The sequence below is a fragment of the Dryobates pubescens genome, chromosome 6 (genome assembly GCF_014839835.1).
Source record: "Dryobates pubescens isolate bDryPub1 chromosome 6, bDryPub1.pri, whole genome shotgun sequence".
In the NCBI taxonomy this organism is placed as follows: domain Eukaryota; kingdom Metazoa; phylum Chordata; class Aves; order Piciformes; family Picidae; genus Dryobates; species Dryobates pubescens.
In genome coordinates, this window is record NC_071617.1 from 27,659,910 (window position 1) to 27,731,998 (window position 72,089).

Below are 72,089 nucleotides of genomic sequence, written 5' to 3' on the forward strand. Positions count from 1 at the left end.
CTCCTTCCAAAACTGACATTACAAGTCAAGCAAATATTTCCCATGGCAGTATCACTGAGAAGAGTTACATGTCCAGACCAGAATTATTACCTACTGGCAGGACAGAAACATATAAGGCTAGGACAGAGGTGCCCAAAAATGAGCCAGCCACAGAGCCACCCTCCCTCGTGATCGCACAACAGCAAGATGATCCAGATAGATGCAGCAAACCTGCACACGCAGGATGTACATTTTCCACACCATTTACCACTTTCCCAAGATTAATAAACCAGGCTGGTAGCACATACCATCCTACCCATGGGTGCCATATCTTCTGCTAAAAGCAGTATAGAAATGGGGCTGGCCAAAGCCACTTCCCTACCTTCACAGGTCAAGGCACAGCAGTTCACAGATTCACAGATTCACAGACTGCACTGGGTTGGAAGGGACCCTCAAAGATCATCTTGTCCATCCCCTTTGCATTGAACAGGAACACCTCTAACTAGAACAGGTTGCTTAGAGTCTGACCTTGGAAGTCTCTAGGGATGGGGCCTCAATCACATCCCTGGACAGCCTGTTACAGTATTTTACCTCTCTCATTGTAAAAAACTTCTTCCTTATGTCCAAACTAAATTTGCCCTACTCCAGTTTAAAACTGCTGCCCCTCATCATATCACAAGCCCTTCTAAACAGTCCTTCCCCAGCCTTCCTGTATGTTTCCTTCAGAAACGTACAGAAATGTAGCTATAAGGTTTCCCCGGAGCCTTCTCTTCTCCAGGCTGAACAGCTCCAATTTTTTTATGCCTATCTTCACAGGAGAGGTGCTCCATCCCTCTGATCATCTTTGTGGCCTTCCTTTGGAACCACTCCAGCAGGTCATATCTCTCTTACTAGGTCCATGTCTTACTTGAAAGCATGTCTCCAGAAACCCATATTAATGGTGCACTTCAGTATCCACTGCATGGGCAATGTTGCAGTCCCAGAACATGGCCTCCACAAAGAGAAGCAGCAGAAACTACAGATCACAACCAGATAAACTTTCTAGACTCTGCCTGCACTAATTTACAGCTCCTTATTAGTCTGGTGAGGTACACCTGGGTAAGGGACCCTGCTCCTAGGTTTCAGAGGAAAAGGCAAGTACTCATGATTTTAGTGCTGGGAGCACTTTCAGGGAGTATTCCAAAACCAAAGTTTCTTGGGAAGACTGGAGCAGTTGCTTCTCTGCTGTGGCAGCAGCACTTGACCTCTTGTGGTCTCACTGCAGGCTGCACACATGTGCTCCTTCCAAAGCAAGAGTAGAGAGCATTTGGAGGGGAAGAAGCACAGACTGTAAGCATCTACATAGTCTCAAATCTGGCCTGCAGGGTGTCAGTCAGATGCGCACTTGCTCAGTGCAATTTTGACTCACATTAGTGTTAGAGTAGCTTGTAGTGGTGTTTTGAGGCTAACAATAATTACCGGGGAAAAAGAGAGTGTAAAAGAATAAATCCCAGGTATTAAACCAATCTGATGTTCTGAGTTACTGATTTCATGGGTTTTCTTTTATCATCCATTTGCCATCTTGCTATCTATAGAGTTTGAAAAGCTCTGGAACAAGTATAGATTAATACATTTGTTCCAATATCCTTTTTTTTTCAATTATTGAGTGTAAATATAATTAAGTTTACAGTAGAATTTTATATTTGGTTTATGTTTTACTTCAAAACTTATAATGTCACTAACTTGGTTTTGTATTTCTCAAGGGAAAAAAAAAACACAAAATAAACAAAAAACCCCAATAAAGCCCAATTTATGAAGCAAGGTATGAAAAGTCAAAGCCTGACAAACTTGCTATATTAGTACCGATTGATAAAAGCTTGTATTAAAAAAGAGACACAGCTGTTCTTCAATATAGCAGAATTCATTCTCTTTTATTACTTTTAAGGCTGCTTCCAAGAAAATTTCAAGGCTTTGCACACAGGGGGCCAAATAATATTGACCATCAGCTGACCAAAAGCTTAACAAAAAGAGATAAAAATGAGATAGTCATATTACTTCTATAGCAGTACTCAGCCAGAGCATGAAGAACAATGGCAACCAGAGGCAAACAAAAGGCTTTAGCTTTGTGCAAATGATGTACCACTTTCCTTGCAAAAAGTAGAATTCTGCAAGAACAGTCATGTTTCTAGATCTCAAAACAAAGCTCCATTGGCCTTGTTAGAGCATTCCAACAGACATACAGAGTATGCTGCAGGCCCTGAGCCGCTGTGACACATTAGACCTGCAATTTGCTTTTCAAGCTTTAGTGAGCAAGCATCTTTAAAACGGAGGTCATAGAAGAAAGAATAAACACAAAAGGTTCAAGTTTAGTAGGATTGCACAGGCTCTCAGTTAATTTAATTCTGGAACAGTGAGGTTAAAGTACTTCAGCATTTCCATCTGTCCTCAATAAGCAGTAAAACAAACTGAAAAGGATAATTCCTCCCTCATTCCCCAACTTCATTTAATATATCCGTTGTGCATACACTGTGCATTTAATGTATCCATGTGGACTCATGTTCATTCTCTCCAAGATCTGGTATTTTCCCACTCTGCCTGCACTATGCTTATCTGGGTCTCAAGGGTTTAATTAACGCTTTACGGCTGATTTTTTTGAGACTAAAGTTGTGGTTAACCCTAAATGTTCACCTATTCAATTAGCACCTGGACCATCCACACCAATGCACGCTTGTGCCAGAAGGTATCAGACAGTCCATGCCTGTCAGCCAGATGGGAAGCATAAAGGTGAACATAGATTCATATAGTGTCCTTGAACATGACAGCTCAATGTGCACAGCCTGCAGAGGTGGAAAGTGGGAGCTCACTCCAGTCAAAGGCTGTATTCAACAGGGATTTATGTAGCCCTTCTGAGAAAACTCCTGCATATGATGGCCTCATGAAGAATATAAATTACCTTAGGAGTCACCTGTACAGCCTGGATCATCTGAGCTGCTTTATCTCCCTGTATTTAAGAGCAGAGAAAGAGAAGTCAAAGCTCCCTAGTAAACCAGTTTCTTCTCCTCTCATTTCCTCCTTTATGATTACTACTTTGACAATGATCCTGCAGTTAATTATATGCAAATATTATGTTGCAATGGTTTCCATAATAATTCTGCAATTATAAATATTTGGATATGTGTTTTTAAGCACCTTGTTCAATGAAGTTTAAACATGTGGTTATCAAATGTCTCTAACTCATCATTGGATCTCAACACCATAACGGCTGGCCTGCATATGGTCTTGAAAATTTTGGTTTAATTACTTTAATAGTAAATTTGCATAATTTCTTTTTTTTTGTTTGTTTCATAAAAAAGTAGTTTTATCTAAGAATTTGCTGTTTTCCAAACACCTATGTTAACACCTATGTTCCTACCTCACATTGGAAGCATGTAATTTTTTTAAATACTTTCTTTTAATGCTTCTACTGAAAGTGTTCCTAAACATGCTTAAATGGCTAAAGTAACTGCTGGCTTAAATGTTCTAGAAATAATTATACACCTACCACTTCTGTAGGTCACTAATAACAAGCCCAGTATGCATCTCTGAATCTGCATTCAGCTCATTTAATTGGGGTTTGGAACATTTTCTAGTGTCAGGATATTCTGACTTGAGTAATTACTGGTACAATTTCCACTCAAATTTACCAACCTCACTGTAAGCAATAGTGAAGCCTCACAATAGCTTGTTGAAAGAAAAAAGCATTATCTTTGTTGAGCAGCATGTCAAAAGGAGGTGTATAAGTGTCTTAATCACCTGTTGCCACTGGAGAGGCAAAGCCTTACCTGAATAACTATGGTATCTCAGTATCACTAAAACCAGACAAATTACATCTTAAATCCTTCGCAGAACATTTTACAAATTTTGTTGCAATTTGTCTTGAGACATTTACTGTGACATGGTTGAGTAGAAGTTTCTTACATAAAGTGATTTAAACTATTTCTGTGACTGTATCATCTTGCAATATAGCACTACCAAGTAGCTAAAAGTCACACAGCAGAAAAAAAACAAAACAAACCAGAAAAAAGCCCCAAAAAACCCACTCCAAACCCCAGGCAAACAGCTGCCCTGGCATAGATGTGTATCTAATTATGAGTGCCCTCCAAACAGTGCCAACACAGACAGTATTCCCCCTTTGGCTCCTGCTCTGCTTGGTTCCAGCCAGAGAAATCTGTTCTTCATCAAAACATACAAACTCCACCAATGGAGTCAAGTAACTAGTTCAGGCTTGGCCTAGCCTATTTATTGCGATCATGTTCATTTCACAAAACAAGCAAATAGCTTGTTCTTCAACTGCTTTACTACTTTCTCTCTGGACCTAATTGACTGGATTAATCCCTGTAAATCTGCTACCTATTTTCAAGCCTCATATGCTCAAAAGACCCACAATCAGATATAAATTATCCCCCAGGAAGGCCAACATTTTGTGATCCACCCCTCCCAGTTGCAAAGTACTCTCCTGTCTCAGCAGCTCTCAAGGTACAAAATTTATTGCAAAGAAAACCTCAAATCTCTAGCAAAACTCTACGGAAAGCAGCTCACAGATGGATCAGGTTTTGCAGCCTCGAGGTAGGATCTCAGTCTTTGGGAAAGCCTGATGCAAAGAGCTTATTGTGATTGCTAATAAGGAAAGCTTTTCAGTCTTGAATAACCCAAATCAAGGACTGTCTCCCGTAGAGGCAGCACCTTTTGTGAAGTTTAGGGAAGTTTTCTGTGGGGCCAATGTTCTTAGTTGGTGGGTACTTCAAAGAAACACACTCTCTGGGACAAGTGACAGCATAGCTTTCCTCCAGCTCCAGTTTACAAGGTTTTCAAGGACAGAGAAAATTCATCTCCACATGAGTAATGCACATTGTCTGGGGGAAATGAAGGACTTCTAAGAAGTATTTCAAAAGGCATGCCAACTTTTCTTAATGTTATAAATTACTGTATTTTGAATTCAGATATGTAGCACTTTATTTTCAGAGTTTATTTCTCCTGCAGTCATTTTATCTGTAAACTAGCACCTGTAGGAACAAAACATTATTATTTATAACTCGTCTCCCCGTCACATAAACCAGCCTTCTGCCACATCCCTTACAATACTATGCAACAAAACAGAGCAACAATTGCTGCAAATTAATTTTACCTAATGCATCACTAAATGAGGTTCTGGTTCTGGCTGATTTTACTTCTCTGTGTAAGCTGCAACAAATCACTTCATCCTTCATTTTTTTTCTCCTCTTCTGTATAGCAAGAGGAAGAAAGCTAATGTAAACATGGCAGATGTTCAGATTAGAAGCATTCAAAACAATTTTTTGAAATGCAATTTTTTGAATTGCAGGTAAAGCACAGCTCTGCATTGTGAGACTCTTGGAACTGCAAATACCCTTCTTCTGCATTAGAAGCAGTTTCTGGTGATTGCTGGTGTCTTGGAAAGGCTCACTATGAAAGAGAATTCTGATTTGCAAAAAAATGGTTGGCTTGGGAAGTTGTTCCTCCAGGAGAGGAATGAAAATGTAGCCAGTGACCATGGTGTGAGCAACTGAGATTCAGCACATTCTGGATGAGTTCTGGAACAAATTGACTATCTAACCTGGACACAGTTGGCATGTTAACTGATTTGATGGTCTCTTTTTCTGACCAAATCCCACTTTTCATCTAACTGGAAAATGTTTCTCAAAACACAACTAGCAGAACTGGCAGAACTGGCAAATCACAACTAGCAGAATCTGGAATTGCTTATTTTCTCATATAAATGAGAATGTACAATTTTCCTTTATTTTATAAACTACCCCGAAATGTTTCTGAGAGCAGGTGATATGGTAGTTAATATAAAGTCCAGAATAACACTTGGTAATAAACTGCCTGATGCAATCAAGCTGCATCAAGGCATGCTTACAACCTCAGAGTCCTTATGTCTAATTGTGGAAAAAAGAAAATGAAGATAAAAATCTCCCTTCTTCCTAATGCAAACCCACTTAATTAACATGCTTTTCTTTGCAAACCTTTCACCTCTGTTATTTGATGACAAATCCCAATCGTCTTGAATATTGACATCTCTTAACAAAACTGATGTCGACTGTGACATTTCAGGGAATGCTCATACAAATTTTATCTTCAAAAAGAGTGAATACAAAACACAGACTCTCAGTCTAAATATGAATAATGCCAAATAACCTAGAAGAGAAATGTGCTATTACTGAAAGTAGGGAGTTAAAACAGGAGCTTTACTGTAAGTCATTCATGTTAATGTTTAGCAGAATCTATGATTTCTTCAACCAATAATAAATTTTTATCTTAAAGAAATAGGAGTTCCTAGTGCTATACCTGGAGTCAATAGCATAGGACTCCTGTGCTGTAAAAAATTTCAGGGGAAAAAAAATTTAAGGATGTTTCTGAAAACAGCCTCAGGCTGTTGGCTGTTTTTTCTCTAAACCTAATCATGATGCTATTTAATATTTCATTCTGAAATCCTTGACTAAATGGAAATAATTTCATTCCAATTCCTCTGCTACAATATATTAGCATTGCCTCAATATTGGTAATTGCCTTTTGGCTTCCTTATTACAGCTTAGCCAATCTCATAAAAGACAAATACAGTACAAAGCTTACAAAGATGGAACTGAAATAATTAAAAATTGCTATCATAAAAAATTGAACCTATGTGCATTGAACTAATTGTACTTTGTATTACTTACATCACTGAGCTCTAAATTACTGGAAAATTCTTAACATTTTCCCAGTTAAGAAAACATGACAAATAAAACATATCCTGCTCCTGCTGGCCACACTATTCCTGATGCAGGCCAGGATGCCATTGGCCCTCTTGGCCACCTGGGCACACTGCTGGCTCATGTTCACCCTACCATCAACCAGTACCTCCAGGTCCCTTTCTGCCTGGCCCCTCTCCAGCCACTCTGACCCCAGCCTGTAGCACTGCATGGGGTTGTTGTGGCCACTGTGTAGAACCCAGCACTTGGATGTGTTAAATCTCATGCCGTTGGACTCTGCCCACCTGTGCAGCCTGTCAAGGTCACATTGCAGAGCTCTCCTACCCTCTAACAGATCAAGCTCTGCCAGGGGAGGTTTAGGCTGGATGTTAGGAAGAAGTTCTTCACAGAAAGAGTGACTGGCCATTGGAATGGGCTACCCAGGGTGGTGGTGGAGTCACCATCACTGAAGGTGTTTAGGAAGAGACTGGATGGGGCACTTGGTGCCATGGTTTAGTTGATTAGATAGTGCTGGATGATGGGTTGGTCTCAATGATCTCAAAGGTCTCTTCCAACCTGGTTAATTCTATTCTATTCTATTCTATTCTATTCTATTCTATTCTATTCTATTCTATTCTATTCTATTCTATTCTATTCCATTCCATTCCATTCCATTCCATTCCATTCCATTCCATTCCATCCCATTCTACTTCCCTTGTCCAGATCATCAATAAAGATATTGAACAGGATGGGGCCCAGCACTGATCCCTGGGGGACAGCACTAGAGACTGGCTGCCAGCTGGATGTGGCACCATTCACCACCACTCTCTGGGCTCAGCCCTCCAGCCAGTTCCTAACCCAGCACAGAGTGCTGCTGTCCAAGCCACAAGCTGACAGCTTGGCCAGGAGTTTGCTGTGGGGGAAGGTGTCAAAGGCCTTGCTGAAGACCAGGCAGACTACATTCACAGCCCTCCCCACATCCACCAGGCAGTCACCTGATCACAGAAGGAGATCATGTTGGTCAGGCAGGACCTGTCCCTCCTAAATCCATGCAGGCTGGGCCTGATCCCTTGGCCATCCTCTAAGTGCTGTGTGATTGCACTCAAGATGACCTGTTCCATAATCTTGCCTGGCACTGAGGTCAGGCTGACAGGCCTGGAATTCCCTGGCTCATCCAAACGGCCCTTCTTGTGGATGGGCATCACGCTGGCCAGCTTCCAGTCATCTGGGACCTCTCCAGTGAGCCAGGACTGTTGATAAATGATGGAGAGTGGCTTGGCCAGCACATCTGCCAGCTCTCTCAGTGCCCTAGGATGGATCCCATCCGGTCCCACGGACTTGTGGGGATCCAAATGGCTGAGCAGGTCTCTAAGTACTTCCTCCTGGACTACCAGGGAACTGCACTGCTCCCTGACTCCATCTGCCAGCTTAGGAGGCCAGTTGTCTGGAAGACAACCTATCCTGCTATTAAAAACTGAGGCAAAGAAGGTGTTAAGTACCTCTGCCTTCTCCTCGTCTTTTTTTACTATATTCCCCTTCATGTCCACTAAGGAGCAGAAGTTGTCCTTGCCCCTCCTCTTGCCATTGATATATTTGTAGAAGGATTTTTTGTTGTCCTTCACAGCAGTGGCCAGCCTAAGCTCTAAATGGGCATTTGCCTCCCTAATTTTTTTCCTGCATTTTTTTCGTGCATGCAGTAGAATTGGAAAAAGATATCATTAGAAGTTCTTTATTAAAAAAGGCAGTACTTTTACAGAATAATAAAAAAGCAGCTTTTTATGTCAAAATCTCTAGTAAAATATTCTTTTGAAAAACAGTGATAAATACCTGCAATTTAAGTTCATGTAATTCCTCTCTGATTGACTGTAATGAGTCTCCATTTGTCTTGTAAACTGAACACTTAATCACTGGGTTTAAAATGACATCACATTATTACAGTTCAGTAAGTGTAAAATGAGAAGTTATTAACTGGCTGATTTGCAAACCTGAAGTGACTTCAGAATCTGTATTAAATAACATAAAATTTATATTTCAGGGTTCTGGAATTGGCTCCATATGGTTGTCTCTGTCTTATAGAGTAAGCTGCTAGTATTTAAAATTTCCAGCACTGACCACTGGTTGCTTCCAGCAGAATTCAGCTGCAAAAGGTAAAACATGCAGAAACACTGCCTATAAAACTTTGAGATGGATATGAAAAAGCCTCTCTGCTTCCCATGAGGTTTGGGGCAATTTAGACATATAAATCATAACATATGAGCATAGGAAACTCTGGTTCATCCAGCACCTGTGAGGTCCTCACTCTATTTTATTCTGATGTTCCCCAAGCACTTGGAGATGTGTTGCTGGGGATGGCCCATCTTGGTGAGCAGGGATAGTTCAGTACCCAATGCACTTGTGCCTCGACAGGGTATTCATTCATCTACCAGTCCTTTGGACTTCCCTACTTCTTAAGAGCCTATGTCACTTTAAGGAGTGGATGACTTTCCTTGCAAAAGACAACAGAGCTGAAAGTGCTGGTGCTACTTGTCTGCAGAACCCACTGGCAAGTGAAGCAGTGGTGCCAGCCACAGGAGAGAAGATCACTTGTACTCTCTCCTTGGCAAGGTAGAGGGACTTCTTTTTCCCCATAGAGCATCCAAAGCACCAGACTGGAGGCTGTTTTGCCTGGGACTCTTTCAAGTCTCTCCTCGTGAAGTTGTGAGAACGATTAGCTGCAATTGCCTAAAAGCAGGGGAAAATCCTGAGTTCTCATCTGTGCTACGAAACCTGTTTGTGCATTTTCTCCAGAGACCATTTGTAGCAGCAGAAACATCTCCTGGGTGACTGGAGGAGTGTGACTGTGCCATATGACTCAGTGGAGCAGTGCATATTTATGCTAACTAGCGCTGTCTGGGTACCTGCCAGGAATACCATACCTGCTTTAGCTCAAAAGGCTTAGAAAGAGCTGCTTCTGAGCAGTAGGGAATTCCTGCTTCCCAGAATGGGAAGCAGCCACATTTCTCAGTACTACTGCTGCATTGGTCCCTCTGCAGCACCACATAGCTCTCACCATGTAAGCACAAAGATCTCAGTTGCTAAAACCAGGGGTTTGATTCCACTGTAAGGAAGAGATGTTCTGTCTCCAACAGCCTTTTAAGCAAAAGTTTGTCTTAGCCTCACCCAATCTGTGACACTCCACTGTATTTGGGGTAAGGAATAATAAAGACCACAGTACACAAACATAGAATGATCTGCCCACCTGATGTATGAGGTCTCACTAAGATAAATTATTTGTACCAGCTCTGGGTGATACTATGGCAACTTTGTGGAGCAGAGAATACTTACATGCAGGAAATCAAGCTATGCAGTGAACCTTGTGAAAGAAGCTGCCTGAGCAGCAAGACAGTCTGAGTTTAGATTAAATGCAACATTCCTTATTGATTGCTCTGTTCCTGGAAAAGCAACTTGCAAAGTCCTAACATTTTCTCTTTGCATCACCAGTACCATTATCAAGGCAGCAATAACACTCTTGGCAGCACAGCCGACCTCATATGGCCATAGTTTAATGGTGCTTACAGACAGATCCAAGCAGAGTATGCAGCTGACTGAGGCACAAACACACCTGAATTGAGGCCAAATTCAAGAACTCTTTTCACTATAAAAGCCAGCACCTGCTGTTCTGCTGCTGTAGATACCTAGGTTTGCTCTTTGTGAGACCTGACTTTCAGTGTACTTTCCTCCTGTATGGGCAATGAAATCATGACAGCATTTTTTTTCCTTCCAATGGGCAGTGACTGGGAACATCAGCACAGCTCAGCACTCACCAGCTGCTGAGGGATGCCACTGAGCCTGTGGGGATCCCACTGAGGGCTATTCTACCTCCTTCAGTCTGCAGAGGTAGCTTTGCCCATCAGCTTCCCAATGGCAACCAGTCACTGCCCCCCACTAAGAACAGGAGTAATAGGGAGAAGTCCCCTTTGCTTCTTCCGCCTCTTGTCCCTGTTGGCAGTAGTGGATCAGCTGGCTGCTGCTAGGGAGACAGATGTGTCCTTAAGCACGATATACATGTGCACGGGTATCTACTAAAAGAAACTAAGTAGAAGCTGCTTTTTCCAGTCCTGTGCATCCCACACACTCTAAACTTGGCTGGAGCTGGGCTACTGGGCAGAAGGTGGCTCCTTGCAGGCCAGGAAGAGAGTGAGAGTACAGGAGAAAACAGCCTCCCCATAGACTAAAAAGACAGGCTGTCCCTGTTAAGAGCACAGACACCCTATGCTTTAACCTACACCCCCAAAGGCTGCTTACACATTTTGCATGAGATAGCACACACATAAAGCACACAAATGAGATAAGACTCATTGTGGAGCATTGAGACCACACAAATAAAGCTCCCTGCTGGGATTTAGTGAATTTATTTAATGGTGCATAAATTATAGCACTCATCTTCCACAAAGCCTCTTCAAAGCTGGCAATATTTTACTTTGCCTAAGGAAGTGATTCTTTTCAGAAGTGAAACAGATTTTAAAGTTCCTGATATATCTTTGTCTACTTCTTGTATTTAAATTGTGTTAATGCAACTCTTGAAATTATATACATTCCAGTGGAATACAACTTCCAAGGCTTATAAGCAGCTGGGAGATGTGGCCAGAGAATGATGTCCTGGACATGATCTTTGTTACTTCATTCACTAAGAATTCATTAAAAAATTGTCATCTCTGGTCTTTGACTGAGGAAAGGTTTAATGATTCTGAGGATGAAGCCTCTGTTCAGCACTTCTCCATGCCAAGTCAGCATGGGTTCAGGAAGGACAGGTCCTACTTGACAAACCACATCTCCATCTACCACAAGGTAACCTGCTGAGTGGATTGAGGAAAAGGCTGTGGATGCTGGATTTTAGTCAAGCATTTGACAGTCTCTCACAACGTCCTCCTGAAGAAAATAGCTGCTCATGGCTTGAACAGGTGGGCACTTCATTAGGTTAAAAACTGTCTGAATGGAGTTAAATCCAAGCTGGGGTTGCTTAGCCTGGAGAGAAGGAGACTCAGGGGTGACCTTATCACTCTCTACAACTACCTGAAGGGAGGTTGTAGACAGACGGATGTTGGTCTCTTCTCCCAGGCAGCCAGCACCAGAACAAGAGGATACAGTCTCAGGCTGCACCTGGGGAGGTTCAGGCTGGATGTTAGGAAGAAGTTCTATACAGAGAGAGTGATTGCCCATTGGAATGGGCTGCCTGGGGAGGTGGTGGCGTTGCCGTCATTGGAGGTTTTGAGGAGAAGACTTGATGGGGTGCTTGGTGCCATAGGTTAGTTGTTTAGGTGGTGTTGGATTGGTTGATGGGTTGGACACGATGATCTTGAAGGTCTTTTCCAACCCGGTTTATTCTATTCTATTCTATTCTACATCCAGTTGGTGGCAGTCACAAGCAGTGCTGCCCAGGGCTCAGTACTGGGGTCAGTTCTCTTTAGTATCTGTATCAATGATCTGGATGAGCGCACTCTTCAAAAGTTTGCAGTGGAAGTGACTGTCGCCCTGTCACAACACTGGTGAGGCCACACCTTGAGTACTGTGCATGGTTTTGGGGTCCTCACTATAAGAAAGAAAGTGAGGTGCTAAAGGCGTCCACAGAAAGGCAACAAAGCCGATGAAGGGTCTCAGAACACAACAACTGGTTGAGGGAACTGATGTTGTTTAGTTTAGAGAAAAGAAGGCTTCTTGCTCTCTGTAACTACTTGAAAAGGCTGCAGAGAAGTAAGTGTTGGTCTCTTCTTCCTAGTAACAATGATAGGACAAGAAAAAACGGCTTCAAGTTACACCAGGGAAGGTTCAGATTGGATACTGGAAGGAAGTTCTTCACTGAAAGGGTTATCAAACACTGAAATAGGCTTCCCAGAATGTGGTTAAATCATCATCCCTGGAAGCATGTAAAAGATCACAGAATTTCAGGGGCCGGAAGGGATCTCAAAGGATCATCTATGTCCATATGTGGTGCAAAGTGACATGGCTTAGCACCAGACTTGGTAGATAATGGTTGGACTGGATGATCCTAAAGGTCTTTTCCAAGACCTGGAGAAGAAATTTATGCAAGGTGTAACAGTGTATTATGTCTGGGAAAGACCTCTAGATAGGTCATTTAACTACTTTTTGTTTCAGTGTTTTCTTTTCACGAAATTGTCATCTTATCTCGAAGAGACAAGAATCCTTTCAAAACAAAGAATGACTTCATTTCCCTGACTCACTGGCAAGAGCCAAAGGTGTCTGAAGCAGCAGACTTAACTGTAACTACTGAGTCACTTCTCTTGAATATTGGTTCAAACAAGCCAAAAAGTCCTGGCAAAGCTGTAAATCTGTGACACAAATCAATACAGCCAGTGTAACTGTTACTACAGTGTGGACCATTCTCTTTTAATGGCAAAAGAAGTATGTTTTCCAGAAGAAATCTTCACAGTATGCTTGTGATACCAATATTGCAAAGCTCTGTTTATAAGCCAAGACAGCTTTCCAAGGTATAATGCTTAAGGGTTTGGGGTTTGGTGCTATTTGAAAATTTTCAAACTCTTAGGGCTTCATATGTGAACTTGAACCTGTGAAGGATAATAGGTTGGGAGAGTATCACTGCAGATAGACAACTCCTCAGTTCCAAACTTCAAGTCAGCTGGCACTGGGTCAGCTTCACCCTTCGATGCGGTGCAGTTTCTCAGCTGGAATTGTTTGGTGAAGCAGAATTCAATCTGACCAAGCGTTTGTGCTTTTTCACCCTAGAAACATGAGGGACGAGATCAGCTTAGTGGGAAGAAGAAAATAAATCAATTCTTCAGATCGATTGCCTTATTTATAGAATAAAGTAATGCATTTTGGGGCATTTGCCACTTGAAAAATGTGAAGGAGACCAGTACCGGAGGCACCCATTCTGAACAACTTCTAGTACATACTAGTCTTAAAGGAAAAAGCAGACAAGGAAACTCATTCCAACAATATAACCTGGGAACAGTTTGGGGAATTTGCCTAACTAGTGAGATTTGTTATGAAGTGTCATGACATTTTATATTAGTATTTACTAAATTTGCACAGTACACGGGAGCTGTTCACCTTAACAATGAACTCTACCTGAATTCTGTGACTATTGGAACATGACCCGAAAGCCATCTTTCACCAGCTCTTCTGCAGCAAGATGGGAATTGAGACAAAGAAGATTCTCCAAAAGAAGAAACTTGCTTTTGACAGCTTGCTTCTGCATTTGTGTCAATAAAAGTAGCAGAAATGTCATTTTTTTTGTACTACAGGAGAGGAAGAAAAATACTGTCCATGAAGAACACAGGAATGCATGGGAGCCTTTCACGTGGGGAACAAAATAAACAAAAATTCCCCCAAATGCTCAGGTGTGACAAAGTGCATATGGAAGAACATTGGTTTTGAAACCACCCAGTGGGACACTATACATACAAGACAAAAGTTTTCGTTGTTTGTTTGATTTTGGCAGGGCTTTGCTTGGCTGGTTGTTTTTTGTTTGTTTGGTGGTGGTTTTTTTGAGGGGTTTTGTGTTTGGGTTTTTTGATTGATTGGTTGGTTGTTGTTAAGGATTTTTTTTTGTTGTTAGAAACTTTAATTTTTAATTATTTTTTTTTAAGAAACCTCAGAACACAGCAAGTGTGCAATACATTTTAAGCATCAAAATATCAAAGGCATTTTTGGCTCAGATATGGTGATCAGTATTTTATGCTATAACACACTGCTGTCAATGTACCATATTCTCCACTGTATCATTATTCACAGTTCAATCACAGGCAAAGAAAAGTAGAAAGAAATGTAAATTTTATACACTGCTGGCTCAAAAGGAAAGACTACTGTAATCCTGAACCACACCAAAATGCCCTTTTATACTTCTTCAGGTAAGTGGCTTTGAGAACTACTTCAGAGAAAAGCCTCTGAGCCACCTTATTTCTGAAATATTTTGTCCATTGAGTTACTTCATGCAGAACATGAGAGGTGCCCAGGGAAGGGTAGATTGCTGTGGATACGAATACCCTAGTCAAAAACAACGGTCACTGGTTCCATCCAGCTCACACTTGTGTCCTGAAGGGTCAAACCCCAAAACACGCTCTAGCCCAGACAATGGGCTAAGCACCTGCAAATGTTCTAACCTGGACAGATCCTGGGGTCCAGATGGTCCAGAAAGATGTGTAGCATGTGTAATTAACCTTGTAAGCACCACCAGTGAATGTGCAAACCTGGACACTTCCTGGGGTCCAGATAAACATGTAGCATGTATAATTAACTTTGTGACACAGCTCTGAACCATGTGTATCCCCAGCCACACTTGGATATGCCCCATCCTATAGGTCCAGTTATCAGGTTTCTCTGTTACCAAAGGGCATTAATTGTCTTGGGACAGTATTTAAAGCAGCCAAGAAGGCAGGCAACTTGCCTTGCTCTCACCAGACAGCAAGAGCCAAATGCCGCCAGAGTAGCAGCTGAAGAGCCTGTCCCAACAGGCAACAACTACACCCAGGCCCTGCACTGGGACCAAGGCAGAAAGGGGAAAAGCTCCAAGAGAACTGAATCCCCAAAGAGCTACAGAAAGGCTATGGCCCAGCGATGGAGCACACAAAGAGAGAGGCCCCGAGCCCTCTCTGAGCCAAGGGCAAGTTCCAGTCATAGTCACAGCATCTGGCAAGATACTGGACAGAGGAACAAGTTATGAGTACCTGGTTTCATATGTGAAGTGCATCACTCATAACCAAATAACAGAACCTGTAAATACACCTTGTAAACAAGTTACAGCGGTGGTTGAAGATACCACCACACAGAAATATTAACCATAAAATACACATTTTATTACAACTTGTTAGTTCTAGTAATTTACTACATGGCAATTAAACACTATTAGGAGTAGAAAGTACTCAACTACAGCAATACCTCCAGTGTGGTGTCTACAGCAGTCAATGTGGAGGTGCAGTTTCAAATCTTTTAGGATTAGTAGACCTTCAAAGCCCAGTGCTCCCTCTTTCTGGGTAAGCATACTAACAGCAAAGTTGTTAGAGAAATAATGAACAGTTCCTCCACTAGCAATATTTCTACATTAAGAAAAGCATGTGGCAACAGTAATATAAACTGACCTCACTGGAGTCACAATGCAAACAACGATTTTTATGAACTCAACCCCAAGAACCAAGTGATACCCAATTTGCAAAGAGTTGTGTACACAAGGAACACCCAGACCCAAGGCTTACCATGCTGCAGATTCTTTCACTCTATTTTTGCCCTTTTTTTATATACAAAAAGTGCTTTGCATTTTGTTTGTTTGGGGGTTTGTTTGTTTTTCAGTTTTGGGGGGCTCAAGGACTGTCTGTGTGTTTGCTTGGGGTTTTTACCTGTTCTGGAGGAAGACATTGGATCTTTGGAGTTACACCATAAAATCTTGTAAGAGCTTCCTTTATGGCAGTCATCTGAAAAATTGTGTAAAATTAGTAAGTCGCAGCACATCTTCCAACAGCTTGTTAAATTCACCAAAACATTTAGATAAAACCTTAAACAACTCTGTAATTTAAAAAAAGATCACTTATTCTCTGGAAATTACTTGAGTCCTGCTGGAAATTACAAACACATGATTTTGTTTTATAAAAACCTGCCTCTTACCTGGTAATATGAACTGCTTGGCTTTATCCCAGCTTTCAGGAGACAACTGAAAGAAAGATAAAGCATTTTTTCCACGGTTCCTGTACACAAACATAACTTCATAATTATTAAACAGATAATCTTAGTGAGAATTTGGCAAGCATTACAGTGATGGGGAAACTTGCCTTCCATTCTCTATCAGGTCTAAGAAAGCTTCCCCTCCTCCGAAAGGCTGCCTCCCATTCAACTCGGCAGGTTCAGGAAGAACTCTCTGCCTCACTTTAACATGAAGAGTTGAGTCTTCAGACAGCTAGGGACAATATTACTGTTACTTGGACTTCCAGAATGCTCTGTGGAGTGCCAGATAGGGGAATGAAGTTTAACTGCCTCCTTTCCCTTATCTTGAGCCATAACCCTGTGGGACAGAGACAGACCTAAAAGGCTGCTCTAGGCACTCTAAATTCTAACACTGTCTGAGCTGTCTGAGGCACACAGCACACTGAAGAAAATGACATATTGTGTGGATCTGGATCATCATCAGTGTCACTGCAGAAACATTTCCTGACAACTATGTTTTTGAAGAGGAAACATTGTTCACAGAAAAGAAAGAAGGTAACTCTCAAGAACCTCTGGACTGAGTACCCCTTCCTTTAGATTCAGTCCTGAGGGAAGTCCACTCCAATAGGTGCCAAATCTGTAAGTTCCAGCTTCTTCTTTAAGGAATGTTCATCATCTCACATGATTCAATCTGTGAGTGCTGATAACGCTCAACACTTCCAAAGTCAGGTAAGATTTAACCCAGTTGCCTACAAAGGTTTAGCTGTTTGTCATCATTTGATACTGTATATATGGAGGCAAATAAAATAGATGGGTGTCCTGTCATTCTTACAGGACTCTGCCTGATGGCCTCTTTTTGAAAGATTGTTTCCAAAAGGAAATTGGTAATCACCAACACATCTTTTTCTCATTCAAGTATAGACAAAGTACAATGAAAACATTAGCAGTCTTTATTCTTTTGAGTAAAGACTAATTTAAGTATGTTCATTTTTATAATGGAGAATTTTCTCTGAGCAATTAACTTCAACATGTTTCACTCTTTATGGTTTTCATAGTTACATATGCTCATGTAGAGTCACTGTGGTCACTGTGCCATCTGTAAAATATTCTAGTCATGCTATCACATCCACTTAGGCAACTAACTTACCAGACATTGTTAACACTGCATATGACATGCTTTTAAACACTGTGCCTAGAAAAATCTTGTAAGGTTTTACAAGACACCTACAAAAATAGGAAGAGGGGTGGGAAAAACACAGATTTCCTTCATGCATATGTAAAATGAATGAGACCTTATCAGGAGATTGCCTGCACAAGATGCTGACAGAACACAAATGGGAGTTTTAACATATGTTTCCATATACAGAAGAATTTATTTTATCTCTCAGGTACTTTCTCTCACAGAGACAATTCATAGTCAACAAAACCACATCAAACATTCTCCTACCCATATCCAGCACTGCTGAGGAAAGGATTCTGGCCTTCTGGCATTTACCTGCAGGCAGAACGTGTATATGCAGTGCTTGTACAAGCCACAATATTCCCATCAAGATTTTTCATCTGGAGTGGCCAGTAGGACAAAGCAAGAGAGTCACTTTGGGGTTGTTTGGAAGGACAGCAGAGGGCTGCCTGCCTTCAGGCAAGGACACCCTCTCTTACTGCTACCTCTCAGCATTTTTGCAGGATGTTCTGCACAATTTGGACTCCAGCTTGTCTTTTCTTCCAAGCAGAGAACTGTCTTTTCTAAAAACAAGTGTTTGGGCCTCAATATGACTCAGAAGTTTGTGTGGGTTTTTTACATTAATTTATAAGTTTACCGGTATCATAACTTTTGGTACTGAGGCATAGCTGATACATGTCAAAATTGACTGGCTCACGTTGTCTAAAATGATGCTGCAAGCAATGCTGCTGGCTTACCAGACTCTAAAGTGACCAGAGATATGTTTCTCAGAGTAGACAACCTGTCTTCTGAATTCCAACATTAAGATGAATCTGTGTCAACACTCATTTCCCCTCTGCCATCAGATGTTTGGAAAGGTTTTTTTAGGCTATATATGAAAGTTTTAGAAACTGTTTTAAATAAGAGGCAGACCACCAAAGTCATTTACATACCTGTTAAGATCAATGTGCTGATACAGTTCCAAGGCTTTACCAAAGTATTTCTTCTGAGAATTAAGGACCTCAAGTGTTGCCGCACAAGTGCCATGTTTCTCCCATTCATGTTTCCTATAGGAGGAAAGTAAAACTTAAGCTGTAGAGAGCATTATTTACAGATGTATGTGCTGCACAAGCCAGTATACTTAAATCAAGTATCTGAAAGGCTATATGCGAAGTAGAACACTGCACTATGAAAGTACTGTGTGTGCAAACAGCAAAACCAAGAAAAAGAAAATCACTCCCAGAATTTCAATTACAGCAGCATCTATATACTTTTTGGTAGAATCATTTACCATGAGATTTTTGACCTATCAGAAGAGTAAGGAAGAAGCTCAAGAAGTCCCATCAGACTAAGAAAAATCATTTCAGACAGTAAGTTGTGTTAATAAATATATAAATGAGTTTGCTATAACAAAAGAAAGCTAAGCCATACAAATTAATTTTTGGGGAACTGCAGAAATGCAAAGCAACGAAATTGGTACAACTCAGCTGTGTGGAAAGGAAGGTGAACCTCAAAAGGATTTTGCTTTGTGTTATGTACAACAACGACAAAGTTCCCCCAGTCACAGTCACACAGGCGTGACAGAAATTCAGGAGCATCAGGTCGATCCAAGGTTTATAAGCAACCACCCAGCTTGAAGACTGGATCATTATTACTGCAGGAATAAAGAAGATCTGTAAAGCACAGGTCCAAGTGCTAACCACAGAATGTAGACTAGGAACAACTGATCCCTTTTTCTGTATCATATGTATAAACTGAATTATCTTCATCTAGAAATCATTTGGCCCAAGAAATTATTAACTACTATAAAAGGTACGATTTCAGTTGATAAATTTTGAGATTCAAAGCACACATAACCCACTGCCCTGTATGAAGGCATTCTATCCTGTCCAATTCAAGCTTGAGTAGCAATGGCCACAGCTCCGAAGTTAATGAGGTGAACAGATATGTGCACCTCATCATTACCTTTAGAGAAGCACTCACAATCATCCTAAAATGACCAGGAAGATTCCTTACCTTCCCTTTTAAACCAGGTTACAATTACAGATAAAGCCAAGGAGAAACAGTTATGGGAGAAAGAGAAACAGTTATGGGGGTCTTGGAAGAGCCCTGGTATCATATGCTAAGATACTCAATATTCATTTTGCTTGTCCCTGCTCTTGATTTTTGCCCAATTAAGATGCCTTTAGTTCACAACAAAGAAAACTCAGTAGTCAGTTTTACTTTCAGATACATATTTCTGTTCTGTCAGGGTTTTTATATTACAGAGTCCTGTTTGTGGTTTTGTTGGTTTTTGCTTGTTTTATTTTGAAGTACCTTACCTGAAAGTAGAAGTACGATAGGATCTTACTGGCTTTCAGTTAGCCTAAAGCTTGCATTTACAAGCTCTAAGCCATCAGTTACAATGCATTTGTCACTTTATTGAAAGCGAACAAGTTGCAGTATTACAGCCTGACTTTTTAATTGCTTTTGTGGAGTTTCTGCTTGTAACTTCCAGCTTTTGGAAGAACTACTATTTGCTAGCCTTGAACTGAAAGGGAAAAAGTTTTGATTGCATCTGTTCATACCTGCTGCCTACCAAAGTATCTCTGCTAATAAGGACTGGTATACACCAGTTTTCATGAACAGGTAGGTGGCCAGGGCATGGGAGGTGCTAGATTCACAATACCTTTTTTTCTTATTTTAATTCCTAGAACAGTTTAAGATGACAAACTTGTGCTGTCACAGAAAAATAAAAAAAAAAAAGTCATGCTCTCCCCAGTACAGGGCAAGAACAGACTACTGGAAGGAGGGAAAGTGAGACTACCACTTTTGACACAAGTTTAGGTTGCCATGAGATGCCTGTGGAATCAGTCTAAGACTCTGAGAACAAGCAAATGGTCCAAATGTCTGATTATTCAGAAGCAAAAGAAACATGGAGAAGGGAAACAATTCTGTTGTCAGATCAAAATCTCCTTCTCCCTTCCTATAAGTCAAGCAGATTGATCTCTAAATAAATTCTCAGACCTCATTTTAGGATGCTAGGAAAGTAAAAGAGAGAATTCTGTAGGGAAGGGGATAGTATGATCCAGCATATCCATTTCCTTCTCTGTGAAGAAGCCCAAAACGCTAGCAACATAGTGAAGCTAGCTGAGAAAACAGACCCAGAAGCTCTTGCAGCTAGCTGTGATGTCCCAGGAGTGCTACTGCTGCTCAGATTTAACATGTCAACAGCAGCTGTTTCGTCCCCCTAGAGAAAAGGGAAGAGAACACATGTTTTTCTCTCTCTCTTTCACTAAGTTTGATTTCCTCCCAAACCTCTGCCATAGCCTCTCTTCAACAGCTGCACTTTGCAGGTGCTCTAAACAAGAAAATTGATTTATTTGGTAAATATAGCTGACAAGAGACACTACTTTCAGTGGACTCCTGGAAACTACTTCCCATGCACAAGTCACCTGAAGAATTACTAACCCAAGCAGAATGTTCTATAAAATAATATCCAAAATACTTTTCAGGTTTTTTTGTACTTACCAGAACTGTGTACGATTCTGAGATGAATGAAGCACATCAGGCCAATAGTGTCTCATGTCTGACATAAGATCCTAAAAATATCACAGTTAGTAAGATTTTCCTTCAAAGGATTCTACAGAAGCTGTGCAGTTATGCAGCTTTTCACATTTATGGGCTCAAGCCTTTTACCCTTGTTTACCATACAACTGAATAAAATACAAAATTCAATTAATTTTTCTAAAAAAGGGGGAAAAAAGGTCTAATGCCCTGGGAGAACGCACAGAAAAATGTACTCTGAACTCTTGCATCTTGTGTGTTCTGGATTTGTGGCAGAAAACGGAAGAGACAACACTGACTACAAGCTCTTTTTCACAGGTACTTTTTGTCACTGCAGATCCACCACCTCTAGAATTGTTTTTAATGAGGATTTGGCTAACAAGTCAAACTGCATGTCTAAAAAGTCAAGTAGGAACAGCTGCTTATGATTACAAGCGCTGCAGTTTCAGGTAGTATCAGAAGTATCTCACAAATTTCCAGAGTCTTTAAAAGAATGTATCTCTCAACAAATATTAAGCAATACATTATAAGCTACAGATTTTACATGTAGTATGTATGCAGAAACAGGTTTAAGCTGTGCCAGGGGAAGTTTAGATTGGACATTAGGAAAAGCTTCTTTACTGAGGGTGTGGCGAGGCTGCCGCCCAAGGAGGTGATGGAGTCGCCATCCCTGGAGGTGTTCAAGCGTGTAGATGTGGCACTTCAGGAAATGGTTTAGTGGCCATTTTGATTGGGTTACAGTTGGACTTGATGATCTTAAAGGTCTTTTCCAGCCTTAATGATTCTATGATTAAATGATTTTGTGTACAAAAGCAACTGCACTCAGCTTTGCTTGGTACATCTGTTCTGTTTTACCTTAATCTCAGTAACATTGAAGTGCCAACTCCTATTACACTCTTCACCTTTGTCAGGCCTAGGAATGAAAAATAAACATGGGGGGAAAAAAAGATGTCTCCTGAATTAGTAATGGCAACTAACAACATTCTACAATATATCATTAGCTCGAATTTTAAATATGCAAGATTATAGCTACAGATTTTATTTTAAAAAGCAAGTAACTCACCAGTATCTACAATGTTTTAGAAGTAAAAATTCAAGACATTAATCATGGCCAAAACATTTCCCATGGAGAAGTTCTTCACTAAGCCCTTGAGTCCCTCTTACTTTGTGTAAAAGTCATACAGGGGGAGCAAATGGAAGGACATGGACCTGATGGAGTGGGTCCAGAGGAGGGCCGCAAGAATAATCATGGGTTGAAGCACCTCTGCTACAAGGACAGGCTGAGGGAACTGGGGTTGTTCAGCCTGGAGAAGAGGAGGCTCTGATGAAACCTAATAGCGGCCTTCCAGTACCTGAAGGGTGGGGAGAGTCTGTTTGCAAGGGCCTGCAGTGACAGGACAAGAGGTTCAAGGAATCATTACCAAAAAAAACAGAGAGAGAGATAGAGAGACTAAACATCTTGGTACAAAATTTGCCTTTTTCCTTTCCTGGCTGAAACAGAAACACTCATCATACCACAGTCCATGGATTGTCCAATATTCTGGAGGGTCTTGGCAATCATTAGTACTCATCTGTGGAAAAACGACACACAGGGTATTTATCTGTCCAGGGATAATGGTTTAAAAGGGAGAAAAACAAAACTCATTCACTGGTCATCCAACGACCTAGTAAGACAGAAGTTTTGCTTGCCCAAACCAGAAAGCGGTCAACTCCAGTTTCTTAAAGCTATCATGGCTTGTGCCACTTAGCAGAGACCAACTGGTATTCAAGTTTTGAAGCAGTTCAAGTGAATACCAGTGGGCATCCTAAAGAGGCAGCACAAAAACAAGACAAAGGACAGGTTCTCAGGTAATAGAAAGTAGCCCGATCCATGATAAATGAATGGAGTTAAATCTGTATTTATCATGTGGCAGCTCTCTGCACTTTTCTCATCAGATCTTTTCAAGGAGTGTAGAGCCATTAAAACAAAACCCATCAAAATAAACTAAAATATAAACAAACACACAACCATCTTTAAGCATCCAGAAGTAGTTTTATTGTTGTATTGTAGGGGAAAAAAGCAAAAAGGAATTGAAATAGGTTGCTTATTACAAGTAAAATGGTTAGAGTAAGATTTTTAAATACTTGGACTTGAGGGACAACAGAATGGAAAGAATAGGAGAGCACATGTACATTCCTATAAAAACCAAAACCAGCCAAAAAGTGAACCACCAACCCCAAAACTAAAACACCCAGCCAAAATTCCCCAACAAACAGCCTGTATGTTAATTATTGTTTAGAGTACATATTCCTGAACAAAACAAACCAACCAAACAAGGAAAGCACGTTCACACATCACAGAATACCATTAGTGTATTCTCCCTAATTATTTTGCTTAGTAATGAGGTCTCTTTTTAGTAAACAGGTTTTTGCCAGTAAATAACAACCTCCTCGTGCTTTCTTCCCCTTAATAATAGTCTTCTTTTTCCAGCTTTGCATCCTGTCTTAATTATGCCACAATGTGTTTTATGTGATGCCAGCACAAGAACAGAGTGTAGACAAGAGCAGAGAGAGGTCTGTAATCTCACTAATTGCCTTCCACAGGCCAGTGGCAGCAAAACTGCAAGCTCTGCAAGACTTCTTTGTTCTGCATTCATTTCCTTCCTCTCCTCTCTTGCCACCAAAAATAGAAACAATGAAACGCAGCAACAGCTGTTTTTCCTGAGTGTTTTCAACAGACACATTGCAGACCAGTATCTCTCCTGTCGTGACACAAGCTCTGTAAAGCTGAAAGAGTTATCTGGCCCAAAACAGGATAAATTAATAGCAATAGCCATCAGCTAATGCATCATTCCTTGAAAAACAACATGACAGCTATCCAGATTGTTCATTTCAGAGCAGTAACAAGAATAGTGCCAGTTGCACTCCTTATCCAATCTTTAGCCATGCTACTCAAGACATGCTAAAGAAAGCCCAGAGTATTTTAAATTTGGAATGAATTCTCTTTTATCACAGCACTAACCTTCTTAGCAGTTTCTTCTACACATTTCATCAGGTGCTTGATGTTACACTGTGTGCTGGCAGAACTGTGAGGTCAATGCAACCTATGACACACTGGTTCACACTTTACATGCTTTGGCCAGCTCCATTCATCCTCCCTTTTAATTCTAGCCATAGTATTTTTCCAATGATCATTTTAATCAATATCATAAAGTCAGCAAACACTAGTCAGAGAAGATGGATACCCCTGCTGCTTCTGCAAAAAACACAAACACTTCTTGTCTTGAGATTCAATTGGGCCAATAGGGCAACTGAAGCCAGCAAATAGTTACCCAATGAAATGGGATTCTGTCAGGCTGCGGCCATAAAAGGCAGAAACACAGGCCTGGTCTGGGAGAAGCAGTGACCAGTACAGGTGCTCTTATCCCAAAAGGAGGCTTGTTTACCCAGACATGTTTGGCCCTATTCTTTTGTCCCTTTTCCCTTGTTACCCTGACTCATGTGGGAGGGGGGGAGGAGAGTGGAACCATGTCTAGACATTCTAGGACCTGCCTGTGTTTGTGCTGGGCCCATTTAGCCCTACCACAACAGTTCTTCATTCTTGTGTTAGTAAGCTTGATCTCATCTTCCATTCTGACACATACCATAATTTTTAACTTAGCTGTATGAGGAGAGGCCTTTGAGTATTCCCAGGACAAGAAAAATGTTCTATTTAGCAGATGGTAGTATGTATTTAATAGCAAAAGGGGCCTAAGTAGTACATCTCTTAGCTGCGTTTTTGACAGACATATGTTGGAAGATTGGGTTGATTTCTGGTTCCCACCCCTCAAATACTGAAATACTGAGACAACTGCCATAACAGCTTTACAGCTCCCTTTTCCCCAACTGATTCTGTATTTGATGACTTACTATATACTGGAGCTAACATAACAAAGTTAAAATCTGTTATGTAGGAGATAGTTCAAGTCTTTAGTTAGGTAAGGCAGGCAGGCCTCCTTACAGGGTCTGAGGAAAGCCTAGGACTGAGTTCACAACCAACATGACATCACAAGCAATTAGGGCATAGAATAGAATAGAATAGAATAAACCAGGTTGGAAGAGACCTTCAAGATCATTGCGTCCAACCCATCAACCAACCCAACCCACCTAATCAACTAAACCATGGCACCAAGCACCAAGTCTCCTCCTGAACACCTCCAAAGATGGTGACTCCACCACCTTCCCGGGCAGCCCATTCCAATGGGCAATCACTCTCTCTGTATAGAACTTCTTCCTAACATCCAGCCTAAACCTCCCCTGGCACAGCCTGAGACTGTGTCCTCTTGTTCTGGTGCTGGCTGCCTGGGAGAAGAGACCAACATCCATCTGTCTACAACCTCCCTTCAGGTAGTTGTAGAGAGTAATAAGGTTACCCCTGAGTCTCCTCTTCTCCAGGCTAAGCAACATTGACAACTGTATCTGTAACACAATGACCCTGTCTTGTTTACTGCTACTCTGGAGCTCAGGTGAAGTAGCAAAAGTTGCACCAAGATCAGTGAAAGCTTTCATAAACATAGAGGCATAAGGAAGATTAAATGCTTGATGGGTTTTGTTCATTCTGTTTTCAACCCTCTGTTGTCCAATACTACCTTTGTCAGGATAAATAAGGGAATACAAAAATCTTACCTTACATACAGTCACTGGCCAATGATGAGCAAGATACAGTTTTTTCCAGATATGAGGGCTGTCACTGGAGAAAGAAAAACAAATCCTATTTTCCTCAATCATTTAAAAAAGAAAACATCTTCAGACAGCAGGACAATGCCTACTCATCAATGCATTGATTTTACAGCTGGTTGTTGCTTATAGATTCTGTTGCAGTATCTGAGAACTCCAAACACAGAGGTACAAAACTAACAAATCACAAAACCAATATATTAAAAAACCTGCTAATACCTGCCCATTGATAAATAAATTGAACTCCTTCCCCTTGCATCCTACCTCCATATGCTTTTCCACTTCTTAAATATGGAAGAAACATGTTTTTCTGTTTTATATTTGAGAGACTGCTTACTGGCAAGCTTTTATAACAAAAATTAAGGTATCTTTGTTTAGGATGCTAAGAGTCTCCCAATTCTTTTTGATAAGTATAACAGCAAAAAAAAAAAAAAAAAAAGGGCATACTATATTCCTGGAACTGCAACTGCTCCTCTAAAATGAAAGACTATGAACAACCACAAGCAATGTAGTTCACACTGCAGGAATCAAATTTCATCTTGCAAGTGCGTCCCACCTTTTAGATAAAAAATACAATTCAGAATAAAAAATAAAAACAATCTCAATAATGCCATCTTCATTTTATAGACATTTCATTTGAACACTACATTCTTAAAAATGCTTTATAATTTCAAAAACATTTAATTGAAATGCCACATTTTTTCAAATGCTTACCATAAATTAAGTAATTCAATAAGTAATCAAACTGTGAGTCTTAAGGTTACCTAAACAAGAACTAAAGAAGGAATACCATGTGTTTGACAAAAGCATTTGTGTTTCAAAGCCTCTTAGAATAAAGAGACCTACAACTCACAGTGGCATTACCATTATCTTATTCCTATGCAGAGGAAAGAGAAAGTCAAAAACATCTGTCTTTGCCCACTTCTACAGAGGCATTTCCAACAATTTGGAGTAGATCTATTGTGGCTAAACTTGAAGCAGATGAAAAACCTGCTTCAGACACACCAACCAATATATTTAGCCATTAAGCAACCACACTAAGTGATCAACTAAAACAGAAAGTGGGGGAAAAAAACCAAAACAAAAATGTAAATTGATCAAATGGACAGTACTATGTGCAGTACTGTCAAAATACATTATTATTTTCTGGAAGCTAACAGCCACATGGCCTTCATTAGTACTTGCCAGAGGTTATACTAACAAAAGAAAGGGGGAACAAGAAAGCTAATTCTTCTTAATGTGAAGAGTAGGGATGCTCCCATGTTATGTAACTTCTCGTCTGCAAAAGCTTAAGCTCAGAACTGGATTCCCAGGAAAGTAATTTTCAATACCTTTCCAGCTTCAGGGATATCCTGCCCTTTTTTACCCTTTGCAGTTCAGTACTGTCTCTCTAGTGCTGCCTCAGCCACCAAGATGGCCAAGCCCTGTCGCAGTTCCTGGGGATTCAAGAAGCCTCAGCATATTGTCTTAAGCTACCAAACATTTGCAGTGTAGCCATTACATGAAGTTCAGCACTGAACTGAGTATTCAGGCTCAGATTCTGTCAAGTGCAACAAGCACCAAAAGGCTGCACAGCACTGATACAGCCCCAGCTGGGATGCTGTATGAGAAGTAATTTTAAATTATTGGAACTGAGAAAACAGCAAGCGGGGGGTGGGAGATAAAAACAAGCATACAATGGATCAGTGCAATAAAAAAATAATCATGCCCTAGAATAGAGACAATTCCAGGGTTTTGTTACAGGTTCCAAAATGGGTTGATTTTTGCCTTTTCTACATCACAGGTCTCAATGACTCATTTAAAGCAAGATTATAAACTTTTTCAAGTGTAACGAATGTAATTTAAGTTCCTCTTTTTTCATGATGACACATTAATAAATATAAAGCTTTTCTTAAGCATGGCTCCCACTCCTTCGGTTAATGCAGATACCTCATTTTACCAGTCACCCTAGGGAAGAATAACACATCAAAAATAGCACATAATAAAACCGGTAAATTTACACTAATTAAACTATCTTGCTCTGCATTTAAGACAGAACTATCAGAGATTTCTTTTTGAAGCATAACTTACCTTTGAGTGAATTTATCCAAAGTACACCAACAACATAATGCCATAGAAAACCAACAGAGAATCCAATAGTGTAGCTTCATAGGCTTCATTTTGTTACCGAAATAGCTGTAAAAGGTATCAAAAGAAGGACTCTGTTATTTATCCAATGCACTAAATCAAAAGTGTGTTTCCCTGCATTTAAACAACTACCTCAGAAAGGGCAAGTAATATTAACTCTAGATTAGATTTACAACCATGGATAAAATGATCTCCTTCAAAGCTGCGCTGGAACTGAAGTATGGTGTTCAAGGATGAAATTCTCTTTAAATACTAAACAATTACTAAAAAAATTATGTTATAAAACCTGCCACAAAAAATAATTAGTTTCTGATCTTGTTATAAATCTGAGACGGCTTCTACAAAACCATGCATGATTGGCCGACTACCTCATGAACCCTAGAAACAATTTTTGCCAAGAGAACTTTCACTTGGCACAGGTCAAAAAAACCACAGCTGCCTCCTGTATCCACCAGCCATTTCACAGCATTACAAATGCTTCCTCCTAGAGCCAGAAATAAGTGTAAATGAACGTATTTACATAGAGTTACTAATGCCTCACCAAACCTACTTTCCAACTTCCTCATTTTGAGAGCCCTATAAAAAAGCACGACATGACTATGAGTGTAACCTTTGTGCCCCCTTCTAAGATGGTTCACTACAAAAGTCATATTCTTTTCTCTGTAAAGTTTTTTAATTAATCCTGTTTTGACACCAGTAAACACACTGCTATGAAGGCTAACTTTGGGAAATTCTGTGTAACTGATCCACAACACATTATAAACAAGAACTATTTTCTTTGTCTGTGACATGGATGGTGGGAGGTTAAAAGTACATCAATCTCACCTGAAAAGCTTCCAAATGATGCACTCTGCAAGAAATACACTTCCAAATCAAAACTGTATTAACAACTAAGATGAAGAAACCACATCCAATTTTAGTAACAATTGCTTCTCTTTACTAAAAATTACACTGGCTTACTAATTCCACAAATACAAGAAAGGAGAGATTAACAAATCTTACACCAATTCTACTCTAACTAGAAGAAAAAAGGGATTTCATATTGTTGGTTAGAACAGTCATGATCTTCCAAGACTTCAAAATAAAGAAAGCTTAAAAATAAAACATGCATACAGACATAAAATAATTATTTGAAACTAGACTATCAGTTCATTTTCACTATAGATAACAGTCCAAAGAATAAGACTAATTGTAGGATAATTCTTGGTCTACTATACTTGGGTAAGAATATACAACACTTGGGTTAGTAATCAAGTCACGACAAGGTCACTTTCAGGTATGCTAGTATTGTTTAGTGCTGGCATCAAAAGTACCTGACCAACTAGGCTTACCAAGAACTAGGGAGGACTTGTAATGTATAGTGAAGAAATCTTTAACACATTTACTATTGTTTGAAATGTAATATATCATCTTGTGAGGTCCGCTGGCAAAGTATGTGCTTCTTTTGGACACTAGCAATTAGTTACAAGTATTCTCCCCTGCCCCGAGCTAACAGACCCCACATTTATATAAAATTTACCGATTTACATGTTTGTTCAGGCATATAGGCTTAGAGAACAGAGAGGCTGCTGAAGAGCACTTATGTGAGAGGGCTCCAACAGTTAACAGCATAGCACGCATGCAGCTATGGGCAACATAAGCTTGGGCAGCAACAGCCTGAGGTAAGAATCAGCACAACAGCTAGCCCGGCACCTGAACCACGAAAATTAACACACCTCAAAAAAAGGCAGTGCACGCTACTGCTACAATGAATTAAACATCTAGAGTTACAAAGCTACACACCTCAAGTATTAATTTCTACAACTCTCAGCTCTGGCACCTTTTACCTTCACAGCCCACTCATGGCTTGCCGTTCATCCTAAGCCCTAGTGCTGGTTCAAGTAATTACAAAAAGTACTTTAAAGATTTACAGACGTGATGTTTATGTCCACTGATACGAGCGGCTTTTTATCAAAACTATCTCAGTACTTCTCTCATAAGACACACTTCAAAGCAGAACTTGCGCCAACAGTGGCTTCCTAGCGAGCCCAGCAGCAGCTCCGTGATGCACTCGGCCCTTCCATAGGCGTCTTGGGCAAGTATTGAGGAAGGTGGCACGCTGCTTTCCTTACACACAAAAGTAGTGCTCTACTTCTAGCAGTGTTGCAACATTTAACTTCCTGACACCATAAAGTACATGCTCCAAATAAACAACCACCGCCTTGTATTACAAATGTATTTTTTATTAATTGTAAAGAACGCAGCCGAGAAAAGAACCCGAAGCAGGATACCTGCAAGCGACCGAAGAATACCGAAGCTGGTAACAAGTGTACAAAGGCAAACTACGAACAGTTTTCCCAACTCGGGGAATTCCTGAGGTTTTTTTGCCTTTCTATTTCCTTCACAAGGAATTTAAGCCTAGGAAATGAAACCTGATACGATTTGAGCTCTTACCAGTCCTGCAAATCTCACCTAACTTAGTGCAAGTCAGCAATTTCACTGGAGGCAACTGGCAAAAAAGTCAACACAGGAGTAACTCGGGCATTTAAACGCTCCCTGCCTCCAGCGCGGCCACCGCAGTGCAGCCACACACGGCTCAGGAGGTGGGAATCAGAAGCAGCGGGGACGCCGAAGCTGTAAGGCTTCCAGACCTGACGCTGCTGCCTTGAACCAGAGATTTCACCCGACCTCATCTTGCAGCTGCTTGGCCCCGCCTGGGCCCCACGGGCCCGCGTTACCTTGCACCGGCTCCTCCGCGGCCCGGTTCTCTCTGCAGGGCTGTGCGCACGGACGCGCACCCGACAGGTCTGACCTCGTACAGCCAGAGCCTCGGTAGAAGCTGCAAGTGACACGGACAGAGAAACAAAGCAACTCCGCACCCCACACACCTCCCACTGCCCCACGGCGAAGAGTCGCCTGGCTCTTCCGCAAGGCCGCACGGGACCCGCCCCGCCTCCCGCCGGCAACAGCTGCTTGGTGGCTTCCCCCGGCCTGCACCGAGACGTGCTGTCGGCCCTCCCGCCCGTCCGCCGGCCCCGCCTTGCTCTGGGAAGCTCGGTGAGCGACGGCGCTAGGCAGCGGGCAAGCGCCGCTGGAGCCGGCCGCGCCGGGGAGAGGGAGCGGTCCTGTGGAAGCGCGGGCAAGGCAGAAGGCTGCTCTAGAGGACATCATCATAATGTTTTGGCTTGCTCTTCTTTATAATATTCTATAAGTATTTGTATTTCCTCATGAAAAATTATGCAGAGCAGAGGTCTTCAGGAATACAATAAAGACAGTCCGCATTTTTAAGTAGCCTACTCAAAAGTCAAATAGAGAACTATTGACCGAAGCAAGCCCAGTAAAGGGAACAGAGGAAAGCTGACACACGCATCCGTGGCATACTTCTGCAAAATAGTGAGGGAAGTTTGAAATGGGAACACTTGTGTTTGGGAAGAACAGGAAGTTTCTGAGGAAGAAGGAACTCAAAGGAATGACTAAAAAGTATCCCGGGTGGGACTTGGTTCAGAGTTTCTTAGTGCTATGGAAGGGCATAAAACAGATTCAAGCGCTTCTTCCCCTGCTGATGCATGAATCACAAACGCAAAGCATGATTATTCATTACTGTTGCAAAGTTTTGAACTAGGGGGTATATGTCACAACCATCCTCCCTTAATGTGCTTCAGAAATATGTGGGCAGATCCACAAGCAAAACAACATTTGTTTTGAACAGATTAATTACAATCTGTGCAATAAGGTTTTTGTTCAAAATTACTGTATTATTCACTGGTAAAAATTTGTTAGTTATATTTACACATTTACACAGCAAGATGAAAGATGAGTCAAAACTCATCTTTGCCCACCTCTGTGGAAACATGAAAATACTGGATGGAAGGCGTGATCGGTCTACTGTTGTCTGTAACAGTGCTGTCTTTCACAGTGTCTGAGAGGTATCGAAAGTTTCAGATACTTTGTTGTAGCGTTAAAATAGTGAAGCTCTCCAAATCCTTGTGTTTAGAACTGCTCCTCCTCCTCCTGCTCCTGAGGGCATCAACACTCCATCTGGCACTGAAGTCCTTCTCAATACCCCTAAGGAGTCTGTAGGCATGGACTCCAAGTTATTCTTTCTGCCTGAGATTTTCTCTTTGCAGACTAGGAATGAAAAGAGTGGGCTACACTGCATGTATACTCTTATGTTTCAGCATTAGTCCTGTTTTGAGGTGCAATAAGAGTTTATATTCTGAAGCTGCTAAATTAATTTCACTTCATGAAAACTAAGCCCAAAGACAAGTTTCCTTTTAAGGTGGTTTTAAGGAGAGATCCACAGGTACTGAAAAAAAAAAAAAAAAAAGTAGGTTCTTAAGGTATTAAGACAAGGAAGACATTTTTGTTTCATGCTTTCATTACAATATAGCACATGTTAATGAAGGCTGTTATTAAAGAGAATGTTTTTGAGGAAATAGGAGAAATATAGACAATGGAGAGCTACACTGGATAGCTATCTCCTCAAGGCTTTCCATTTAATATCTATGTACTGGAAACAAGAAAATTTTTAATCAAACATGTCAGGTGCAGATGCTGACATTTATGAGACAGCCCAGGTCTACTTTTAGTGTTTCCAACCGTTTGATGTTAAGACTATAAAATGTTCTGCTTTCAGTAAGTTTGTTACCTCAGTAATGTGAATAGCTGTTGTTGCAACCTCCTTGAAGAATAATACCAAGTATAATAAGCCTGCTTTCTCAAATAAGAATTTGTGAAACAAAAATACATTCATCTTTCATCAGTAGTTGGCAGATAGACCATCTTCATGTAAGTCAGAATACTGTGGATTGTTGACAAGCATATATAAATACCCAGATTGTGCCAAGACTTAATTTAATAATTGCTGCCTGAAATTTAGTGTTTCTTCTATGTTCTGACACTTGGTTATATTAAAAGCAAGATTTAGGTGCATTGGTCAGTTCAAGCTATACTTTATCCGACTGGTAGCCTCCACTCACATCCATGGAATTATGAACAACATAAGAGACTGTTCATAAGGAGCAAGGCAGAAATAATTTACCTTGTGAATCATAATGAAATGACAAGAAAGTAATATGCAGAGGCCATGGAAGCTGTTTGGGCCTTTGACTTTTCCTGAATTGTTGCAACATCCACACTTGGATACAAGATCTGCTGCAGCTGTTCCCCAAGTCAACAGGCTGGCTGTGTGATATGAAACTCAGCATTTGTCCCCTGTGTCCTGCATTGTGGGGATGTGGCTCCACAGATTTACACACACTCAAATCTAGGACAAAAGCACATATAAGCTTAGAATACTCTTCTGAACTGGGGTAAAACTGTAAGGTATTGATGGGCTAGAGCCTGAGAGTCGAACAGAACTTTTAATACTCTGTATAATTAATTCTGAGAAAAGTATTGTAGTGAAAAATAACAGATCTCATATGAGAATTTATCATTAAAGTTATTATGCTCTTTTATTTCAGTATTGAGTACTCTCTCCTGATCACTCTATTGACAGTCATGATGCTATGACCAGAAATTGGTGGAAAAGTCAGGAAATGTCAGAACATTTGAAAAGTTTAATTTTTTTTTCCAGGGAAAACAATATTTTCCTTAAAAAAAAATCTGAAAAAAACATAGTTTATATGCTGAAATGTGGTGCCTGGGGAAAAAAAAAATCCAAAATGAGGCTGGCATGATTCATCTTTAAAGATTTTATATGAAACACTTCAGAACACTTATTTACAGCATCCAACAGTTTACATTGATTGGGATTTAAGAGTCGATATACAGATTTCCAAATTCTGTCTCTTTAACACAATGTGCTGTGTTACTCTAAGTAGTCCCACTGCACAATGGAAAAAAACAAATCCAGCTATACTTTATTATTGTGTCTTGATAAGACACTTAAAGTACTTTGAGCAGATGCACAAACTTTGAATGTATGTATATTCCCATGTCCTAAATAGACATCTCATGCATGATTTTGCAAGGTGAGGTTGATTTAAATTGTGTAAGAGCCTGTAGAGATGCCACCACATAATTTTAAGGATTTTTTAAAATAATGCAATATTCATTTTACAGATTATTGCATTTCCCATGAAAAACAGTTTCTTCTTTCTGTGGTAACACATTTGCATTGCTGTAGAGACAGTAAAAATAATTTTGGCATGTCTTTTGCAATGAGATGCAAATGTAGATTTGGGAATTATGTACATTCAAAATGGTAACATTTCCTCCAAACATGAGACAGTCTGAGATGGTACCTTGTGTGCTGGATAGAAAACTAGACTATTCGAATGCTTTGCTGCCCTCTAGGTGATGAATATTTAGTTAAATAATATTCCTGTGTTTTGCAGAGCCAGAAAGGGCTATCTGTAAACTGGATTTGAAATGTTCTATGTGTATTTGTGAGTAAGAAGCCACTGTTACTGAAATGCTGAAAGGAATAGTACAAACTGGGTTAAAAACTGTCTGGATGGCTGAGCCTAGTGAGTTGGGACAAATGGAGTTAAATCCAGTTGGAGACTCATAACAAGTGATGTTCCCCAGGGCTCAGTGCTGGGGCCAGTCTTGTTTAACATCTTTGTCAATAATTTGAAGTAGGCAATTGAGTGCACGTTCAGTAAGTTTGCAGATACAAAATGAAGAGGGAATGTTGATTTGCTTGAGGGTAGAAATGCTCTACAGGGGTCTGCATATGTTGGACCAATGGACTTCAAACCCAGTGCCGTATTCCTTGAGCAAGTACAGAAACAGGCTCAGAATTCCAGTCGGCTCCTGTAGGCTCAACAAGAAGCAGGGCGGTGTTTTGCTGATTTTGCTGTGTCTTTAGGGCACCAGTAAAGAATCAGTGCCACCTGCTGCACATTTTTGGAAATCAACCTCCAACAAGATCCTGCTCTACCTGGGAGATGTACATGCTCATGTTGAATATATGTAACTTGTGAAGTTCTTTATCACATACTTGAGTTCTCGTCAAGAAAAAGCATAGAAAGTTCTGCATGGAAAGGAGGCCTGAAAGCAATAAGTAGTGCTGCAAATTAAGCACAATTTACAAAGCTTTGTATCTTTGTAAAGCACAATAGTGTTGGACCCTCACACACTCGCGACAGACCCCAGCACTTTTAATATCAGGAATGTGCTTATTATGAAATAGGGATTCCAGAAGCCATTTTAATACTCTTGGAGGCCGGGTGCCTTTGTGGGCAGTGGAGCAGGCTAGCTCAGTGGTGGGGCACGCCACCAGCCTGAAATTTCCCCCTCAGAAGGCAGGGACTATGTTTTCCTTGCTGTGGGAGCGAGCTCATCTCCGGAGAGGGGAAAGGAAGGAGATTGTTCGGTCATGAAACAAGTTTTAATGCTCCCTCCCTCTCCCTTCCCGGATGCAGAGCAGCTATAGCCACTGGGGACGAGCGAAAGGGAGTGGATGAATCGTTTTAGCGTTCCCCGGGTTCAAGCGCGGCGGAAAGCACGCGGAAAAAGGGACTAACAAGTAGTTTAAGGGGACCAACGGGTGGGTCACGGTGCCACTAAATGCGAAGAGCCACGCAGCTGTGCCGTTAATGCTACCCCTGCTTTAAACTTCCCGCCCGCCACTCGCGGCGCTGCTAGCTGCGTTGCCGATTCGGCCCCATAGTTTCCCGGTGCCGCGAACACGAGAGGCGTCGGGGCGTCGCGGTCGCTGCGTCTCCTTTGCGGCCAATAGTGAGGGTGGCCGCTAGCCCACCGCTTTTCCCCGTTTCCTGGGATTCGCTGTAGGGTCGGTACCTCCGCCGGTAGCGGAGACGAATCTGCTGGGTTTGTCCTGTCGCTAGCGCAGTTTGGGCGGTTGTCAGGGTGAAACAAGATGGCGGCCGCAGCGACGGAGGAGGACACTGAGCTGCGGGACCTGCTGGTGCAGACGCTGGAGAGCAGCGGGGTGCTCAATAAGATTAAGGTGGGAGGAAGGAGAGCTTATCAGTGCACACGTTACCCAACAGAGAGAGGGGAGCGTTACCTGGCTCCGGTTAACAGCCCTGCGGGGGCTGAATTTTCACGGGCTTCGTACTCTCTTGCTGCCACTAGTGTTACTGGCTTGGGCCCTCTCGGCGTCACGGCCTGGAGCTGGATTTTTCCTCTCCCCGTGGTGCGCTCCGGCCGCTCGGCCTGGGGCTCGGTGGGGAGCGGGGTCCAGCTCCTGCCTCGCCTTGCAAAGCTGGTACGTGCTTGACGCGGAGGCGAGTGCCCGAGGCCTGGCCGCTGTATGAGGTCTGCCCGGCGACCGCAGGAGTTTCGGGATCACCTAGGAAGGGAGAGAGTGGAGCTTTCGGTCGCTGCAGGAAGCCCTACGCCCAGCTGTGCAGGTTTGCCCTTGTAGATGCTGTGTGGCCGCAAGAGCTCTTTCATCTATCAGGCCCTCTGGAAGCGTGCAAACCCCGGGTGGTGTGGGACAAGATGCGCAGTTTTCTCTGCCTCGGTATGTAAAGGCCCTGTTGATGATTGCAAACAGGAGTTCTTGAAGGTCACCGTTTAAACATTGTTCTTGTTGAGCGTTGGTTGCTTGAGCTGTGTCTTGGAGGCTTGCCAAACCTGGAAACTCTCCGGCGATGCTGCCTGCCTACAGGGGACAAATAATGCTATGCTAAGAAAATATATGGAAGGTAGTGTTGTAGTGGAGTATTCCAAGACTGATGTAGCATGAGCTTGTATCAGCAGAAGGGATGTGAATATTGGTTTCATGGATTCTTGTTCAAGTCAAAAGCTTCCAGCAATTCTTCCTGTAAAGAGCTATACACATACAGAACTTAGTGTACTTTGAAGTCCACTAGATTTTAGGCTAGTTGTCACACTTTAAAGCAGAATAGTGTTATTAATAAAATTGTGTTCTTGCATTTCAAATGGATAATCCTTATGTAAACTTCAAAAGTAGATGAAGATTCTTGCTCCTGTAGCTGTATGTTGAGTAAAGAGACCTTTTACTAGCTATGTTGCCAAATAGGCCTTTTGAGCCACCTCTTAGTCTCTCATGCAGTGTTAACCAGTAAAAGTATGATGATTTGAAAAAAAAAAACAACTGCCTGGTAATTTTTTAATTAGGTCATACGAAATATAATATGAAAGTTTTTGTACAGTGGTTGCCAGTTTCTTGACTTTTGGGCAAAAATATTTATTGTCTTCTCCCCTATAATATAATGCTGGAAGTACTATCAAATTGCTTACAATAATACAAATTACATTCTACTTGCCAGGTTATGTTTCTTTTTAATACTTGGAGTTACTGGTAAATAATTAGTATACTTATGGTTAAGGCTACTCATTTTAGGAATTCCTGGTGGTTTTTCTTAGCTATAAACCTTACCTAGCATACAAGATCAAACGTTGATTGATAATATTAATGACTTATGCAATTTGTTTTGATAGTACCTTTCCAAAAGCCATTGTCTTCCAGAAGAATTAAGGTTGAGCAAGTCATCTTGAATTGTCATATTTTAAATTAAATTGGATTATACCATGTAGTTGAAAGGACAACCATTGGGGATTATTTTTTTTTTTATTAAAATAAACAGTTGTGTCAGTGTTTTATTATGTGGTAGAAATGAATGAACATTTACATATTAACAAAACAGTTGTTTTATACTTCAGAATCACCACGGACCACTTTTCAAAGTGGATGAGGCTAGAAAGCTAACTACAATAACGTATTGAGACTTGTTGAAGTAGATATTAAAAATATATGGTCAATGCATAGGTGAATTGGTATGAAGAACTACAGATAAAGCCAGCTGTGGAAGAACTGGAAGTCAGGTGGGGTTATTTCAGTGGATAGAATGTATCTGGTTGTCAGCTAATACATTTTATAACGTGTATGCCTAATTTTTAGAAATAAACTTGTGGTAATGCCTGTGTTCCCTAATATAACATTATAAAATTATGTATGACCATTTTGTTGTGTTTCTTAGGCACACTGGTGTTAATGTTAATTATTTAGCTAAAACAGGGTTAGTTGTATGACATTTTAAGAAGTTTGTCCTGAGTTTTCTTAGAGTTTGAGCACTGGAGCATTTAATGAAGCTATATTGTGAAAACTGGAAGATGTGTAAACATATTTGACATTTGCAGTTGAGAATTTCCTGTCTTCTTTAAGCTGCAGTATGCATATATATATATATAAAATTTGTTAATCATTGGTATTTATCTGATGCATAAAACTGCTTCCTAATGAATTCTATAAACATGCAGAATATGACTGGATGTTTGTACATCAGTGAAAATTATCATTGATACTGTGTGATGCATGATGTACAAATAGAGATGTTCTGTCTTGAGGAGAATGTGGTCTTTCTCCCTCATAGGAAAGCTTTCATCAGAGCAAGAAGAGCTATTGTTCCTTTATTATGTTGTTTTGGTTTGTATCTTTTAATCTCTTTGTGAGAAAATAAGTTTATGCTACCTGAATTTTGCACCTTCTCTGGAGCTTGCTGTTGCTACAAATATGAGGGGAGTTAGCATTGCTAGCATCATGAGACTGGTAATGTTTCTGGGCAGCTGGTATCATTCTTGCTAATTTGCTAGACAGCTGAGGTACTGGAAAATAGCTAAGATCAGTGAAACCAAATTAATGTCTTAATCACATGAGTAGTCTGATGAAAATACTTAGAAACAGAAGGGAAGGGGTGCTTCCACAGGATGAGAAAGAAACCTATGGGTTTTGTGGATGCAAGAATGATGTCTATCACCATTACCTTACTTATCAATGTCTAGCTCTATTGGCATAACCCTATTTTATTGAAGAATTAGGAAGCATATGAGTGGGGAAGATGAGTATCAGCTTTGGCCTGCTTTATTACTGGACTATGACTAAAATATATATTCTTCCAAATGTATTTGGATTACGCTGAAAATGCTGATGGGATGAGACTGCGTGGAATAAGGGGATGTCATGAGCAGAGGGTAACAATATATGAAGCACAGATTGGGCTGGTGCTAAAGGATGCTATGCCAAAGACAAGTGCAAAACATTCCCACTTTTTAAAAATTTGTTTAGAAAAGGGTGTGAGGGAAGAACACTGAGTAAATGGATTGATCTATGCAGGTATATAAGTCTCCATATCTGCTGGTGGGATCAAATTGCTGTGACGGGTTTGAGTTCTCTGTAACTTGTCTCAGATCTTGAAAAGCCTGTATGACATTTTCCTTCCTCCTGTGTAATTGGATTAATCTCCTTGTATTAGGGTGATTTTTCTCCTTTGGCCTCAGCTTTGTTATTGTTCCTTTTTACTTTCTTCCTTCTGAATCTGAGACTTACTGCTTTACCCTCACACAGATTAAAATGTGTGTCTAAATTTGAGATGATGTTTGGGAATATCTTGCTAGAATATGAGCAGTTCCCATCCCAAAGGACTGAGGTCAGTGTGTTGAAATAGTGTAAACCTCCCTTGTGGAGACAGTACAGGAGTACTTAACTTCAAACTTAATCTAATGCTTGTGGGATTGAAAGACTGGAGGGCCGCTTACCTGTGGAAAGGCTGTAGGCTGATATTCTAGATAATGCAGGTAAGACAAAGGGAGAGGTAGGAAATACTGGTGCTGTTACCTCCTAGTGATGAAGTCCTGACCTTAAAAAATTAGTTGGGCACTAAAGGAAATTAAAGTGAACCTGCTATTAAAGGGGTATGGCAACACCTGGGAGAAATTAACACTGTGACATTAAACAAATGAGAATAGGGAAAAAAGCACCTCAGCCTGTTTTTAAAAGCTCCTGTGTTGCACATGGAGTGGAACAGGCAATCACAATTATGTGAAAAGTAGAGACAATTGTGATCCAGACCCTTATGAAAGATACCCATGTGTAATGAACGATGTCTTTTACTTTGAACAGTTGTAATACCCACTGTTCCATGAATGCTTTGCTTTGCTTGTCATTTTATGTAAGTATACTTGGGTTCTGTGGCATCAGTGGAAAAGAAAGTCAGCCTTGCAACATTTGAAATTTGTCATAGTGATGTAAGGCTAAATTTGCAAGTTGTTAGCTGTTGGTCAGAAAGTTAAATGTAAACTGATTTTGTAGGAATAATATTTAATGGGTTTTTAGAGAAATTTCTGATTGAATGCCATATACCAGCATATGAAAAAAATAATGTAACTGCAGTGTCAGGATACAGTTGTAAGCATTTTACACTTCTTTTGATGGTAAATCTTTATAATTCTTTTGCATTTACTTTTTGTCCTTTAAAAAGGTATCCAATGAGGGTTTTTCCAGTGGGAGGGAGCAGTTACAAGGTAATCTGTGTTTAGTTACCTTCTATAATATATATGAGGAATCCAGAGAAGGGCCACGAGAATGATCAGAGGACTGGAAGACCTGCCATATGAGGAAAGGCTGAGACAACTGGGTTTGTTCAGCCTTGAGAAGAGAAGGCTTAGGGGACACCTTATTACCACATACAGTACATAAAGAGTGGCTACCAGGACAATGGAGACTCCCTTTTTACAAGGAGTTATGTAGGAGAGAGAAGGGGTAGTGGGTGCAAGTTACTGCTGGGGAGATTCTGATTGGAATCCAGAAGAAAATTTTTCATGAACAGTGAGACATTGGAATAATCTCCCAGGGGAAATGGTGGATTCCCCTTGCATTGGTCAGTTTTAAGACTCAGCTTGGCAGATGATCCTTGGGGTCTCTTCTGACCTGGCATTTTGTGATTCATATTGTTCCTATTCTTAGGTAAGTCAGTTCTTGAATAACTTGCTTCCTTTTTGCTATCGCGGGTAGGATACAAAGTAGCCCTGCCTTTTGTAGTTTATTACTACAGCACTACCTGCTGGATATTTAAAAAAATACCAGATCGAGAATTGACTGCAAACTGCTTCATCAAATTATGTTGTCTACTTGATGTGTTCAATGAAGGAATTAGAGAAACTGTAGTGTTTAAAAAAAAAACACCAAAACAGAAAAAGTAGGCAAGGCTTAAACTTAAATATCCAAAATAGTCCTTACAATTCTGATGCTTGGTATTAAGATAGTCAAAATCAGTTAGGTAAAACCTTGCTACAGGAGTATTTGAATGACTGGAATCATGCTCTCTTTTCCTTGAGAAATTTCTTTGTAATCTGATAAGAAATCATAGGAATTTTTATATCTTGACATTAGCTTTTAAAAATGTTATCCCTAGCTATTTGTTCATATTTCCTGACTGCATTGTAAATAAAGGGTAGGTGTTGCAAAGCTGCCTTTTGGAGCTGGATTTTTAACTCTTAAGAACAAACTACTAGGAGATAATGTAGGTAATTTGGAATATACTGTGTATAATTTAGGAAGTCTTATATTGAATCCTGTTGCACTCCCTCCCTTCCCACCTTGTTCTCAAACTGAAACTTCTCAGCCTCAAATTGCATTGCCTGTAATCTCGAGGTCTTGATTGCACTAATGTAGATTACAAAGGATGCCAAGATGCCTGAGGAGAAAAAGAAAATAGTGTGAAGCCTCTTCCTGGCTCTTTGCATTCTGTTTGCATGGGGAAAACAGTGCTTATAAAAATCCTGGTTTTCTTCTCATCTTTTTTGTGTGTTTTCCTTTGGCAGGCAGAGTTGCGAGCAGCTGTATTTTTGGCATTAGAAGAACAAGAGAAAGTAGAGGTAAGCAAATGTATTTAATACTTTTAATACTTTCTGTTTGTGAAATGTAATGAGAAAATTTTGTATTACTGCGTAGGAGCATGATGCTTAAAGAACATGAAGCAGGACTATCAGGATGTTTCCTGATATTTAGAAACAGGAATTGTTACATAGTCTTGTGAAACTGTAGATTTAAGTACCTCTGCTAGTTTTATACTGCTTCTGTTTGAATAACTAAGTATCTTTCTCATCAAATACTTTTTTTTTTGGGTATGTGTTAAATCTAGTTGACTGATCAAGATTTTATCAAATTGATATTCTAAATTTCAAAAGTTGTTACTCCATAGGAGTCTTTGACAAGCTTATTATAAAAGCAGTTAAAATATGCAGGAACTTGTCAAGTATACATGCTTTTGGTATTCCTCATAAGGATGTTCTAGGCTTACTGTAGAGGATGTGCTTATGTTTATTCTGTTCTATATTTAAGGAGGGATTCAGAATTAAGAGTGAGGCTAAGTACTGATACCTTGACAATACAGGAATATTAAGGGTATGTGATGTTACCATGATTAAGCAACGATACTGCTGTGGTAAGCAGATGCTAGTTTTGTGATCCATTCCGATGGCATTGCCACATCGTGTGATTTTCCTACAACTAGATAGGAGAGAGTGCTCTATGTCCAGGCTGTCTGTTTCAAAAGAGGGGAATGGATAACTGTCCTACTTCTCTACTGGTTACATGGTTGTCCTCTTGAAAACTGCACAACTGAAACCTACATTATTGTGACATTAGTAAGTATTATATTAGTAGTTATTCTATGGTATGAGATTCCATATTCCAGAAATGTAACATAAAACTACTGAAGACATAACAGCAGAACAGTAAAATCTTTTATGAAAAGCGTCAGTATAATATAGAGTATTCAGAGAACAACCTCCTAGACTATCTATAGCGTCATACAGATGAAGAGATAATTGCTACAGTTGATCTCAGCTCACCTTTTTTGCCCCAGGGCTTAAATGTGTCATAATGTTTAAATGTTACATTATGGAGAAATATATTGACAGTTACCACTACTCTGAATTCCTGCATCATAAGTAAGATACATTTCTGGGGTTTGTGAAGTACTTTCTTGTGTTAGCTTTTATATGACTATAGTGATAAATAGCTATAACACATCTTTCTTTAAGTTAGATTTTTACTCAGGGTATTTTGATATGTTACGAATGGTATACAAAATTTGGTTTGAAAAATCCCACAATAATTTTGATAAACCCAAACAGAGTTGAACAGGGCAAGTCTAACAAAGAAGAAAGTAATTTTCATAGTACCTTTTAAGATCTTTTAATTACTAGACTAGTATTGATCTGTGAATCACTAGTTAGAATGGTCTACACATTGTCTCGATGATTTAGAAATTCCTATTTTTTTAAAAAAGTGGGACTGAATTTCCTTAAATAATCTTGACACTAAATTAGAGGAGCAACTTGGGAAATTAACTACTTAACATTTTAAGTATATAGAAATCAGTATGCTGTTAAAAACCTTAGTGAAATTACCTCTGTAGCTTTTATAATAGAAATGCTGAGACAGTTTTAATTTCCTTAAGTATGTATGACTCTCAGCTATTACTTGTAGGTAGTACAATTAATACAAAGGTAGGTTTTGAAGTAGTGAATTATATGATTGTGGAACAGTGTACAGCAGAACACCAACTTGCTCTGGTTTTTAGTATGTTGCTAGTACAAGAATGATGTTAATTACGGTTTGGTTTTTGCTTTTTGACAGAACAAAACACCTCTGGTCAATGAAAGCTTGAGAAGCTTTTTAGGTACAAAAGATGGTAAGTACTTTGTTTAGTATACTTTTCAAAGTAATACAAATAGAAAACAAAGGAATAGATCTTAGAATAGTTGATTAATAATGCAGTTTTGTGACTTAAAGGATGATTTTGTTCCCGCCAAATAGTTATTATTCATTCAGAACAGAATTCCATCTATAATTTTTGAAGTTAGTATTGTTGAAGTTTTATTTTTTACTGTGGTAGGTTGAGAGAGGGCCTAGCTCTCCCTCCCCCACAGAGAAAGAAAACCACAGCCAGACTCAGTCAGAGAAGCAGACTATATTTACAAGTGTACATAGGAAGCAGATTTTATATATAACACAATATATACAGGTATTTACAATATATATACAGCAAAGAAAAAAACAACAACATTTCCTCCTCAGGGAGGGAATCCCTCCCTGTAACCCCCTCTCCCCCCCCCGCTTTTTTCCCAAAAAGGGGTTAGAGAGAAAGAAAGGGAGTTATTGAGGAAAAGAGATGTTATTAAGCTTCAAAAGCACATGCAGAATTAGTTTGCTTATCTCAAGGTCAGCTCCACTTAGTTTGCTGAGAAGCAGGCGGGGAGAGAAGCAGTTCAGGCTGGCACGGAGGACAGGCTGAAACCCAAACTGAGAAAAAAATTCCAACTGCCTTACAATTTAAAGTTGCATTTTGCCCATCCACCAATGAAATTCATTTAGAATATCTCAGTGTTTTTGTTCTAGTACCAAAAACATTCAGCCGGAGTGTCCCCGCACTGTCTGTTTCTTAAAGGCACAGCCTCAAACGGTCACATTAACTGAAGTGACAACTGCATTTAAATTAATATTTCATGATGAGTAATGATTATGCTAGCTCATAGCTGTTCTAGACCAACAGAAATAGTAATCAGGGAAAATTCTATGTAGTAGTGAATGCACACATGAGAGAAATATCAAAATTATGTCTTTAGAAGAGCTGAACAGTTAAAAGAAAATACACCTGAATTTTGTAAGCATTCTGTATTTGTTTCTGCAGTATTGCTGACTTAATTTTGATACGATGGCTGAGTTTCAGATTGGGGAACTGGTATATTAGCTATGTGGTAGTAGTTTGGTGAATATCTAAATTATGTTTGTAGGAGTGTTGAATCAGTGTAGATGTTCATACTGAAGCCATGTTAATGTTAAGACTTTGAAGTCAGATTTGTTTCTATCTGATATATTCTTACTCTTCTTTTTCTTTGTAGGTCGCTTGGTTGCAGGTCTTGTTGCAGAATTTCTGCGGTTTTTCAATCTTGATTTTACATTGGCTGTTTTTCAGCCTGAATCAAGCACAGTAAGAGATACTGGTTTTGTTTGTATGCTATGCTGATTGTTTGGGGTGCATGGCAATGAATGCAGAAGCTATAGTAGATTTAAGCCACTTGCTAGTGTTTATTATAAATATTTTTTTTTTTTATATTTAATCTATAAAAGGTAGTTAATGCCATAAAGACATATTCCAGGAAAAAGTGCTGATATGAGTACTTTCTTTGTCAAAAGTCAATGCGTAATTCAAAATTAACATCTATTTTCACGAAGTTAATAGTTTTTGTGAAATTGTAACAGGATATGCAGCACAATATTCATGTAGCCCAACCAATTCCTTTTAGATTGATTTTTTTTTTTTTTCCTTATACTGACTGAGAGTGCTTTCATCACATTTGTACTTTTATTTCTTTTTGTGATCTGAAGGTTTACAATACTAAATTTGGGGTTGAAACAGCCCACTGATCTGAAGAATTTCTTGTTGTATGTCAAATACTAATTTTTATTGTTAATGTCAGTTTAAATGGTTAATAAACTAAAAATCTAACTTTTTAAAATCCAGTGATTGACTTCTGGTTTTTAGAAGTTTGTGCTTCTTTTTAGGGGTTTAATCAGAGTCCCATACACTTTTGCCCTTTGCCAAATATCCTTAGCTGTATTTATTGCACTGGGACACATCAGTACAAAGATTCGTTTTCATGCTACCAAATAGAAATAGTCATGCTTTTTGCCATGTTGCTACTCACTCCTGGGAGCAGTGCTTCATTCTTGCTGTAAAGGCATCTCATGCTCTTTGAAACACCCCTTCCTTTTTCCAGTAAATGTCTTTCTCACCTGTTGCAGTGTGTATATGAAACCTGGCCAAGGTCAAGAAGGTTGGCCAAGACTGTTGTGTACAGTGATGAAAGATTTTAAGATCTCTTTTTTTTTTTGGTCATCCTTATCAGCCCGTCTCTGAGCAGTATGTTGTATTGTCTTTGTCCTCTAATGTTGCAGGGTGCTTGAGTAATGGTGGCTTGCTTCACTGTTTGTTTGAACAATGTTTTGAGGGGAAGTGTCACTAAATAATAATGAGAGTTCAAAGGGCCTGATGTCCTTTGCAGTGTTGCCATTCTGAGGTTATTCAAACTAAGCCATGTTGGCTATAATTTGCTATAATGTGAAGTTCATTTTTTTTAAAAGTGTATTTTTTCTGTAATTTTTTCCTGTAACCTTTTTTTTACTGATCTTGAACTACTTTCATCCCTGTTTCTGTCCAAAGCCATGGTTTTTAGAAGTTAAACAGGAATTAAAAGAAAGTATTGATCTATGCCGATGTACTTCTATGTGCACAGAATTGGGAACTCTCCATCTATATGATTTTGCTGAAACCACTGGTTAGATGTCCTAGGAGCCTCTTTTAAATGCAGTAGGCTAAAGTGACCTGACCATATAAATCTCTAAATCCTGAAGCCTGCTAATGACGAATACTTGCATATTTAAAGCAACTTTGGATGGTCTGTGTTCAGGTACAGATCACAAGTAAACATTACAATGCAATATGCTATCATTACTCCATATGCAGTAGTCTTAATTAATCACTCTCTGGTCAAAATATTGCTGTGTTAAATATGACTGAAAAGCTTTAGTAGTTCTATTTTTTTATCCTCAGCTAAATGGCCTTGATGGTCGAGAAAACTTAGCTCGAGATTTGGGTATTATAGAAGCCGAAGGTACTGTGGGTGGTCCCTTGTTGTTGGAGGTTGTCAGAAAGTGTCAACAGAAAAAGATTTCAGGCAGTGGAGAAGTAAGTACTGTTAAAATAACTTCTATATTTGTAATTTTCTATTCATTTTAATTATTAATGATGAAAAAAAACCTGTAATTGAGAACACTTGGCTATTGTAGTATTATGCTGGTTTAAGTCTTTGTTATCACAGTATATTAGAGTTTGGAAGGGACCTCAAGAGATCATTAGGTCCAACCCCCCTGCCAAAGCAGGGTCACTTAGGGTAGTCCACACAGTAATGCATCCAGGTGGGTTTTGAAAGTCTCCAGAGAAGGAGACTCCACAACCTCCCTGGGCAGCCTGTTCCAGTGCTTCATCACCCTCACTGTGAAGAAGTTTCTCCTCATGTTGAGGTGAAATCTTCTATGTTCAATCTTGAACCTGTTGTGCCTTGTCTTATTACTATGACCACTGAAAGGAGCTTGGCCCCATCCACTTGACACCCACCCCTCAGATATTTATACACATTGATCAGATCCCCCTCAGTCTTCTCAAGACTAAATAGCCCCAGGGATCTCAGTCTCCCTTCATAGGGAAGATGCTCAAGTCCCCTAATCATCCTTGTGCTGGACTCTCTCCAGCAGTTCTCTGTCTTTCTTGAACTGGGGAGCCCAAAACTTGACACAGTATTCCAGATGCGGTCTCACCAGGGCAGAGTAGAGAGGTAGAAGAACTTCCCTAAACCTGATGGAAACACTTATCTTGATGCATCCTAGCATACCATTGACTGTCTTGGCCACAAGGGCACATTGTTGTTCCATAGAGAACTTGCTGTCCACCAGCACTCCAAGGTCTTTCTCTGTGGAGCTGCTTTCCAGCAGGGCAGCCCCTAACCTGTACTGGTGCATGTTATTATTAAGTTACTAGAAAATAATAGTAAAAGATTAAGATTACAACTTTTCTATTCTTTTTTTAATGCTACCCTAAATACTCTTTACTATTATTCTGCTACAACATAGTAGCACACAGTGAACCCATATAAATGACACACAGTATTACATAATTTATAGTGGTTTGATGATACTTAGCTGTACCTATTTTCTTTGTCATATTTCTAACTTTAATATGACCTGCAAAGCCTAGAATTGGTTTTGTTAAAAACTTTATTCTGAAAGCATATGTATTTAAAACTAAATATATGAAAGTATTGAGATATCTGAAGGCCATGACAGTAAACTTTTAATGGAACATGTAATTAAGTTTAAATGAAATCCAGCCAATGGTATTTGATGTGTGTTGTGACTGTGGCTTGAAAGAAAAGTCTCTGCACTCAAGATGCATTCAGTATCCCAATCAGAGCTTAAATTCAGAAGTAGTTTTCATAGGATTCCTAGCATAGCATCATGTTGTCACAGTTTGCATACTGTGTGAGTAACAATGCTAGCCTTGTTTCTTGTTGGATGACAACATTCAGTGTATTTTTAGCAAGTGTTTATGTGAAACTTCCTAGGTGGCTCCAGTTCTAAGTGATTGCCTGTGCCCTACATCAAAATCCTCTGATGAAAGATCAAGTACACATCCTATACCAAATAAGGTAAGATTGTTTACATATAATATGAAGCTTACATAAGAGTTAGGAAACTGCAGATATGATGGCATTCACTTAAAATGTCTGCAAAAGCCTGTATCTTTCCAGCTGGGTAGGAGACAGCACATACAGAGTCTCTGTGAGGCCCGTACAGACTGGAACTAACTTACTTGTTCATCAAGGAGATCCCTACTGCTGGGGATTGATAAGCTGTTAGGATACGACTGTCTTTGTGTTGGGACCTGTGGCTTCTTTTCTGTGTTTTCCTGTTAGCATAAAATCTATAGCCTCTAATACTTTTACATTTGACCAGAACCAATCAGTGGGTTGAGAATTATGGGGAAGTGTAGGGTTTGGAAAGGGGCATGATCAGTTAAGCCTCTTTTCCACAAGAAACCAGCTACCCACTATACCCAGTGTAATGGGTTGAGGCAGACCCCCTCCCCACCATGAGCAGAAATAATGACTCAAACAGATTGCAAAAGTGATGGAAAGTTTAAATGGAAAGCGGTGAGTGTGTACAGAGAGCCAGAAGTGCAGTGACAAAAGAAATCCCAAAGCAGACCCAGAAACATCCCATCCCCACCTGAGGGAACACCCAAGACCCCCAGGGCTCCTTCTTTCCCCCCTACTACTAGGCTAGTCTCAGCTGGCCAGATCTGAGACTGCCCAACCCCCTGTGGCCTTGGGCCTAGCCAGGCCCATGGCTGGGAGACATCTCCCCCAGTTACCGAGTGACGGCGAGAGAAGAAAGAGGAAGTGCCAGACCCCATGCTGGATCTTATAGTGGCACAGAGAATTATGGTATGAAATACCTAGTTTCCTGTGTCCACCCCTCTGGGCTGGACTTCTGGACACAGGAAGCACCCCCTGTAGCAGAGGGCACCCAGCCCAAACTACTACACCCAGTTAAAGCAAAACAACAACAAAACCCAAATCAAATCAACCGAAAAAACCCTCAAATCCATACAAGCAAAAACCCCAACTAGCTATTTCAAAATTACTGGCGGTAATTTAGTAATGAAAACTGAGAAATGTAATGTTTCATGGATTTTGTTGTTAAGGAGAGGTAGTAATAAGCCTAAAAGCAAATAAAATGACAGCTCAGTTTGAATCATCTTAATTTTATGCCAGTTCCTTATTTTTTTTCCCATGCAAAACCACAATGTCATTTTGAAAAGCAAGCTCCATTTTAGGACTGGTACTGTTTTCCAGACGTGATATTGTGTTGCAATCCATTGTATTCCTCTTTGTTGAGCTTGTCAGAATTCCTTTCCAGGCTGCTATGGACTATTTAGATGTACTAGTTCATAGATGCAAAGCTTCTCCTATTGACTGACTTCAGATTAATGATTATGTGTGGGACTGGGCCAGCCACGAATGGTGTTGGGTTTTTTTTTTTAGTGTTGATACTTAATCTGCAATAAGTATATGGACATAAGAAAGTGCTTCTAGAATTTATTCTAAGATTTTTAGAGATAGGATACCAGATAGGAATGTTTAATTCTGAACCAGAAGTATTAAACTGTGGTAAATTATAATTTATTGAACTGTATTTCCTTATTTTCTTTAAGGAGAGTTTTGTGCATTGTCAGAACACCATAGTTAAGAGTTGAATGCTTATGGCATACAGCAGCAGGCAAGGTCGTGATAAGAACAGTTGCATTTACTCTTTCTGATGGGATGAAGTTGCAAGTAGAATGTAATTTCCAACAAGTTGGAATTTATGATCAGGCTTTTTATATTCTTTGTACACACCATCCATGACAAGTAAGTCATAATTCCATTGCAATAGGAGATAAACATGTTCTGGAAATGCTTTTGATACTCTATTGCTGAATCCTCTGTGAAAGTATATTTACCTCAGAAACAGGAGAATACTGATTTCTGGGTGGATGTTACCTCATAGAAATAGTAACAGCTGTTGGTTGGACTGCATTGCTCCTTTAAGTAGTGGATATCTTAATGTGACAACCGTTCTTGGAGGTTTTGTTTTTTTTTTGGTTCTCTCCTTAACAAAGGCAGGATGGGAGCAGAATCTGTGCAGCATATTTGGAAGTAAAATAATGCAGGAGGAGAAAATTTTATCCAGCCTCCTCTGGAGTAAGGTTGAAGTAACCTGAACAGTCTAGACTTCCTGACTGAAGCTTGAGAGCCTCTGCTGGTTTTTTGACAAACCCATGATGTGAACTCTCTCTGTGACTCAGCAACATGCATGTAACGTAGAAGGGAGTATGCTTGGAGAGACCAAGACCACAGCTCTTGGCAGCAGTAAACAATTACAGTTGTTTAAGTGCAAGTGTGAAACTATACTTTAGCTTAAGCACCATTGGCCTGAAAGCTAAGGTAGATATGTTGCACTATAAACCCTTAGCCTTAACCTGTCACTATAATTTGGAAGTAGTTACTTCACTTCAGCAAAACTTCACAATGTATAAATTCAAATAAAAACCAGCTGTTGTGCTTGTGGTTTCTTGGATGAGGTAGCAGCTCAGGGCCTGGAACAGAAAAGTAGCTGTAACTCCCCTTTTACTCCAGTCAGAGTATCACTAAGCTCTTAGTTTTCAACTGGGATAGAAAATCAAAATGCTATTGTTACTACTGCTTGCAGGTATATGTACTTTTTCTTACCCTAGAAGAGCTGCTGCCAGTAATTGAATGTGGTTCTGTGAATGAGAGAACCTGATGGAAATCAGCTAAGGTTTTTAAATGCAGGCCTGTAGTAATATCTGGACCAAGAAATTTTGCAAAGATGCTACATGTATTACTTGATAATAAAGTTAGCATATGGAATAGTCCTTACATGCTCAAGTATCTGTAGGACTGAGACCTAAGCATGATAAAAGGACTGGATATTGTGTGCTTTTGAAGTATTGCATTTGTGTCGTTTTTGGTTTTGGTATTTGGAAGGAGTAAGTGTCATTAACTGCAGTTGTCTTCTGCTTGCTGCTTTAAAACCTTATGTATTGCAGAGATTGTCATTTAATGTAGAAGTTACAGCAATTTGCATGGGTTTCTGATTTCTTTTGAAGACAATGGCTGTAACTAGCAATGTCTGTTTATAAGCAAGTTGCAAAATAACACTAGTGAAGTGTCATGTAACTTTCAGACTGTACAACAAAAATTCCTCTGTATTCAAAGCTGGAAGACAACAATCTGTAGATTTCTGTGTCTGATGACCAAGATCCTTTAAAATTGATTGTTTTTATAACAGATTATATAGGCAGCAAAGCAGTGCAGAGGATGGAACAAAATTTTTAATGGTGGTAGTAATAAATCTCTAAAGTATAGACCAACCTATTTTTTTTCTCATGTGATTCCTGATGATGCTAATGAATTCCTGAGAAGTATTAATAAATTTGAGCTGTAATTTATATATTTATATTACCACTTAGAGTATTACAAGAAATACTCCTTTCTGTGAGGACTTTTGTTGTTATCTTTTAAGGCTGCTGAAACCACACAAAGCGATACAAGTGTCTCTTCAGGGGAAGCAAGCAAAAGCAGCATTCATTTTATGCCTAATGAAACAAAGCTAGATTCTCAACTAGAAAACAGAGACTCAAATACCAAAGATACAGGTGTGGATGAAGATGATGCAGAGGGAGATTCTTTTTTTGATGATCCTATACCTAAACCAGAAAGAACTTATGGCTGGTAAGTTACTTAGATGTTCTGTTTGATGTAGGTGTATTTTGTCCTCGGTATGGTTGGGGACCTTGGAGAGCTACCTGGTGTTTGATTATTTGCACTCATAAATGTGTTTAAAACTGTTCTGTGTCATTTTGTTTCTGAAATGTGCATTTACATGATTCTGTTCTTCGAAATGCACAGTGACAACTGAGATCTCTTGGATTTACCATGGGTGGTAAAAAAGGTATTACTATATAGTCTAACTAACACCTTAAAGTATCCCCAGCCTATTTCCTTGGTGGAATGAGTATGTACAAGACGCAGCTATCTGCACTTTTTCTTGCAGCAGAACTGCAATAGTGATCAGTGCCAAAGCAAGCAGTGACTGATTTCAGTTTCCATATGGTTTTAAGGAGTACAAAAAGATGTTGAACTGGCTCCACAAACTGAGAACAAGGAAACTTTTCTCAAAGCTGAGGGTTTCCTCCTCACATTGCAGTGCCTTTTGTGTGCAGTTCAGTTTTCATTGAAGTGTTATTTCTGCACATGCCAATTTTGCACATGCTTCTGAGGCACTTTTTAAAATTTTCATCCAGAGTCCAATGACTGAAAAATACCATTTGAAACAAGAACTAGTGACTGAACTGTACAGCAGCTTTGTTTATAAAACTGAAAACACCATCTTGGTGGTGTCATGTATTATATTTGTGAGAAATACTGCAAGATCATTTCCTGGTGTTCTGCTGTCCTTGAGTAATTGGAGAAATACCTGAGCTCAGTAGAGGTTAGAAGTTGCAGAATCATTTGTGAGAACGGTAGTTCCCCTCATGTTGGCTCTTGATGTCCATAATAGCTGGAACAACAAAATTTTTTTGTATTATCACTACACTATGCTTTGTCAGGCTTGCTCTGGTACCACACAAAGCAATCATGCCAAGTAAACCAGGTCTCTTTCTAGTAAATTAATGGACTCTTTTAGAAAGATTGTTTAAAAAACAGTTTTCAGTAGATGTGTTTAGTTGGAGGTGTCCTTCCCCTCCCCCCCCCCCCAAAGAGGTGTGATAGTTATTTTTTTCCCCCCTGGAAAATACTTTGTGTTAAAAATAACCTTTCTATAGTTTTTCTTTACAATTTTCTCATTGGAAATCTCAAGATTTAAAACTATTTGTTCCTTCTTACTCAAGAGTTCACTTAACTAGCCTTTTAACCGAAGTCTAACTATCAATAGCAGTTGGTTGTGTTGCCTTAAAATAGATTTCAGTGATAAATTGTAAAAACTGGAAAAAACTTCTGGATGATAATACTTAGTAATTTCTTACTGTTTAAGTGCTTTCATATGACAAGGAAAATTGAATTTGAAGTTGAATATACTAGATTTTTTTTTTAAAAAAAAAAAAAGCAGCCAAGAAAAAGACTCTGTTATTCAGTAAAATAAAGATAGTTGGGTTTATTTTTTCCTAGTAGAGAAACTCCCTACAGAAAAATATTTCCAAATTGTGTGCCTGTAGTAGTCACAGTTCATCAGGTGGTAATTTGTACCTTAGAATGCTGTAGTAATGTAAATGATAAAATAATCTTCCATTAAAAGGTTTACTGAATATATGAATAATAATTGAGATGGCAACTAATTGTAACTAAGCTGTCTTTGAGTCTTTCTCTTCTACCTTTCTGCCACCTCCTGTAGAGGTGAAAGGAGAAAGAACATTCTTCAGGTGAAATCCCTTTGTGGTACGTTGTGCTGGTGTGCTTGAGTCCTAAGTGATGAGTAAGTAGGAGAGGCACTAGCATTGCTTGCGAGCTCTCAGGTCTCTGACCCAGTGTTTTTTGAAATATTCTAATATGTGATGCTGTACATCTTATTTTGGTGATATAGATGTAATTATTAATGTAAATGTTGTCCTTTACTAATAGGAATGGGATCACAGTAGCAGATATTTCTGCTAATACTAAATATTAAAATCTTGATCTCTTTTTTGATAGTGTTTCTTTATCCTTTACTAGCAAGTAATAGTTGAACTCAGCATTTTGAATACATGATCAGATTAAGTAGTTGCCAATTGAACTTTGACATGTAATGGTGAGATTGATCTTGCCTATAACTGAAAGCTTTTCATTATATGAACTTACTGCTCAGGATTAATAGAGACATAGGATGAATAGAGACAATCTCTATTAGTGTGAAACTAATTCAAATGTTGATTTATATGTGAATCTTCCTTCTTTTGACTGCTGGGGATAATGAAAGGCCCCTTGATAAAGACAGTGATTCTGATGAAGGTGCAGGAGCTCTGTCTGCGAAAGAAGGCAGGCAGAAGTCTGTATAGGTGAGAAAGTGGTTTTCTTACTGAATGTCTTGATGGACTTCTTGTGCCAATAAACTACCTAAGATTTTTAAGATTGCAGGGTAAATAGTCCTTTCTCCTTGCTCTGCTGTAAATATTGCTCTTCTGGTTTTATGACAATTTAGTAAATAACAGAAAGGAAAGTCACCACAAACACTTTGCAGGTCTGTGGAGTACTTAATTGTTCATTGGGTTTGGGTTTGTTTGTTTTCCCTGTTGGTTATTCTTGGTTAGGCTTGTGGCATTTTGGTTGTTTTTGTTTGTTCTTTTTTTAATAGGAAAACTGAAGCTAACAAAGCAGGAAGTCTAGCATCCCTTTCTGATGCACCACCTCTAAAGAGTGGGTTAAGCTCTCTGACTGGTGCACCTTCACTGAAAGAGTCTGATAGTAAGTTTTCACATGTCTTTGTGTTTTGATGAATGTCGGAGATCTTCTCCATAATGTAGTGTATGATCTAGAGATTCAGATGCAAATATAATTATGTCCCACTCCTGGTTTTCTCTTGTTTTGCATATTGGCTTCGATATATTATGTTAGTGTTGGAACATCTTGTGTTTTGGAGTGTGAAATACTCACCTACACTCGGGTTTTTGTGTGTATATAAAGCAGTTTCCAGGGGTATAAAATTCTGCTGCTCAGTTTTAAACTGAAGACTTACTCCTTTGTGTTGTTACCTTACCTTATTTGCCAAAGTTCTTTAAGGTTGGTTATTTTTCATGCTGTAAAACCTGGATCTAAATACTGCTACTTATGTTTTAAAATGTTAGCAAGCTCAGATTTGAAAATAGTATTGTATGGTAATTGCATCCAAATTTTATGAAGTTATTGTAAAAGAACACTTGTTATGAATGGTCGATGGGTATGTTAAAGTGGGATCTTGGAGTCAGAAATCAAGTTTCTGGTGTAATTGCCTCTTTTTTTTTTGGGTTACAGATTTAAATAGAAACTTTGTTTTGAAAGACCTGCGGTTGGTGAATGCAAAACTGGGCTCACTAGAACTAGGCAAGTAACTGTTAAACATGAGGAAGCTCTGGTGTTTGTAAGTTCTCACCCCAGCTTCTTAGAGGGATCTGAGAAACTGAAATACGCACTTCTCACTATTTAACACCATTGTGAAAACTGATGTCTTGTATGTGAATTACTACTTTACTTGTACAGCAAAAATGGTATTAATTCCATGCATTCATTTACTAACATCAATTCTGCTGTCTAGGTTTCTAAGGAAAGGAGGTATTTATATTTGTGGAAAACAATAACCTGACAAGTCATGCTGGTATTTAGTGGCATATCTACTTGCTCTTCACACTTTTGAAGGTTGCCTTGTAAACTTTGAGCAATATAAAGGAGATGTGATTTAAGGAATGGCAGCAGCTATGTTTTGAGAGCGAGCTGCTAAGTATTTCAATTTTGTTTTCAGCAATGAAAACATGTCTAATTTCAAAGCATTTTGTATAAATGAGATCAAGCTTTATGACAGAGATCAATGACAAACTTCTCTTCCTAATCTGTGTACATAATGTAACGTACTCCCAGTTTTGCTGCCCATCAAGCCATGTGTTTTGATGGAGGAATACATTCTTTTTTGTTGTGTTTTTTATTATTTTATTTCATGAAGAGAAAACTTGTTTGATTTATACCTTTTAAAAATTATTTAGGAAATGGAGATGATGATGAATATGCTGATGACTTCAACAGGTAAGAGAAGGCTGATTCCATAGTAGTATAGGATTTCATACATTCTAAACCTACCCATTAGCATATTTGAATATCTCTATTGCTGGAGGCTGTCAGTATTTCTGAACTCCTTTAAATTTTGATTTGCTATTTTAATAACTAATTAAAACCGCAAAGTTTTAAAAAAAAAAAAGGCAAAACCAAGCAAACAAAACTCCAACAAAATACAACACTACCACAAACCAACAAAATAGAACCAAAAAGATCCCGCTGGCTTCGTTGCAATAGAAGCCCCATAACAACTAAAGGCTTTCAAGTAACTTTTTACTTAACTTGCTAGGATGTGAAATGTCAGTCAAATGTCAGGTATAAAGTGGAAGTGAATGTAATACCTGCATGTTCAAAGAGAAAGTATTATTTCTACTTCCATGGTTTTCTTTCTCTTCAGTACTAGTCATCGCTCAGAAAAAAGTGATATCAGCATTGGTGAAGAAATAGATGACATCTCTGTGGGAACAGAAGAATCAAATGCCAGTGATAAAGTATGATTCTTTTTGACATTCTTGTTATTTTCACTTTTTTTTAAACATTCTGTGAAGGAATAAGCTGTTACTATAGGTTCCTAAAATATGTGTTTAAGTTCTATTATTTATGTTCTGTGTTTTTACACCTAGTGTTCCTGACAAGTTAGATCCTATACCGATTTTAAAAATAAACAAAACAAACTTCAACAACAACAGAAAACTACAAGAAACAAACAAAACCACAACACGAACACACCCATAATTTTTCAGTAGTACAACTCATGGTCTCTAGGCATGTCATATGTATCTGAGACTGGTTCACTATCCAGCAGATGAATGTCCAATCCCAGAATGTTAAGGGTTGGGAGGGACCTATAAAGACCATCTAGTCCAACCCTCCTGCCACAGTAAGATCACCTTGATCACACAGGAATGCATCCAGATGGGTTTTGAATGTCTCCAGAGAATGAGACTCCACAACCTCTCTGGGCAGCCTGTTCCAGTGTTGTTTAACCCTCAGAATGAAAAAGCTTATGTTCATGTGGAAACTCCTGTGCTTCAGCTTGCACCCATTGCCCCTTGTCCCATCATTGAATATCAGTGAGAAGAGCTTGGCTCCATCCTCTTTACACTCACCCTTCACATAAATACTTGTAAAGGTTAATGATGTTCCATTCACTAATGATCTTTGTGGCTCTGTGCTAGACTCTTTCAAGTGGTTCCCTGAGGTCCTTCTTGAACTGAGTGGCCCAGAACTGGATACAATATTCCAAATGTGGTCTTGCCAAGGCAGAGTAGAGGGGCAGGAGACCCTCTCAACCTACTGGCCACACCGCTTCTAATACACACCGTGATGCCATTGGTTTTCTTGGCCACAAGGGCGCATTGCTGGCTCGTGGTCATCCAATTGTCTACCAGGACTTCCAGGTCCTTTTCACAAGAACTTCTTTCCAACAGATGCCCCCAGCCTATATTTGGTACACTTGAGTATGAACTCTTAAAGAATGTGAGGCCAAAAGGATGGGATGGTATGTGAGGAACTACAAGAAATAATACTGTTTCTATGATTTCTGAGTATGCAATTTCATTTATTTTCTAGCTTGAAGTTGTCACGCAAGACCTTACCATTTCTCAGTTAAGTGATGTTGCAGATTATCTAGAAGATGTGGCATAGAATTGGACAATAAAAGTTTCATTGTGCTGGACTAGAGGACTACTGTGGACTGTTAATTTCAGACAATCACTTTTTGCTGGATGGTCCACTCCGTACTTGTGCCTTGTTTCAAAAAGACTGGTGGAGAAGGCTTTTAAATATTCTTAACAAGAACTAAATGAAATAGTGTTTTCCCATTTGAGTCTGATATCAGAATTATTTTGTTCATTTGGTTCAGCCAAACAGGAGATGGATTTTCCAAGCAGAATGTCCATTGCTGGCAGTGGGCAGAACAAAAAAATCAATTGAGAAGAGAACATCTACAGAGAGTCGTGTGGCTTTATAATGAACTTGCACTGTTACTGTAACAGTCTGGGTTTTTTTGTTTGTTTGTTTTTTTAAGATAACCAAAGCAAGAACCTTCAGAGGTAGTCGTTCAACTCGCACTTCTTTTAACACAATTTTGTCAAGTCCACATGTATTTATGGTAAATCTAGCCACAACACGAATTGCTCCAGACTTACTTGAAACTGCTGTTTTTCAGACTCTTCTGAAAGCTGAACTTTTTTTAAAGGCATATCAAATTGAGGGTATCTAAATTCTCAAGTCTAAACTTAGCTAAATTTAGGAGCTAAATTTAGCACTAGTCTTAACTCCAAGTGTTTTGTTTAAATATGTTTGTCAGACCGTTCATGTTAAGACCTGAAGTGTTTTTATATATACTTTCATCAATGTTTTCTGTTGTTAAATCATGAGAAGTAGTTCTGTAAGGATCCACAAATCATTGACTAAATCATACTGGGTTTTGTTAAGTTTTTAACAATGTGGTGGTGGTTTGTGGAGCTTTTATAACAGAGGCCTCTTCATGTGCTGTAAGCTCACTTTTGTTCTTGAGAATCCTTGTTACATAAAAATGAGCGCCAAAAAGTGAAACCACCAACCTTCTGGTTTTCAGATTCTGACTGCTATACAGAAATAAATGCAAAGAATTTAAAATACTGTACGAAAGACATTATGGACACTAAGTTCTAGCCAAGAGGAAGTCCTTGTATTTTCATTATGCTTTTGCAAAACAGGATCAGGAATGAAAAAATCAACACTTCTTTAACAGCGCTGTTGTACATGGCACTGCTGTAATGTACAGGTCATGGACATCTGTAACACTGAAAGAGGACTTCAAAATGTGCCCTTTCAGAACGTTGTGAACACCTTTGGAAATACCCTTGGAAATGAACACAATTTTTTCATTAGGATTTGTAATTCTTTTTCAGGAACAGAGCCTCTCATCAGTGGTAACCACAGTGGAAGTAGCATGCTAAACTAAAGCCATTGGTTATCATATAGAGCTGCTTCTAGCACTGGATGCTGACCCTTTTTTGTTTGGGGTTTTTTTGTTTGTTTTTTTTTCTTGCACTGAGCCAGCAGGCATGGAGCGGTGCTGGAAAGTTAGGCTTGTATATAAATGATGTGAGAGCTGAGAGGGAAAAGTGTGCCTTTTATTTATGTGCACCCCAAAATAAACAGCAAAAAAGCATCAGAATATTTAGTCATGGTGTTAACTTCTAACTTGGTGCCATATTGTAGCATCTGAACACAGAGGAGAATTATTTTTTGTTCGCCCCAAAACATCAATGTGCCATAGACTTTGAAACATATGATGTGATACACCCTGTGTTAAAATTCCTTTCAGTATGGGGGAACCTGTGCCTCAAGATACTATGTATGAAAAGTTTGGTTTGGACTTTCTTTTTCCTATATTTTTTAAAAGAGCAACAGCATGTCTGAAAGGAAATAAAATTCCACTTGAACACCTGGGAAGAGTGACTTCTGGCATTCATTTCTAAGGTGTATGGAATAATGCAGACACAGCGTTGTTTACTTTTCTGCGTGTCTTGGGAAAACGTGATGTTCTGTTACCTGTTGGTTGTAAGATGTGGCAATTAATCATACCAAAAAGAAACAACAACAAAAATTTACTTCTAATTACATTTGAAGACGTTGCCTTTTAAATAATTGATTAGGTATTTTAAGTGTTAACATTGCTTTTGTTAACAGCAGTGTTGTTCTCTTGCCTTGGGAGCTAATTGGAGACCTTACACTTTGGCTCTAATTTTAAGAAGTGCCAAAAAAGTGGGAGGTCTCCATGCTGTTTCTCCTGTGGGCTTTTATTGAATTGTGTATAATAATCCCAAAAATTCAAATTGCAAAATAAAGCTGTTGTGCTGGCTGAGTTGTATTTTTGAGACTTCTTGAACAATAAATCTTAACAATTAGGACATTTCAGAAGCCCTGTGTGTTCTGAGGGCTTTTCTTGAGTAATATTTTGTTTTGTGGGTTTGATTTGTTTATTTTTTTTCCAGTTAGTCCAGTCTGTAATTGTGAGTGTGTGTGTGTATGCACTCAAGTTTTTTCTGAGCCATTATGTTATTGCAATTCCTGAGGAAGAGATCTGCTTGGAAAAACAGAATCTACCTGATAAAGATGATTGTCTTTGACAGGTGAAGAGTTAAACTAGGCTTGTTGGGTATGGAGACCAAAGCCTACTGGGAGCTGAAGGGAGCATACACAGGGAGAGGGAGGGGCACATCTCAGTGCAAGAAATCAAGGTGACTGGGATCATCTGAGATTGTTTTCTATGAACAGGTGTGCAACAATAAATGGGAGGATGAGGAAGTCTGGGCAAATCTGTGCCATCTGGGATATTAGGAATGTGGTGGAATAGCTTACACAGCTGAAATTCTACACTAAATTAACATAAGCTTAATAAGCCAAGGATTAAAAATGGAGGGAGGTGTGCAGGAGTAGTCTGACTGTGCAGAGCATGAGTGAAATAGAAAAAATGATGATGACAGGCTCACCAAGAGCCCTTTCAACCTCTTATTGTGTGATTTTGCCAAAACAGACTTTTGTATGACAGGTTAGCTGTTATGGGGACAGACTCCACTTGGCTGCCTCTGTGCATACAAACTACTCTTCTTGTGTGTAGAAACATTTGTGCTACCGTTTACTGACACAGATGTTCATGCACATGCAAAATGTCCCACAGAGAAAGCCCAGCAGCTGCAAATTTAGTAGTTATATACCCTTATAGTAGGGTCACTTTCTCCTTTAAAGGAATCTCGTAGAAAGCATGAACTTAGAACATAATTGGATAGTGGGCTGTCTGAGTAACTGAAGCTGCTCCTTGCACTTGGAGCTATTTATGTTTAAAATGAAGCCATATGGTTTCTAAAAGTTATTTTTCAGTTTCTTAACAGCCTTAATTGCTGTATGCTCTGGGGAAACTGCAAGGTAGCAAAATCAAGTCATTTGCACAGTTCCCCTGTGAAAGTATCGTAGGCATTGTCATAGCAAGAAAGGTGCTTCAACTTTGCTCTGAAGTGGAAAATCTTCCACCTTGTACTCGCAACATGGTCTGTTTAGGCTAACAGATGTCTGTCAGGGCAGGCTGCGAGGAATGCTATTGGTAAAGGAATGGCATGTGGCAGAGGAAGGTTTCCAGTTACGTTTTGTCTTAAGTGATCATGGCAGAATCACTTTTAAACTGATGTTTGCATTGTTTAGACATAAAATTCTGGTGTTTTTGTTGGGTCATGTGATTAAAATCTCATCTCCACAAATGGAAAGGAGGACAGAGGAACAAGGTTACTCCTGTAGGTCCATCTGCCACTACTGGGAGTTACTCTCGTTCTGCAGATCCCTTCCTGAGGCATGGGGGTCTGAGGTTCAGCACACCATGGCCACACTGAGTGACAAACGCCTTAGAAGCTAACCTGCAGCAGCCCCAAGCTGCCTGCTTGAGGAGCACAGCTCACCCAGGATATGGCTGGAAAACACTGCAAGGATAAGGTGAAATCCACCTACTTTTACACAGGTGAGTGTTAAGTTATGGGATTGAGACTCAATTCCAGTGAGCACAAGGGAGCAAGGTTGGGGGGGTGGGGGTCAAATACTGAACTGGATCCCTGAAACCCCTGCCCTGTCTCTTCCTTGGATTGTCTCAGGAGAGGTACCAGCCTGCTCTTCTCCAGGCAAGCTGCTAGGCCATCTCACAGGCCAAGAGACCTAGAGGCATGGCTTCACAGTAGGATGCCAGGGAGGAACATTTTGGGGAGTGCATAAATCCTGCTATGTGGTATTTAGGGCTAGAACCAAAAGGGATCATGGTGGCTTGGGGAAACAAGTGTGGGGAAACAAATGTGGGGAAACAGAGAGGGGGAAAAAAAAAGATATAAGGGGCTGGTTGTGTGCAAGTAAGCTGCTGCTGAGCTGCAGACTGTCTAGCCATGCAAATCCCTGACCAGCGAGGTCTCTTCTTTTACCAAAGCACTCTTTCCAACCCTTTCTAAATACAAATAAAGATGGTTAAACCAATCTAAATAATTCTGGCTTGTGGATGAACTAGAGATGAGTTTAGGCAAAGTCTTGAAGCATACATTTCCATGAAATTAATGTGGTATTTGCTTACCTAAAATATTTTGGGTGCTGGGTTTTATAAAATTATTCTGTCAACCTTTGTAAGAAAAGGCAACTTTGTAGTGTTAAGTGGCTCAAATGTGGCTGACATGTTCACTGATGTTCATTTCCTTTGAACTGCAAAGTAGGAGGGCTGTGCTCTGCTCATCAAAAGGAAACTGATAAAATTGAAAGATAAGTTTGTCCAAGCAAGCAGAGATTTACAAACTAATAGGTCTGATTTTCAGAGACTAAAGCAAGCCTGGAGATTAGAATTATGTAGACTTCATCTTTTAACACACTAATTGGAGAAACAGGAAAATTAAGGAATACATTGTATATCTAAGTAACTGACTCACACACCAGCTAGAGAACGGGTCCAGAGGAGGGCCAAAAAAATGATCAGGGGGTTGGACCACCTCTGCTACACAGACAGGCTGAGGGAAAATGGGGTTGTTCAGCCTGGAGGAGGCTCTGGCGAGACTTAATAGCAGCTTTCCAGTACCTGAAGAGGGTCTGCAAGAAGGATGGAGGGAGGGCTATAGTAACAGGACAAGGGGCAGTGGCTTCAAACTAGAGAAGTGCAGTTTTAGATTGGATGTTTGGATGCTCTTTACTATGAGGGTGGTGGAACACTGGAACAGGTTGCCCAGGGAGGTGGCTGGGGCCCCATCCCTGGAGATATACAAAGTGAGGCTTGACAGGGCTCTGGCCAACCTGATCTAGTTGAGGATGCTCCTGCTAATGGCAGGGGGGGTTGGACTAGATGACGTTTGAAGGTCCCTTCCAACCCAGACCATTCTATGATTCTATTGTTAACTGTAGTACTGCAAAAGTGGTGTTCCTCAATTACATCCTAACAATAGACTAAGTTAATTAAGTCCTAAGATAGATTTAAAATTAGACAGACAGAAACTGTTAAACAAAACTAGGTGAAAGTCTGGGTTTTCAGTGGGTTTTTGCATTGCAGGTCCCTTTAAGGTGTGATTACGGATGAGGGGAGGTACTGATGTTAGAAATCTGACATTCCTAGAGCTAGGACAAATTCTCATGGATTTCGTCTATGAAATAGAAATTAAAATTCTCTTCCTGTAGTTTCTGATGTCAATAAGTGTGTGATGCACTTAATTTGAAGGACTTGAAAGTACAAGCCAAAAAAAACCCAACAAACCACAAAATTCATTGGGGCCATAGGTCTCATCTAACCTGAGAAGCAAGAGTAGGATAAACTCGTGTGTTTTAGTACACAGTAGCTCTTATGCACCAATTCCTTGCATCTCTGTTCCTTTTTCATTAAATATAAAAAGTATTTAACTTAAGCTGTGGAAAGATTCAAAGGAATCCAGACAGGTAATAAAAGTAAGGGCAGAAATTAATGCCATTTTGAAAGAAATCAAGCTGATCCAATTTCTACAAAGAAATCACGTACCCGTTAATTGAGACTAACACAAAGAGCGGTGAAGATGGCATTGGGTGGTAGCAGAGAGCAAGTTATGTAAGACTGTGAGTGCCTGCAGCCAGCACAGGAGACCACTCTGTGCAGGAAACACATTTTGCTGAAGGAGGGGCTGAAGCTGTGTTCCTTTCAGGCACACCCTGAGACACATGGCCATGTTCTTCACCAGCTTGGGCAATTTAGGGAGCAGAAGATGCTGTGATTAATTTGAGTAAAAAAAATTAAATGGCCTGAAAAAGTAACAGCAGCGCATTAGACAACTCCAGTTTTGAAGCAGAAAGTCAGAGGTAGACAAAACAAAAATTCAGAGGTGGACTTTGGGTTTGGCTGTGGCCTGCTGTTGTGAGGGATATACTAGAAAATACGTTTGTTGAGAAAACATGCAAAGTTGTGTGTTGATAGCAGCTCACATTGTCTACATGATCTTATAGCTTTGTTCCACTGCACAAAGCAGGCACAACTTATTTGCAGTACAAACCAGGTACAGAGGTAATCTGCCTGTGAAACTACAATTTTTAGATGCATAAATGGTACTTACTCCCCTCTCCCTTATTAATGATAGCAGCAGAACAGCAGAGGTCCTCTCTGCACCACAGCGTGTTCACCACCACAGCCAGCAGTAACAAACCCCACTCCACCTTGGGCACTGGCTCTACTGAGGCGTGCACGTTTGGGTGCAACTGAGAAAGAAGTGCTGAAAGGGAAATCTCTTTGTCTTTTTCTATGTCTGCCTTTCTCCCTTTGCTGAAGAGTAGCATTTAAGGTTTGATTCAGGCTTCAGGCCATGTGGAAGTTAGAAAGCACTCTACTTAGAGAGCCATGCACCTCATTCAAGGTGTACCCAGCACTCACCATTCCTCCTTGACAGCTCAGACTTTGTACCAAGGGATCAAACCTCTGCAATACAGCTACAAACATGAAAGAAAAATGGGGTCACAAATGTAGGCCAGTTACCCATGCACCACGAAACAGGAAATCTTGCAGAACAGCCTTTTCCTTTTTCATGTACTCCTCTCACTGTAGTTTGGTCTTATGGTCTTTGAATTTAAAAAGAATGCATCCTGATTCATGCTGTTGTATAACAGTGTTCTTACTGATCACTGAGGATCTCTTGGTCATGGAAAGCAAACTAAAGACTGTCTAGATGAGAAGTCTTTTGCAATGAATAGCATTTATCAATTTTCTTGTCATTACTGAGCTTTTGCTCAGAACAACTGCTTTTTCTTCCCTGCACAGTAGACCCAAATTCTGCTAATTACTCATTTGATTGTTGTGTGATCCTTTGTGCTGACTAGTGCTTGGCAAAGCAAATTGAAACAAACTTTCAGCAAGTAGGAACATACAAAAGAACGTTCATATCAAGCAAATCTAACTAACCAGACCTTATTTTCTTATCTCCTTGGTTCCAACAGTATAAAAGTCCAGAATCTGAGCTGTGATAAGATGCCCACATAGCTAAAGACAGACTACTTTCTTGAGTGTAGCTGCTTTCCTCCCCCAGCTTTTGTTCTTCACCTGCGTGTTTTATCTAAAACTGCAGAAGTCTGTTGTCTGTTGTTTGCTACCAGCCTGGGGCATGCAGCTGTTTGAGGTGGGTGCTAGTGAACTGTGCCCATTATTTTAGTAAATAAGATATTTCATAGACTTTGATGCTTTGACTCAAAGCTGTGACAGTGCAGGAAAATCCCATGTGGTGAAGAATTTTCCAGGGCTTCAGGTAAACTGGAAGTTTTGCCAGTCGAGATTTTTCTAACCATCATGAAGTTCTGAGATAGTCACCAACATGCATCCATGCTGAGAAGAACCAGTGCTGAGAAGGACAAGATTGCACCAGGGGAGAGGGATTTAATAGTGTGATGTTAAACCTGCCTAACTGAGCAAGTGTAGGGACACTGATGTCTCTTAGGGCCTGTATGTTCTAATCAAATTTCTCAAGCACAAATTTATATCTAGTCTGAGTTAGGCACACGAAGGAAATATGATGGACAGTGGAGGTTTCCCTGCTACACATGGCTTGGATGGGTGGATGCTTCTCTGGATTAAAAACTGGCTGGATGTCCAGACCCAAAGAGCAGTAGTGGATGGAGATAAACCCAGTTGGCAACCACAGACAAGTGGTGTTCCCCAGGGCTCAGTACTGGGGCAATTCTCTTTAACAGTTTTATTGATGATCTGGGTGTGGGGATTGAGTGCACCCCCAGCAAGTTTGCAGATGACACTAAGCTGAGAGGGAGTTCTGATAAACTTGAGGGTAGGAAGGCTCTACAGAGGGATCTGGACAGGCTCTATCTATGGGTTGAGATCAGTTATATGAGATCCAGCAAGGCCAAGTGCAGGGTCCTGCACTTAGGTCACATAAACCCCATGCAATGCAATAGGGCTTAGGGCAGAGTGTCTGGAATGCTGTTCAGCAGGAAAGGACCTGAGGGTGCTGGTTGACAGCTGTGTGAACATGAATCAGCAGTGTGCTTAGCTGGCCAAGAAAGCCAACAGTAGAAGGACATTGAGGTGCTGAAGCATGTCCAGAGGTGGGTCTGGAGAACAAGCTTCTGAGGAGTGGCTGAGGGAACTGGGATTGCTCACTCTGGAGAAGAGGAGACGGAGGAGAGACCTTATTGCTCTCTACAACTACCCAAAAGAAGGTTGTAGTGAAGTGGGAGTTGGTCTTTTCTCCTTAGTGTCAAGTGATAGAATGAGACAAAATGGTCTCAAGTTGCACCAGGGGAGGTTTAGATTGGATAATAGGAAAAATGTCTTTACCAATAGAATGGTCAGGCATTAGAATAGGCTGCCCAGGAGATGGTGGAATCACTATCCCCGGACATGTTCAAAAAATGTGCAGACATGGCAGTTCAGGACATTTTTTAATTGACATAGTGGTGTTAGGTTGATGGTTAGACTTGATGATCTTAGAGGTCTTTTCCATCTGAAACTGTTCTATGATCCTATGATTTTTGGAACATGAATGATCAGTGGTGAGGCAGTGTGGGAGCAGTGCTGAAGTTCTGATGGAGCACAGTGATGAACACTTGGGCTGCATGGTACAGAGTCTTCTTTGCTGTTGGATTTGTACAATGGTGTTAGCAAGAGGTTGGAGTATTCTTCCTTCACATTAATTTGGGGGGTTGTGAAAAGGTAAACCCCACTGTTCTCAGAAGTGTCTTCTGTATTCATTAGTCCTGAGGCCTGTCAGACTGGGAACTCAGCCATGCTAAGCACAACACAAGAGAGTGGTTTAAGAACTCCCTTGACCGATTATTTCAGTCTCCTTCTCTTTGTATATGGTCTCTTTCCTCTACAGTTTCCTTTCTAACTTTTCTTGCTTCATTTGTTGCCTTAATTCCCATGTCTCTATTGGATCCCTCTCCTTCTGTTGTTGTCTCTGCACTGCCCCTGTTCATTCCATCTCCGCCTCACCTCCCAGTTGCACTTAGCTTCTGCAGAGTGGCACTGCAAACCCACATGACATAGCTGTGCTCCCACCAGCTGCCTCTGCTCCCAGCATCAGGAGAAATTACTTTTGTCTGGATATCATCCAAGAAAGGGCAATCTAGCCCTTATGGCACTGACCACATCTCTCTAGGTCTGCTCAACAGGCAAGGTGACTCTGACTAGGGTCCTTAATGTTTCTGTGTGCCAAGTCCTCAACTGTAAAATGTGGCTGGATGGACCTGCTGCAAGCTGGCAGTTTGTCAGACCATACAGATGTTGACTTTTGTTACATCCCTGAACATTATGTGGATTTCCTCCCCTGCTGGTCCCATCACACTGTTCCTCTCTGACCCAGGACAATGGCCTGTCATTTCAGCTCAATGACTTTCTGCAGAAAGTGAGATGGTTTGCAGCTTTGCCCACTGCTTCAGTCTGGAACAGGTTGAGAAGACAGCAAAGCTTTTGCTCAGAAAGGGGAAAAAAAAGAAGAAAAAACCACTATGGTGACGATCTAAACATTTAAAGCAGTTTGGAGAGGAAAAAGAGAGAGACAACAGGATCTCAATGGGAGTTAAGGACAGTTCAACATACTCTTGTATGTGAGTAGGACGCCTGACTGCTGTATCTACTAGTCTTCTCAGGATCCAGAAAGAAAACCTTTGATTTGCTTTCAGCTCAAGCAGAAGATCTGGTTACCCCAGTGGAGGCCTGTGCTTTTGGTAGTACATTGCCAACAAGCTATTGTTGGGTGGGAGGAGCCATGATAACTAGGCAGAGTGAGAGGATAAATGTTCAGGAGGGACTGCTAGGCAGACCCTGGTCACGCCAGAAGTCATAGTGCTGTGGTAGTGCTTCAGACTCAGGTCTGAAATTCAAAGCATCTGAGAGAGAGATAGATAAAAGAGATGCACATTGAAAGAGCAGGCTGGCATCTATCCCAGGAAGAAGCTGCTGTCTGCAAGAACTTCAAAGCCCCAACTTGAGTTTGATATTAATGTACTCTAACACAGACTGAAAGCCACACTAGACCTTGCAGAACAGCATAAAGAAAGAAGATGAAAAACATTTAACATAGGATGTTACCACCTCCGATATAACAAGATAAGTTTGGAGGCAGTGAGCAATCTCTGCATTCATGACTATTACAAGAAACAAGTCTGATTCTAATCTTTTCCAATTATTATAATAATGATACTTCAACCTTGTAAGACATCATGTCAAGCCTTCTCCAAAACAAAGCACCGTTAATACACGGAAATTAAACTCTCTCAAAGATTCTGTGATCTTTATTCAGGTAGCAGCTTTTTATTTAACACATGCTCAGGGGGAGCTTTTACAAATAAAATCTTGTGAGGAGGCATCTTCCACAGTCGGAGCTCAAAATAACTTTTAACCACAAATCTCCTCTTGCTTCTAAGAAGTGTTCAGTCTAACTCTCCATCTTGCCTTTAACAGCCTTTGGTGCTCTCAGCTGTGACAGAAAGGGAAAATTAGTGTAAACAAAAGGGGTTTTTTAAGTCATAAGAAAACCTCAGGGCGACCTGCAAAAACACTGGCTTTTCCCACACACCTTTTGTCATAGACTGGAATGGCCTCACACTTACCCTCCATTCCCCTTCATCAGGAACGATCTACTTTAAATGCTTGAAGGCTTCTCTCCAGCTGTTGGCAGGGGCTCCCCTGCACTCTTCCTTGACAAGGTGGCACATCTAAGCAGAGGTAGCAGTCTTTCTCGTACCTAACATGTGGCACGAGAAGTGTCTACCTGAGTATTGAAACATCACAGCTGGTTCACATGATGAGGAACCCACAAGGAGATAAATACCACAATACTATACTGTAACAAGAATTTGGGGTTTGAGTCATTAATCCTGTCATAGTTCCACTTCTGTAGAGTTGAGGACACTTCTGAATTTGGAGGTGAAGCTCATGATTGTCAAGCAGTATCCTCTCAGTAACACAGGACATGAATCTAGGAATTATGCTGTATCTCTCTTTATAGTTACTTTACAATAATGTCAGTAAGTGAGGACTCACAGTGCAAGTTGGATTACATTTTTTAAGTGGCTCCACACTATCATCACCTCAGGACTTCCAGGAACCCTGTGGCTCAGCTTAGCTGGTAGGAGTACATTCCTCCTCCAGCACAGCTGAAGTAGGGTGTTTTATCATATAAATTACTGTATTAGTGTAGGTTGCTTGCTTGTTTTTGCACCGAAATAGTAACAGCAAGGATTCTCTGACAGGCCAGCCTGTGCTAGGGGTTTTGTGGATCAGGCTGATTAGACAGGTCCAGCATCATATGAAGGGGTGCAAACCTCTCCAGTCCTGCTCTCAGCATTTGCTGTGGAAAGTATCATGACATCCTGTTATCTGGAAAGAAAGGCATGTGCCTTTCTGTGGCAGCAGATGTGTTGACTCAACTGTCTCTTAAAACGTGACAGAAAAACATCTTTGGGACTACTCATATTTGAATGTAGGCTGAATTCTAAATGCCTTGCTTGACTGAAGCCTTCCATGATTCAGAAAGAGCTGAAGAGTCAGTATTGTGATGTTCAATTAAACACAGTGGTTAGCAGCAGGTATGCTGACCCTGTGCCTTCACTTTACACTAATGTTGAGAAGTCAAGGAAAAAAGTACACAAGCCTCACGTAACCAACATTGCCTTGGGAAACTGGTTATGTGGTGGAGTCACTGGGAGGTGTTTGAGCAGTGAGTGGACCTGGCACTTAGGGACATGGTTTAGAGTTGAAACTTCAGTGCTGGGTCAAGGGTTGGACTGGATGATCTTTGAGGTATCTTCCAACCGTATGTTTTCTGTGATTCTGTGATCATTGAGTGGGTGCATGCCATCCAGCCCCATAGACTTGTGCATGCCTGAAGTGGTGCAGCAGGTCGCTAACCATTTCCTCTTGGACTAAGAGAGCCTCATGCTGCTCCCTGTCTCTACCTTCCAGCTCAGGGGGCTGGGTATTTAGTGAACAACTGGTCCTACTACTAAAGACTGAAGCAAAGAAGGTATTTGGTACCTCAGCCTTTTCCTTATCCTTGACCACTATGCTCCCCCCTACATCCAACAAAAGACAGAGATTCTCCTTAATCCTCCTTTTGCTGCTAATATATTTGTGAAGCATTTCACAGTATCACAGTATCATTAAGGTTGGAAGAGACCGCAAAGATCATCGAGTCCAACTTGTCACCACAGACCTCATGACTAGACCATGCCCCCAGGTGCCATGTCCAATCTCCCCTTGAACACCTCCAGGGACAGTGACTCCACCACCTCCCTGGGCAGCCCATTCCAATGACAAATGACTCTCTCAGTGAAGAACTTTCTCCTCACCTCGAGCCTAAACTTCCCCTGGCACAGCTTGAGACTGTGTCCTCTTGTTCTGGGGCTGGTTGCTAGACAGAAGAGACCAACCCCTTCCTGTCTACAACCACCTTTCAGGTAGTTGTAGAGAGCAATGAGGTCTCCCCTGATCCTTTTCTTCTCCAGGCTAAACAATCCCAGCTCCCTCAGCCTCTCCTCATAGGGCTTGTGCTCAAGGCCTCTCCCCAGCCTTGTTGCCCTTCTCTGGACACGTTCAAGTGTCTCGATGTCCTTTAAACTGAGGGGCCCAGAACTGGACACAGGACTCAAGGTGTGGCCTAAACAATGCAGAGTCCAGGGGCACAATGACTTCCCTGCTCCTGCTGGCCACACTATTCCTAATGCAGGCCAGGATGCCATTGGCCTTCTTGGCCACCTGGGCACACTGTGGGCTCATGTTCAGGTGGCTGTCAATCAGCACCCCCAGGTCCCTCTCTGCTTGGCAGCTCTCCAGCCGCTCTGATCCCAGCCTGTAGCTCTGCATGGGGTTGCTGTGGCCAAAGTGCCAAAGTTCTCTTTAAAAGATGAAGTTAGATTAATTTCTAGCTGGGCTTTGGCCCTTCTAATTTTCTTCCTGCATAGCTTCATGACAATTTTGTAGTCCTCTTGAGTGGCCTGCCCCTACGTCCAACACATGAACTCTCCTTTTCTCCCTAAGCTGCAACTAAACATCTCTATTAAGCAAGGGCAACCTTCTTCCCTGCCAACTCATCTTTGAGCACATGGGGATGGCCTGTTCCTGTGCCTTTAGGACTACCTTCTTGAAGAATGTTCAGCCTTCCTGGACTCTCGGCCCTTCAGGACTGCCTCCCAAGAGACTCTTTTGACCAGGCCAAAGTCTGCCTGCTGGAAGTCCCAGGTAGCAATTCTGCTGACTGTCCTCTCTACTTCTCCAATGACTGAAAACTATAATTTCATGATTGCTAATCATGAAATTGCTGTGTAATTGCTATCTGTCAGATCATGCTCTATGAAGGGAGGGACTATGCTGGGGCATGTTAGGATCAGTTCCTCCCTGGCCCTCTTTGTAGGAGGAAGCAGATAGAGCCAAGAGTACAGAAATCAGACATAGGGAGCAGTTGTAGGTCCTGGTTAGGGTGTTCCTGCTAGTGTCTAGGTGATGATTCCTGGAATAGGTGATAAAACTTCAAGGTCATGAAGGGATGAGTGATGGACCAATGCAAATTTAGACATCTGACAGCTCTTGTCAGCAAAATGGGAGGAAGTTACAGTGAATCAGGAAGTGGTTAATATTAGCACACTTTCCCAAATCTCAGCAGTGAAGGAAACCAAGACCTCCTGGGGAGGAGGGAGTGTGGGTAGTTATCAGTTGCCAACTTTCTCAAGTGTGTCCTCACAGACAACCATGCTTTTTGCTTTCAATAAAGAATGTGTATGTGTTGCACAACACAACCGTAGAATAGTTTTGGTTAGAAAAGACAAGGTCAATACCATGAAGAGGTGAGTAAGTGCCTGGGTGGGCATCAAACCAAATCTAACTTGGAGCAAGATAATTTGATCCTTTAGGAGTGGTACTGCATCTGGCATCTGAGTTATCTGACATAGCTTTGCCTTGGAAAGAAGACATACCGAGAGACATATTAAAAAGTCTTGTGCTTGCTGCAGATGGAGAAGTTTTCTTGCCAATACCAAGAGCTAAGAGCCATAACTAAGTTTCTGGTTTTCCAGCTCTAAGTTCAAATCAGTGTCAGAATTCCTGCATAACTGAATCTGTCCCTTTGTACTACTAGTGTCACCTGGCAGGAGAGTTATACCTGGGTAGCTGGGCTGATCATCTACTGTTCTCACTATCCAGCTTGTTCTATATTATAATTTCAGTAGATGCAGCTGTGCTGCTGTTCTTACAGAATATACCTACCCCACAGCAATAGCAGGTTTCTGTTTTAGTGCAGGCTAGATTATGGGGAAAAAACCCATCATCTTCCAAGAATGGGTTGTGAAGTCATGTCTGCATGTGCAGCGTAGAATTAATCAACAGCAGTTGCCAATTTGCTGCTGTACATCTTGTTACTTCTTTTTTGTTTGTTTAGGGCTTTTGTTTGGGTTTGGTTTTGTTTGTTTTTTAATTTTTACCACTTCTGTAATCAAAGTGGAAAAATCAATTTTATCAAAGCACTAACCAACAGTAAGTGACTGTATGCATGAAAACCTAGAGATCAAACAATAACCACAGGTACCCACTCTTAGAGGAGAAG

At 40.3% G+C, this 72,089-nt stretch overlaps 2 protein-coding genes across 3 annotated transcripts; one reads left to right on the plus strand and one right to left on the minus strand.

Moving 5' to 3' along the window:
• Positions 1-12,311: 12,311 nt before the first annotated feature.
• RNASET2 (ribonuclease T2) lies at positions 12,312-30,702 on the minus strand. 2 transcript variants are annotated; one of them, XM_054162775.1, is made up of 10 exons: positions 30,495-30,595; positions 27,808-27,912; positions 25,687-25,750; positions 22,558-22,613; positions 21,898-21,955; positions 21,007-21,077; positions 18,450-18,563; positions 16,302-16,347; positions 16,037-16,111; positions 12,312-13,423 (listed from the first exon to the last, which is right to left on the minus strand). In XM_054162775.1, exons 2-10 carry the CDS (start codon positions 27,894-27,896, stop codon positions 13,232-13,234), a joined length of 765 nt encoding a protein of 254 aa, XP_054018750.1. In that variant the 5' UTR covers positions 27,897-27,912; positions 30,495-30,595; the 3' UTR covers positions 12,312-13,231. The 2 variants fall into 2 exon arrangements, with proteins under 2 accessions (XP_054018750.1, XP_009904648.1); XM_009906346.2 differs by having other exon boundaries at positions 12,688-13,423; positions 30,582-30,702.
• Positions 30,703-35,651: 4,949 nt separating this feature from the next.
• Positions 35,652-57,593, plus strand: CEP43 (centrosomal protein 43). Its single transcript, XM_009906331.2, has 12 exons — positions 35,652-35,764; positions 41,386-41,439; positions 43,208-43,262; positions 44,473-44,561; positions 46,185-46,319; positions 47,752-47,835; positions 51,278-51,486; positions 54,083-54,192; positions 54,739-54,807; positions 55,461-55,500; positions 55,928-56,021; positions 57,103-57,593. Exons 1-12 carry the CDS (start codon positions 35,675-35,677, stop codon positions 57,175-57,177), a joined length of 1,104 nt encoding a protein of 367 aa, XP_009904633.1. The 5' UTR covers positions 35,652-35,674; the 3' UTR covers positions 57,178-57,593.
• Positions 57,594-72,089: the final 14,496 nt, after the last annotated feature.

Bases quoted from the DNA above. Each gene is read 5' to 3' on its own strand.
- CEP43 (XM_009906331.2), top strand. From the start codon at position 35,675: ATGGCGGCCGCAGCGACGGAGGAGGACACTGAGCTGCGGGACCTGCTG. The intron at 51,487-54,082 runs GTAAGTTACTTA...TTTTTTTAATAG, and splicing joins CCAGAAAGAACTTATGGCTG to GAAAACTGAAGCTAACAAAG. The intron at 54,193-54,738 runs GTAAGTTTTCAC...TTTGGGTTACAG, and splicing joins TTCACTGAAAGAGTCTGATA to ATTTAAATAGAAACTTTGTT.
- RNASET2 (XM_054162775.1), bottom strand. From the start codon at position 27,896: ATGAAGCCTATGAAGCTACACTATTGGATTCTCTGTTGGTTTTCTATG. The intron at 22,614-25,686 runs GTAAGATTTTTG...GTTTTTCCACAG, and splicing joins GGCCAGTGACTGTATGTAAG to ATGAGTACTAATGATTGCCA. The intron at 13,424-16,036 runs GTAAAAACCCCA...TCATGTTTCTAG, and splicing joins AATGTCTTCCTCCAGAACAG to GGTGAAAAAGCACAAACGCT.